Source organism: Elephas maximus, chromosome 18 (assembly GCF_024166365.1).
Source record: "Elephas maximus indicus isolate mEleMax1 chromosome 18, mEleMax1 primary haplotype, whole genome shotgun sequence".
Classification (NCBI taxonomy): Eukaryota; Metazoa; Chordata; class Mammalia; order Proboscidea; family Elephantidae; genus Elephas; species Elephas maximus.
In genome coordinates, this window is record NC_064836.1 from 28,291,216 (window position 1) to 28,352,163 (window position 60,948).

Below are 60,948 nucleotides of genomic sequence, written 5' to 3' on the forward strand. Positions count from 1 at the left end.
TGTGTGGACTCCTCCGTCTCTGAGTACCTCTGTGAATACACCTTATGAAACTCTTCCTTTGGCTGGGCTGGTTCTAATCTGTATGCTTTTACTGTGACCATAAGTGTAGCACTTGCGGTGAGTTCTGTGAGCCATTCTAGCAAATTATGGGACATGAGTGTGGTCCTAGAGACTCCTGACTTTGTAGCCAGCTGGTCTGAAGTAAGGGCGGCCCCAGGGATCCCTAACTTGTGGGTGGTGCCTGGAGCGAGGGCAGTCTTATGGGGACTGTTCCCTCTAACTTTGCAGTTTGGCTAACTCATTTGCTGCAGAACCCTAACAGTATGTACCTCTTAGTGGTGTGATGAGCACGTTGTTGTTGATTACAACTCATAGCGACCTTATGTACAACAGAGCAAAAGGTGACATCTTTGCTTTTTAACACTTTAAAGAGGGCTTATGCAACAGATTTCCTCAATGCAATATGTCAACTGTTTCTTGATTACTGCTTCCTAGGGCGTTGACTGTGGATCGAAATAAAGTTAAATCTTTGACAACTTCAATCCTTTCCAGTTGTGAGGATTTTTGTTTCCTTTATGTTGAGGTATAATGCATACTGAAGGCTGTGGTCTTTGATCTTCATTAGTAAGTGCTTCAAGTCCTCTTCACTTTCAGCAAACAAGGTCGTGTCATCTGCATAAGGCAGGTCTTTAATGAGTCTTCCTCCAATCCTGACGCCCCATTCTTCTTCATGTGGTCCCCCTTATTTGTTTATTTGCTCAGCATACAGGTTGAATATGTATGGTGAAAGGATATAACCCTGGCACACACTTTTCCTGACTTAAACCACGAAATATCCCCTGTTGTTGTTCTTAGGTGCCATCGAGTCAGTTACAACTCAAAGCGACCCTATGCACAACAGAATGAAACTCTGCCTGGTCGTGTGCCATCTTTACAATCCTTGTTATGCTTGAGCCCACTGTTGCAGCCACTGTGTTAACCCACCTTGTTGACCGTCTTCCTCTTTTCCGCTGACTCTGTACTTTACCAAGCATGATGTCCTTCTCCAGGGACTGATCCTTCCTGGCAATATGTCCAACCATCCTTGCTTCTAAGGAGCATTCTAGTTGTACTTCTTCCAAGACAGGCTTGTTTGTTCTTTTGTTTTGTTTTAATAAATATGTTTTTATTTTTGGACACTTTTTTGTCCAATGTTAGGACCATTATTTAATGGTAGCAACTGTTACCATTTACTATTTATTTAATGGTAACAAAGAAAAATTCTTTTTTTTTAAATAATTTTTATTGTGCTTTCAGTGAACGTTTACAAATCAAGTCAGTCTCTCACACAAAAACCCGTATACGCCTTGCTACACACTCCCAATTACTCTCCCCCTAATGAGACAGCCCGCTCTCTCCCTCCCCTCTCTCTTTTCGTGTCCATTTCGCCAGCTTCTAACCCCCTCCATCCTTCATCTCCCCTCCAGGTAGGAGATGCCAACATAGTCTCAAGTGTCCACCTGATCCAAGAAGCTCATTCCTCAACAACATCCCTCTCCAACCCATTGTCCAGTCCAATCCATGTGTGAAGAGCTGGCTTTGGGAATGGTTCCTGTCCTGGGCCAACAGAAGGTCTGGGGGCCATGACCACCGGGGTCCTTCAAGTCTCAGTCAGACCATTAAATCTGGTCTTATGAGAATTTGGGGTCTGCATCCCACTGCTCTCCTGCTCCCTCAGGGGTTCTCTGTTGTGTTTCCTGTCAGGGCAGTCATTGGTTGTAGCCGGGCACCATCTAGTTCTTGTTCGTTCTTTTGGCAGTCCATGGTATATTCAATATTCTTTGCCAACACCACAATTCGAAGGTATCAGTTCTTCAGTCTTCCTTATTCATTGTCCAGCTTTCACATGCATATGATGTGATTGAAAATACCATGGCTTGGGTCAGGTGTACCTTAGTCTTCAAGGTGACATCTTTGCTTTTCAACACTTTAAAGAGGTCCTTTGCAGCAGATTTGCCCAATGCAATGCATCTTTTGATTTCTTGGCCGCTGCTTCCATGGGTGTTGGTTGTGGATCCAAGTAAAATAAAATCCTTGACAACTTCAATCTTTTCTCTGTTTATCATGATGTGGCTTATTGGTCCAGTTGTGAGGATTTTTGTTTTCCTTATGTTGAGGTGCAATCCATACTGAAGGTTATGGTCTTTGATCTTCATTAGTGTTTCAAGTCCTCTTCACTTTCAGCAAGCAAGGTTGTGTCATCTGCATAACACAGGCTATTAGTCAGTCTTCTTCCAATCCTGATGCCCCGTTCTTCTTCGTATAGTCCAGCTTCTTGGGTTATTTACTCAGCATACAGATTGAATAGGTATGGTGAAAGGACACAACCCTCACGCATAACTTTCCCAACTTTAAACCACTCAGTATCCCCTTGTTCTGTCCGAACAACTGCCTCTCGATCTAGGTACAGGTTCCTCATGAGCACACTTAAGTGTTTCGGAATTCCCATTCTTCTCAATGTTATCCATAATTTGTTATGATCCACAAAGTTGAATGCCTTTCCATAGTCGATAAAACACAAATAAACATCCTTCTGGTATTCTTTGCTTTCAGCCAGGATCCATCTGACATCAGCAATGATATCCCTGTTTCCCCATCCTCTTCTGAATCTGCCCTGAATTTCTGGCAGTTCCCTGTCAATATACTGCTGTAGCCACTTTTGAATGATCTTCAGCAAAATTTTGCTTGCCTGTGACATTAATGATATTGTTCAATAATTTCTGCATTTGGTTGGATTACCTTTCTTGGGAATAGGCATAAATATGAATCTCTTCCAGTTGGTTGGCCAGGTAGCAGTCTTCCAAATTTCTTGGCATGGACAAATGAGTACTTCCAGCACTGCATCCATTGTCTCTGTCTCAACTGGTGTTCCGTCAATTGCTGGAACCTTGTTTTTGGCCAATGCCTTCAGTGCAGCTTGGACTTTTTCCTTCAGTACCATCGGTTCCTGATCACATGCTACCTTCTGAAACTGAGGAACATCGACCAGTTCTTTTTGGTACAGTGACTCTGTGTATTCTTTCTGGCTTCTTTTGGTCCATTCCATATGATGAGCATAGTGGTGTGATTAGTGCATGTGAGGAGCATAGTCCAGTGTCTGGCCCATGGTACTCAATAAATATTGGCTTTTTTTTTTTTTTCTGACCCGTGTTGCTATTATTTTTTCTACTTCAGAAGGGCTGTAATTTTTTACAGGAATAAGAGATCTAGTTCTAGTTCGGCTAGAAAAAAATCTAAAGGGTCACATAGCCCCAAAGATCATAATTTCATAGTCTCCACTACCCTGGTGGTGTAGTGGTTAAGAGCTATGGCTGTTAACCAAAAGATCGGTAGTTTGAATCCACCAGGCGCTCCTTGGAAACCACATGGGGCAGTTCTATTCTGTCCTATAGGGTCGCTCTAAGTTGGAATCAACTCGACGGCAATGGGCTTGGTTTTTGGTTTTAACCTCTACTGGACTGAAATTTAAGAACATCTTCACTCTCCAAATCTTTTCCCCACTACTTATTTTCAACAGATGTTCTCCCCCCCAACTCCTGCTTTCTTGGAAAATGGAAGCAATCAACAGATCAGATTTCAGCTGCCTACCACCAAAACCTCAAACCCACCTATACCCATATCCATTTTCTTTTTCCATCTGTTTTTGGGAAAACATCCTTCTTTCTGTCAAAGGATAATCTTGTTATCTGGTCTGCAACCAACCCCTCTGCAGGAATGGCTTTCTACTGATTATTTTTCCACTCTCTTATGATTCATCTTCTCTCATTGGCTCCTTTCCATTGAGAGTTGAACCTTCTCAAGTCTCGTCCATCTTAAATAAGCATATCCTTGACCCCTCTCCCTCCAGCTGCTACCTTTCATAGCCAAATTTAGGTATATTTATCCACACTTAGGAGCCCCCGTGGCATAGTGGTTAAGAACTTGGCTGCTAACCAAAAGGTTGGCAGTTCGAATCCATCAGCTGCTCCTTGGAAACTCTATGGGGCAGTTCTTCTCTTTCCTGTAGGGTCGCTATGAGTAGGAATCAACTCAACAGCAATGGATATCCACACTTATCTTTGTCCATTTATTCCTCAGCCCACTAAATCTGAATTTCTGTCCCTCCAGTTGTGTTTAAGCTATTCTCTCCAAGATCACCACCTAATTTCTAGTATTCAGACCCATTAGAGTCTTCATCTTAGTTGATTTCTCAAGTATGCTTGGCACCTATCATTGCCTGTTCCCTTCTTCTCAGGGTCTCATGATTCCACACTAATTGGCTATTCCTTTCCTCTTCCTGGATAGTCCTCTCAATCTCCATTCCTCTGCTTGTGTCTTAAATATTAGTGTCTGTCATTACTTTATCTTAGTCCCCTTCTCTTATTGTTTTAAGTGATCTCCCTCAGTGGTTCCCCCCTGCCCCCCTTTTAAGAGTTCATTGACTGTTGCTTATGGTGATGACTCCTAAAGCTGTCTTGAGCCTGTATCGCTCTACTGATAACCAGACTTTACATCCACCAGGATATTGGAAAGGGGAAGGGACTTTTATTCCCCAGTTATTCTGCCCCCCAGTCAGTGGCTTCTTTCCATTTTAAACACTTGTGTCTCTCTTCAGTTGAAGGACATTGCCTTGTTTTTGAGCTTGGTGTTCTTTGGACTTCTTGCATCTGTGGATTTATAGCTTTCATCAAATTCGGAAAATTACCAAATATTTTTTTCTTTCTTACTCTCTCCTCTCCTTCCAAATGCACATATATTATGCTGCTTGAAGCTGTCCACAGATCACTGATGTTCCATTCATTTTTTTCCCGTCTTTCATTTTGGATGGTTTTTATTGCTATGTCTTAAAGTTCACTGACCTTTTCTTCTGCAGTGTCTAATCTGCTGTTGAACCTAATTCACCATTTTTTTTTTAAATCTCAGACATGGTATTTTTATCTCCAGAAATTCGATTTGTGAGTTTTTAAAATATCTTTAATGACTCTCCTTCACACACTCAGGCTTTCTTCTAACTTCTTGAACATATGAAATATGATTTTTTTTATAATGTTTTAATGTCCTAATCTACTATTTCTATCTACTCTTTGTATTTATTTTTCTTATTATGGTCATGTCATATTTTTCTGCCTTTTTGTATGCCTGGTAATTTTTGATTGGATGCTATTGTTGTTATTCTGTGCTGTTGAGTCAATTCTGACTCATAGCTACCTTATAGGACAAAGTAGAGCTGCCCCATAGGATTTCCTAGGCTGTAATCTTTACAGGAACATGTCACAGGTATTTTCTCCCAGAAAGCCGCTGGTGGATTTGAACCTCTGACCTTTTGGTTAGCAGCCGAGTGCTTAACCACTGCATCACCAGAACTCCTTGATTGGATACTAGACATTGTAAATTTTATGTTGTTGGATGCTGGATATTTTTATATTCCTATAAACAATGCCGGAGATCACATGATTGAATTTTGTAAGAACGATGACTTCTTCATTGCAAATGCCTTTTTTCACCAACATAAATAGTGACTATACACATGGACCTCACCAGACAGAATACACAGAAATCAAATTGACTACATCTGTGGAAAGACACGATGGAAAAGCTCAATATCATTGGTCAGAAAAAGGCCAGGGTCCGACTGTGGAACAGATCATCAATTGCTCATATGCAATTTCAAGTTGAAACTGAAGAAAATTAGAACAAGTCGATGAGAGCCAAAGTATGACCTTGAGTATATCCCACCTGAATTTAGAGACCATCTCAAGAAAAATTTGACATCTTGAACACTAATGATCGAAGACCAGACAAGTTGTGGAATAACATCAAGGACATCATACATGAAGAAAGCAAGAGGTCATTAAAAAGACAGTAGAGAAAGAAAAGACCAAAATGGATGTCAGAAGAGACTCTGAAACTTGCTTTTGAATGTCGAGCAGCTAAGGCAACAGGAAGAAATGATGAAGTAAAAGAATTGAACAGAAGATTTCAAAGGGTATCTCGAGAAGACAAAGTAAGGTATTATAATGACATGTGCAAAGAGCTGGAGATAGAAAACCAAAAGGGAAGATCTCGCTCGGCATTTCTCAAGCTGAAAGAACTGAAGAAAAAATTCAAGCCTCGAGTTGCAATAGTGAAGGATTCTATGGGGAAAATATTGAATGACACAGGGAGCATCAAAAGAAAATGGAAGGAATACAGAGTCACTATACCAAAAAGAATTGGTCCACATTCAACCATTTCACGAGATAGCATATGATCAGGAACTGATGGTACTGAAGGAAGAAGTCCAAGCTGCACTGAAGGCACTGGCGGAAAAACAAGCCTCCAGGGATTGATAGAATATCAATTGAAATTTTTCAACAAATGGATACAACACTGGAAATGCTCACTCGTCTATGCCAGGAAATTTGGAAGACAGCTACCTGGCCAACTGACTAGAAGAGATCCATATTTATGCCTTTCCCAAGCATGGGAATTATCTCAAATTCAGAAATTATTGAACAATGTCATTACAGGCAAGCAAAATTTTGCTGAAGATCATTCAAAAGCGGCTGCAGCAGTACATCAACAGGGAACTGCCAGAAATTCAGGCTGGATTCAGAAGAGGACGTGAAACTAGGGACATGATTGCTGATGTCAGATGGATCACGGCTGAAAGCAGAGAATACCAGAAGGATGTTTATTTGTGTTTTATCGACTATGGAAAGGCATTCAACTTTGTGGATCATAACAAATTATGGATAACATTGAGAAGAATGGGAATTCCGAAACACTTAAGTGTGCTCATGAGGAACCTGTACCTAGATCGAGAGGCAGTTGTTCGGACAGAACAAGGGGATACTGAGTGGTTTAAAGTCAGGGAAGGTATGCATGAGGGTTGTGTCCTTTCACCATACCTATTCAATCTGTATGTTGAGCAAATAGTCCAAGAAGCTGGACTATACGAAGAAGAACGGGGCATCAGGATTGGAGGAAGGCTCATTAACAACCTGTGCTATGCAGATGACACAACCTTGCTTGCTGAAAGTGAAGAGGACTTGAAGCACTTACTGATGAAGATCAAAGACCACAGCCTTCAGTATGGATTGTACCTCAACATAAAGAAAACAAAAATTCTCACAACTGGACCCATAATTAACATCATGTTAAATGGAGAAAAGATTGAAGTTGTCAAGGATTTTATTTTACTTGGATCCACAATCACACCTGTGGAAGCAGCAGCCAAGAAATCAAAAGATGCATTGCACTGGGCAAATCTGCTGCAAAGGACCTCTTTAAAGTGTTGAAGAGCAAAGATGTCACCTTGAAGACTAAGGTGCACCTGACCCAAGCCATGGTATTTTCAATTGCATCATATGCATGTGAAAGCTGGACAATGAATAAGGAAGACTGAAGAAGAATTGATGCCTCCGAATTGTGGTGTTGGCGAAGAATACTGAATATACCATGGACTGCCAAAAGAATGAACAAATCTGCTTGGAAGAAGTACAACCAGAATGCACCTTAGAAGCAAGGATGGCGAGACTGTCATCATGTCAGGTGGGCCAGATTTTGTCTTAATTGTTTCCATGATCTGCAGACCCCAGCCTCTAGTTTTTCTTATGTTGGACAGGAATTTGGCCAATTGTCTAAAAAACAGCAGGAGAAACCTCTTAGAAGAGGAGGTGGCTCAATTTGGGGGTTGTTAATGGTGCCCGGAGGCTGGGGTCTTGTGATGTGAATGCAGCGTACAGTAGAGGCAGCAACCTTGACGGGGCAGTTAGACTAAACTCTTACCCCATACATTTTAAGGAGTGCAGAAACCATGTATAAGCAACCCCCAAAGGCCTTGTTTAGAAGAGTAAAGCCGAAGGTGGAATTCCATGACTTTGATTTGAAGATAACGAATTTCATCACATGCAGGTCAAAGGTTTTTTGGTTTTGTTTTTGCTTTCAAAGGGCACCTAAAATGATTCTTGAGTATCATAACTGATGTCTTATTTATCAGTGTAAGTTGTTTTCAAGGTTGGCGGTAATAAAAGGCTAGGAGCCCACAGTAGTAAGCTCTCAGACAGCTAAGTGCAACTGCTGAGACCACAGAATTCTGGGCGTGCCTCGTGAGTCAGGAGGCCAAAAAAAAAAACACCAAACCCAGTGCAGTCGAGTCAATTCTGACTCATAGCGACCCTATAGGACAGAGCAGAACTACCCCATAGAGTTTCCAAGGAGCACCTGGCAGATCTGAACTGCCAACCCTTTGGTTAGCACTTAACCACTACACCACCAGGGTTTCCAAAGGTAGTGGAAATTACTGTTTACTCACTTGAGTCTTATCTCATTTTGGTCATTTGCAAAGCTTCTTTGCTGCTTCAGGAATAAACCAAAATAAAACACCCTGCTGAGCAGAGAATGAGCCCTCATTCTCACCAGTCCAAGACCAGGACCAGACATTGTCGTCTGCCCTGACTTATGCTGAGCCATCAGTGATCCATCCCTGATCTTTGGATCCCCTTTACAAGTCCTTGTGCGCCATCCGGCTTCTTCTAATGGCATCTTTGTTGGGTGCAGGCTGGATATGCTTGGGAAGTAGTGTTCCCCTGGGGCTAGCCCTTAACCAGTGACTGTTGGCTAAAACAAACAAACCCCAAACCCCTTGCAGAGTTGATTCCCTATAAGACAGAGTAGAACTGCCCCATAGGGTTTCCAAGGAGCGGCTGGTAAATTTGAACTGTTGACCTTTTGGTGAGCAGCCGAGTTCTTAACCACTGGACTACCAGGGCTCCTGATTGATGGCTATAGGAGTACAAATACTCTAGGCCGCTCATCCCTTGGCCATGATAATTCTGAAACACATATTTTATATCATTTCTCAGAGCTTTTTCACGGGATTAAGATTTACCCACTCCCTTTGATAACTGGTTTATTGGATGTCTTCCCTTCCCTGTATCATCTCCTCTCTACTCAGCTGCTGTCCATGAAAACCAGTTGCCATGGAGTTAATTTCCACTCATGGTGACCCCGTGTGTGTCGAAGTAGAACTGTGCTCCATAGGGTTTTCGAAGGCTGATTTTCGGAAGTAGATTGCCAGGCCTTTCCTCCAAGGTGTCTCTGGGTGGGCTTGAACTGCCAACCTTTCACTTAAGGAGCACATTTACCATTTATACCACCCAAGGTCCTGCTGTCCATGAACCACCCTGAAACACGACTTGCTGTAAATAATACTTTGAGGATCTCCTCCTTCAGTGGAGATAGATGATGATATGGGCCAAAAGCTGACGCTCCTATCCATATTCTCTTACACCAGAAGCCCCACTCTGCTCCTTCAAAAAGGCCATTAACAGACTCTGGTGATGAGGGGCAAAATTTAACCCCATGCTTTGCTATAATTTGCCCCCTTCTGCTTATGGCAGATTCCTTTCTAAGACTGTTAAACCACAGTGAACACAAACCTGCAAGACCAGTTGGCATGCAGCTTCCACCTGGCTTGAAGACTCTCTCCTGCTGATGTCAGGTTTTCACTTCCCTTTAACTCCGCCACAATAGGGTACTTTTTCACTGCTGCAAAAATAGAGTTGCAGTAACACTAAAGCAAAAACCCACTGCCGTCAAGTGGACTCTGACTAACGGCGACCTTATAGGACAGAGTAGAACTGCCCCATAGGGTTTCTTTAGGGAAACAGGCTGTCACATCTTTCTCCCATGGAGTGACTGGTGGGTTCGAATCTTGGTTAGCAGCCAAATGCTTAGCCACTGCACCACCAGGGCTATTCTGCAATAACACAGAAATCTGCAAATTTTATACTCAATTAACAAATTATCCATCCTTTAAAGCAGTAGTTCTCAGATTTTTAGAAGCCCTAATGGTGCAGTGGTTAAGGTGCTCAACTACCAACTGAAATGTTGGTGGTTCGAACCAACCAGCATCTCTATGGGAGAAAGATGTGGCAGTCTGCTTCTGTAGAGATTTGCACCCTTGGAAACCCTATAGGGTCACTCTGAGTTGGAATCGACCCAACAGCAGTGGGTTGGTTGGGTTCTCAAACTTTAGTGGGCAACAGAGTCACCTAAGTTCTTGTTAAAATCATCCCGAGTTTCTGATTCAGTAGGTGTGGGTGGGGCCGGAGAGTTTGCACTTCTAACTAGCTTCCAGGTGCTGGGATGCTGTTGGTCCAGGGACTGTACTTTGAGAACCACGGCTTTAAGGGTGTTTGATGTTCTTCTCAGTCTAGCTTAGATGATCATATCTCTTGCATTCTCTGTTACTTCCACAAGGTCTTCTAATGTGATATACACAGTTTTCCACATCATCGTATTGTATCTAAGGAACCCTGCTAGTGCAAACAGCTAAGCCCCTGTCTGCTAACCGAAAGGTTGGCACTTTGAACCCACCCAGCTGCTCTTGGGGAGAAAGCCCTGGTAATCTGCTGCTGTAAAGATTACAGCCAACAAAACCCTATGGGGCAGTTCTACTCCGTCACATGGGGGTCACTATGAGTCAGAGTTGACTCGACAGCACCGAACTATAACAACAACGTGTTCTATCTAGTAGACTGCCACAGTTTATTAGTGACGGTAGGAGATTCAGAATTTTCTGCATATGTAGTTGTACCCTGGCTGTCATACTCCACCTGAGCTGTTCTTTTTCCTAGCATTCAGGGCTGGATGCTGTCCCCACAAACTCCTGCTTAGCTGGAGCCTGTGAGTTTGATCTCACACAGAAAGAAAGTCTTTGCAGGTGTGATTATTTATGACGAAAAAATCGTACTAATCCAATATAACAGGTGTCTTTATAAGAAGAGGGAAACTTGGACACAGAGACACAGTCACAGGGGAAGATGGCTGTGTGAAGACAGAAGCTGAGACTGGAGTGATGCTGCCTGCCGCAAGCTAAGGAATGCCTGGGGCCACTGGGAGCTGGGAGGGGCCGGGAAGGAACCTTCCTTATCAGCTTGCTGACACCTTGGTTTCTGACTTCTGGCCTCCAGAACTGTGAAAGAATATAGATTTCTTTTGTTGTAAGCTGCCCAGTTTGTTGTGGCAGCCCTTTGTGAGGGCAGCCCTGGGAAACCAACATACCTGGTGGTGAAATAGTCACTTTATTTAATTTCAAACAATGGTCAGTCTTTTCAGATACAACAATTAACATATCCGTATATACATTTTTTTTAATATATGTTGCATAGTAGTTAAAAGCTCTGATGCTAACCAAAAGGTCAGCAGTTCAAATCCACCAGCCACTCTTTGGAAACCCTATGGGGCAGTTCTACTCTGTCCTATAGGGTCCATAGGAGTCGGAACCGGCTGGATGGCAACGAGTTTGTTTCGGGTTTCTATATACTGCAAATGTATTGCAGCTTCTGTTGAAAGTTGTGCGGTTTGGAATCTTTCAAGCCCCTCCTCACACGTATAAAGCGATGTGCTTTGAAGGAAACATTCCCTTCTCTTTCCCTACTCCAATGCATTTGTGTCGTGTGTCCCAGAATAAAGAACAAGGTTCCCTGAGGTACACGTTGGAGTTCAAGGGCTGCAGTGTTTCTGGGAAGTGGAAAAACCAGTGCCAGACTAGAAAAAAGGGCACCAGGGAAACAAAAAAACCTCAGGGGAGAGGCCATGGCAGGGGTGGCAGGGAGTCCAAACCTTTACCACCTGGGTGGAGGGCCAGAAGGCCCCTGCAGGCCAGAGATGATGAACCTGTAAGCCAGCATGGAGGGGGGGGGTGCTGGGGGGCGGCTGGAGAGAAAGGGGAAACTGGAAAGGAAGGGAGTGCTGGAGAGGAGGAGAGGGTGCTAGACAGGAGGGGGTGCTGGAGAGGAAGGGGTTGCTGCAGAGGAGGAGGGGGTGCTGGAGAGGAGGAGAGAGTGCTGGAGAGAAGTGGGTTCTGGAGAGGAGGAGGGTGCTGGAGGGGGGTGCTGGAAAGAAGGGGAGTGCTGGAGAGTAGGAGGGGATGCTGGAGAGGAGGAGAGGGTGCTGGAGAGGAGGGGGTGCTGACAAGGAAGGGGGTACTGGAGAGCACACTGGCTTGGAGCAGGGGGTGGTGCTGGTCAGGAAGAGGGGAAAAGCACAAAAACTCACCCGGAGTTGGAAGCAGCAATGACCCAGATCCAGCAATACCTCAGGAACTGTGTCCTGAGCATATGCCACAATTTCATGTAATAAGAAACACTGTGACAGGTGAGGAACATCTCGTAGTTCCATCATGTATGCGAGACTAATGGGCACACCAGCCCAAAAGCAAGAAAGAAGGCCGGAAGGGACAGGAAAACGGGATGAATGGAAACAGGGAACCTGGGGTGGAGAAGGGGAGAGTGTTGACATATCGTGGGGTTGGCAACCAATGTCACAAAACAATTTGTGTATTAACTGTTTAATGAGAAACTAATTTGCTCTGTAAACTTTCACCTAAAGCACAATTAAAAAAAAAAAAGACACACTGTGGCATTCCATTGCTGTGTTTAAGAGCAAGATATGAGAGAAAGAAGATATGAAGAGAAAAACAGAGTGCCGTCAATTCCGAGTCGTAGTGACCCTAAAGAGCAGGGTAGAACTGCCCCATAGAATTTCCAAGGAGCACCTGGTGGATTCAAACTGCCGACCCTTTGGTTAGCAGCCATAGCACTTAACCACTACGCCACCAGGGTTTCTTGTGAAGGATAGCTTATAATATTCTTGGGCCCCTGGAACACGGTTAGCCAAATAGGGCGAGAATCTTCCTAGCTGACACCGTGTAGGCTGTGTTCCGTGTTGTCTTTATTATAAATCATCTCTTTATAGTCACTAATGATTACAAAGAAAAAAATCAAGACTTTTTTGAGAAAAGTGATTCATTTGACACCATATGCTTATAAAGGTTGTTTGTTCTAGGAAGATGAATTTGTAAAATATATTGTCAATGGACACACCTGTGATACCCAGCACAGCAACCTGTGCCATAACCTCACCAGTGTTGAGGTGCTTTGCTTAGAAAGCACTAGGATCTAGTCTTAGCTTTACCTTTACACGCCTGCTCAAAAGAATATTGCCTGAAGCAACCCAAATTTCCATCAATGGATGATTGGATTAAAAAAATGGAGTCCCTACACACAATGGAATACTGTTCAGCCACGAAGAGAAATGAAGTCCTGATACATGCTACAATGCAGATGAACCTCGAAAACATGCTAAGTGAAAGAGGCCATATATTGTATAAATTCATAGAGACAAAAAGCAGACCGATGGTTGCCAGGGGCTGGGGGAAAGGGAGAATGGGGAGTGACTGTTTCATGGGAACAGGCTTTCCTTTTGGGGTGATGAAAATGGTCTGGGATTTGATACAGGAGGTGATGGCACAACCTTGTGAATGTGTTGTTAGCTGCCACTGAGTTGGCCCCTCACTCATGGTGACCCCATACACAACGGAGCAAAATACTACCATTGTGATTCACAGGGTTTTCATCGGCTGATTTTCAGCAGTAGATTGCCAGGCCTTTTTTCCTAGTCTATCTTAGCCTGGAAGCTCTGCTGAAACCTGTTCAGCGTCCTAGCAACATGCAAGCTTCCACTGACAGATGGTGGTGGCCACACATGAGGTGCACTGGCTGGGAATTGAATGTGGGCCTACTGCATGGAAGGTGAGAATTCTTCCACTGAGCTACCAATGCCCCCCTAAATGTACTAGATACCATCGAATCGTACTTTAATTAAAATGTAATTTGACTTTAAAATGGTTATCTTATGTGAATTTCATTTCGATAATAAAAAAAAAATTGCCTGTGGCATATCAGATTGAAATATAATGTGAAGACTTGTTCTCCGTAGCGGGCCCCCCACTTCTCTGTTCTCAGAGCACCTGAGGATGAGTTAGTTACTCAGAGGTCTCTCCCAGCACAGCGAAGCTCATGATGCGGCGGGAAAGCTGCCTTGTGTAATAAGAACTCAAGTACAAGGCAGAAACTCAGGTGGACTGTCTTCTGATAAAGACAGAAGCAGAGGGACATGGAGGGAGAAAGGAAATGAATAAGGGGTGTAGAATTTCTTTGCCATAAATTCTGTGTTTTAGAATGAATGAGAGAGAATAAATGTGATAGTGCTTAAATTTCCACATGGGAAATAAGGATGCTGTGAAAGCTCTAGTTATGGTTACAGAAATCCACTGCCATGAGTCAGTTCTGACTCATAGCAACCACGTAGGATTTCTGAGGCTGTAACTCTCTACAGAAGCAGACTGCCACAACTTTCTCCATCGGAGCTGTTGGTGGTTTCAAACTGGCAACCTTTCAGTTAGCAGTTGATCGCTTTAACCACTGCACCACCAGGCTCCTTATAGGTACAGAAGGGGTGGTGCAAACGGTTACCACGTTTGGCTGTCAACTGAAAGGCTGGAGGTTTGAGTCCACCCAGAGGCACCTCGGAAGAAAGACTTGGAGATCTACTTCCAAAAGTTCAGCCACTGGAAACTCCTCTCTGGAGCACAGGTCTACTCTGACACGCATGGGGTTGCCATAAACTGGATTCAGCTCGATGGAACTGGTAATGTATTTCTCCCTCTCCATTGCAGGTGTTCAGGGCAGCCCACGGGGGTGGCCCCAGCACAGGGCAGGACCAGGCAGAAAGCAGATACAAGGGGGCTTGTGGCTGCCCAGTATCACCTGTTTTTGCAGTATTGTGCAATCCAGCTTACAGTTTGTCCTGCTCTTGATTTCTTCTGCTTACAGACATTATCCCCATAGGTTTAACCTTCTTGGCATATGTTTAGTCACAAACCAAGGCCAATAAGCCTTCCCATCTGTTTCTGTAGCTCATGAAGTTGTTAGGTGCCGTCGAGTCAGTCCTGACTTGTAGCAACCCCATGTACAATAGAAGGAAACACTGCCCGGTCCTGTGCCATGCTCACAATCTTTACGCTTGAGCCCATTTTTGCAGCCACTGTGTCAGTCCATCTCATTGAGGGTCTTCCTCTTTTTCACTGACCCTCTACTTTACCAAGCATGTTCTCCTCCAAGGACTGATCCCACCTGATAACATGTCCAAACTATGTGAGAGCCATCCTTGCTTCTAAGGAACATCGTGACTCATAAAATACCAGTCTATTACTGAAAAAAAAAAAAAAATTTTTTTTTTTTTTTTAACTGAGTGGCTGTTTAATTAAGAGTTCTGACCTCAGTGAAAACAAAGGCATTGTTTGGTGTCTGCTTGGTCCAAACACAAGTGGTTTGAATCAGGCTGTGGTGCAGGCATGGGTGTGTGCGTGTGTGCATGTGTGCGTGTGTTAGTTTAGCTCCTGTAGTCCGGCACAACCACTGGAGAAAAGATTCAGGGGCGAGCCCCAGGCAGCTAGAAGAAAAAACATGACCTTGACTCAGGGAGAACGCCATACTGAGTCTCTGTTGTATAAGCAGAGTTGTTTTTTTCTTTTGTTTTTCAAGGAAGTGGGTTGGCCTGTGCATTGTCTGAGCTAGAGAACTCAGGTAACAGGGTGGTGAGTCAGCACGCTCGGCCAATCTTTCAGGAAGGCCCCTTGCTGGGAGGAGATAGCATCGGGTTCCCAGACAATGGACTGGGGTAACCTCCTACCTCTTCTTCCTTCCCGTTTTAAGCACTGAGAAGAGGGTGTAAGTAGCCAGGATAGAACAACAGAGTCTTTACCTGCTGCGTTCATTTCCTGCGACTGCTGCAACAAAGTACCACATGCTGGGTGACTTAGAACAGCAGAAATGTATCCTCTCACAGCTCTGGGGGCTAGAAGTCCGAAATTAAGGTGTTGACAGGGCCATGCTCTCTCTGAAGGCTCTAGAGGAGGATCTGTACCAGGACTTTCTGGCAGCTTCTGGTATTGCCAGCGATCCTTGGCTTGGAGATGGATTATGCCAATTTCTGCCTCCTTCACGTGGTGTTCTCTGTGTGTATCTTCTTTGAAGGACACCAGTCATTGGATTAGGACCCATGCTGATCTAGTATGACCTCATTTTAACTTACCTCACAGGTAAGAGGAGCCCTGGTGGTGCAGTGGTTAAGAGCTCAGCCGCTAATCAAAAGGTTGGCAGTTCAAATCCACCAGCCTCTCCTTGGAAACCCTATGGGGCAGCTCTGCTCTGTCCTAGAGGGTTGCTATGATTCAGAATCGACTCGACGGCAATGGGTTTTGTTGTTGTTGTTGTTAATTACATCTGCAAAGATCCTATTTTCAAATAAAGTCACCTTCTGAGGTTCTGGCTGGATATGATTTTTGGGGGACATTATTCAACCCAGTACAACTTGCCAAATATTTTCATATTCATTAGTTTCAAATCACTTATCATTATTGCTCTTTCTAAGGTCCAATAGATAGCTTATTGTGTTCCAGTTCTAGGATTTATTCTTTAAAAAAATTTTTTTTAATTGTGGTGAAAATATACATAACCTAACATGCTATTTCAACAATTTCTACACGTACAACTCAGTGACATTGATTACATCTTTCAAGTTGTGTAACCACCCTCACCCTCTTTTCTATATCATTGCAGCATTAACTCAAGGCACGAGCTCCCCCTCCCTGCTTCCTCTCCCACCCCAGGTAACCACTAGTCATCTTCGGTTTCTGTATATTTGCTTATTTCATATAGGTGAGATCATAAGAATATCTGTCCTTTTACAACTGACTTATTTTGCTCAGCGTGATGTTTTCAAGGTTCATCCATGTTGCGACTTGTGACGCGCGTCAGGACTTCATTTCTCTTTATGGCTGAGTAGGATTTATTCTTTGTTAGGACAACACTGGAGAATGGAGACTGCCTGTGTGCAAACAGCTGATGGCAGTGAGACAGGAGATCTGTATTTCTGCACTCTCTTAAGACAGAGGCCCCAGCCTGCAGAACTTCCCACCGCCTCAAGCAGCTTGCTTGGCATGCCCTGTAGCTTTACATTAAAATCCTGGTCCCCCACTTCTTAACTGCTGCCCCCAAACTAGAGGAAATTGGCTCAAGCTGTTTTAGGCACCATGTTGACATTCAGGATAACATTTTAGACCTCACACAGAATAACTTCCCTGCCTCTGGGTGGAGTTAACTGCCATTTTCTGAACACACCATGCCTGAAGTTATATGTAAATCCCATACACCTGGGCAGTGTGACTAAGAACATTACTGCCATAACTTGCGTGAACTTCCTACGCGTAAACACCTTATTAGAAGTAACCTTCCCCATTGCCCTCGATGAGCAGTCTTGGCTGCAGTAGCCCCGACCGTCTCCTTTCCTTGTGGAACAAAATAAAGGCACTTTTCTACTCTCCCACCTTGGTCTCTTGTTTATTGGCAGAGATGAGTCACGCTGAGCACAACCTGGTGCTTCTACCCAGCAACTTCTGAGCATTTTTTCCCCCAGATCCAATAAAACTATATTAACGAAAATGAGCACTGGGCCCAATTTGGGCTGCAGTTTGCCAACCCCTGATCTAAGCCAAAGTTCAACCTCTGAGCATTTTAAACAGCTTTAACACCAAGTGTTAGGTCTGGAAGGCTTCTTAGACATTAAGACATCCAGGTCAAATTCCAACGTGGTCCAGAAATCTGCATCCCCCAATATGGTTTGCCAGCCCTGAATGATCAGCTTCATGAGGCAGAGACGACTAACCTGAGTCCCAAAAAATTAATGAAAACTTCTGTCCAGTGAGCTGCAGCCTGCCTACCTGAGCCGACCATGGCTGTGCTTGCTCTGCCTTCTCTTCAGCCTTCCACAAGACAGCCCACAGAATGGCACCCTGTCATATCATCGGTTCCTTTAAAAACATCCCCCCGTTGTGACCCATAAGGTTAAAAAAAAAGAAAAAAAAATTCTGTTACCCTTTTCAGAATGTGATGCAGGTTTTTAGGATGTTTTTATGGCCTAAGAGGCCTTGGGTGGTGCAAATGGTCAAGGTGCTCGGCTGCTAACTGAAAGGTTAGAGGGTCAATTCCATCCAGAGGTGCCCTGGAAGAAAGTCCTCGTGATTTACTTCCAAAAGATCAGCCACTGAAAACCCTATGGAGCACAGTTCTACTCTGACACACATGGGGTCACCGTGAGTCAGAGGTAAGCTCAACAGCAAAGACTCGTGATGGTAAAGTCACCTTTAGGAAGAAAGACCTAGCAAGCTACTTCCAAAAATTAGCCAGTGAAAACCTATGAATCACACAGGTCCGATCCAAAACTGATCGTGGGGTTGGTGTAGAACCAGGCAGCATTTCATTCCATTGTGTATGGGGTTGTCATGAATTAGGGGCCAACTTGACATCGGTTGACAACAATAACAGGGATGTCTTGTTTGTTTTAATCCATCACTGCAGCTTGTCAAGGTCTTGCTGAGTGCCATTTTGTCATTTACCATGCTCATCACTCATTATGGGTGTGTCTTATCTGCAGACTTGAAAGGAATGGCTTCTGGACTGTTAGGGATTGAATCGTGTCCCCCCAAAAAGATATGTTTAAGTCCTAACCCCTGGTACCTGTGACGGTGACCTTGTTTGGAATAGGACATTTGAAGATGTTATAAGTTGAGTCAATGTAAGGTTGCATTGGAGCAGGGTGTTTCCTAATCCAGGCTGAGAAATGCCTTTATGAAAGAGGAAAGACACAGAGACACAGAGGGAAGACGGTCACGTGAAGATGAGGCCATGCTGCAGTACAAGCCAGGGGACACCTGGAGCTACCAGAAGCTGGAGGAGACATAAAATGATCCTCCCTCAAGGCATCAGAGAGAATGCGGCCCCACCAACACCCTGAATTCAGACTTCCAGCCTCCAGAACCAAGACAACACATTTCTGTTGTTTAAAGCCACCCACTCTGTGGTACTTTGTTCCAGTAGTCTTAGGAAGCTAATACATAGACTTTTATCCAGTTTGTTCATTAAATGATTGAAGTGCCCCTGGCACACCTTCCTTACACCAGGAGAAGTCATTAACCAGTTGCTCCTGTGGCCACAAATTCTTCTGACTATATTATTATCGAGGCTATATTTCCTCTTATCTTCCACATGCCCTACTGAAATCTAGATACCCAATTTCAATTGTAGCCTTACCCAAGTTGTGTTCCTTAAAGAATAAGTGTGCTGTAACTGTTCATGGGTATTCTTCCAAACAAGAGTCTTATCACCAAATGCTTAAAAGTGATTCGAAGAACGAACAAATCTGTCTTGGAAGAAGTACAGCCAGAATGCTCCTTGGAAGAGACGATGGGAAAACTTTGTCTCACATACTTTGGACGTGTTATCAGGAGGAACCAGCCCCTGGAGAAGGACATCAGGCTTGGTAAAGTAGAGGGTCAGCGAAAGAGAGAAATGCCCTCAATGAGATGCATTGACACAGTGGCTGCAACAATGGGCTCAAGCATAACAATGATTGTGAGGATGGCTCACGACCAAAAAATGTTTCACTCTGTTGTACACAGGGTTGATATGAGTCAGAACTGACTTGATTGCACCTAACAACAACAACAACATATGCCCTCTTTGAGAAAATTCACTACATGTGTTAACATGCTACGTGTTCTGAAAAGTCCTTCAATAACACTTTTTCAAATTAATATTATTTAACCAAGTGTTTCAAAAGATTCCTTGATAGATCAATCCCGTTTTTATAGTTACTGTCCAACTGAAAGCACTGGATAGAGGCTCCAACAGAAATTAAAGCAAAACTTTTATTGACGGAATAATTTCATTTCGCGAAATGAAGAAACATGGAGCATTCAGACAGACTACAGTGCCTGTTCTGCCTTTCGGGGGAAGAGCAGGGTGTTTGACAGGCAGAGTAAACAAAGGCAAGCGACTTGGCATCAAAGGCGGGTGCAGGGGAAGGAGGGAGAAATTTACGAGGGGCCGTCACACTGTAAACTTTCTTAACGCCAGTTTCTAGCCTAATACAAATCTCTTATTCCCGATACAACTTGACTAAGGCAATATGTACAGAGCAATTCGTGTGAATATTTCTAATGCGAGAGCTTAGTGATGGGTTGCAGGCCAGGTCGACCTAGCTGGAGTCCTTAAAATATAAAAGTTGACCCCTTGGTTAGGAAGGAGACTAAATCAGCTCTAACTTGAAACCTTTCAAAAAGTAAACATTGCCCATCTGGCTAGGAGGGAGTGCGTTAGGGCCTAGGCATTTACCTAGAGCAGTAAAGATAGCAAGATTATGTGTGATCTTTATTACTGCTATTTTAAAAAAGCCAAATTGCCTCATGCTTTGTGTTACAGTCAGGATTTTCACAGCTGTGATCTGTCTCCTTATTTTAACAAACTTAGCCTCTAAAAAGGTTACAAATTTACAAAGAACTAGCAGAAATACAGTGGAGAAATCCCAAACTCGTTGCTGTCGAGTGGATTCTGACTCATAGCCACCCTATAGGACAGTGTAGACCTGCCCCATAGGGCTTCTGAGGAATGGCTGGTGGATTCAAACTACCAACCTTTTGGTTAGCAGCCAGTCTCTTAACCACTGTGTCACCAGGCCTTCTGGAGAAATCCCAGCCAGTGTAAATTTAATCTGGGTGTCAGGATGTGAACCTAAGTCTTGATATATACCTATCTTGGCTATAAAGTTATTTATAGCTTCTAACTTCATTTAACATATGAGTTCTATCTTCTAACCTCCACTTGGCCAAGGCGCTTTCTCTGGGGCCAGCTGCAAAAGCAGTCTTAACAGGCACGGAGCAAATCTTTATCTAGGTTAGAAATTCTAGCTCCTGCCTTCGTTTCTCAAGTAATAAAACTTGGACAAGAAGGTCAAAGTTTTAGAAGGGTAGAAATGAAGATCTTCGTTTAATTCAGGATGGATTTTTAAATTTAGATCTGAAGTCACTCAATTCAGATATGCTAGCACCTCAGTTTCTAAAATTCATATCCACTTTACCATTTTAAGGGACACTCATGTTACCAGAAACACTGTGAGGGAAAGCTAGTCTGTAATATTCCATTAACTTACTGCACAAATGACCCCATAAACGGAAAGAAATGATGTTACTCTGACATAGCATTTACAACTATCCATTGAATAATCAATTCTAGATTTTTTTTTTTTTTTCTGGTGAAATCAGTACTAATGTTATCAGTTTATAGTCCTGAGTCTTGCTTTCTTCCTCTTTCTGAAAATGTGGCCACTCTCTGCCTAAGTTTATCATTTTATCATCTTTTCATTTCTCCAGCATTACTGACCAGATGTTACAATTACTGTTGCAACTTCTGTTAGGCATGTCTTAGTGACCTATGGCTACTGTAACACAAGTACCACAGTGGGTGACCATGAAGAGCAGAAATTTATTTTCTCACAGGTCAGGAGGCTGAAGTCCAAATCCAGGATGTGGCCCAAGGGGAAGTCTTCTGAAGACTCAATGGCAGCTCACAACAACAACAGTAGCTGCCAGCGAGCCTTGGCGCCCCTGGGTTTGTAGTTGTATCTATCTTCCTCTTCTCCCTGGGTGTGTTTTTCTGTTTACTCTTTTTGTAACTGAGAAGTGATTAGGTTTAGGACACACCATGTTCTGGTATGACCTCATTAACATAACAAAAGAAAACGTCTATTTCCAAACAGGACCCTATTCATGGGTCTGGGGGTAGTCTGCTGTCTTAGTCCCATGCTGCTGTAACAAAAACATCACAAGTGGGTGGCATTAAAAAAAAAAAAAAAAAAGGGAAACCCTGGTGGCACAGTGGTGAAGTGCTATGGCTGCTAACCAAAATGTTGGCAGTTCAAATCCACCAGGTGCTCCTTGGAAACTCTATGGGGCAGTTCTACCCTGACCTAAAGGGTTGCTATGAGTCAGAATCGACTCAGCAGCAATGGATTTGGCTTTTTTAGTTCATTTTCTCACAGTTTAGGAGGCTAGAAGTCTGAATTCAGGGCACCGGCTCTGGGGGAATTCTCTCTCCCTCTGTTGGCTCTGGGACTATCCTTGTCTCAGCTTCTCTAGCCAGCCATCCTTGGAGTTCCTGGGCTGCCTCCGTGATCTTCAGAGAGCACCTGTCTTCCCTCGGGTCTGCTTTCTTCTGTCTCTAATCTGCTCTTTTTCTATCTCAGAAATGATTGGCTTAAGACACACCCTACACTGGCATGGCCTCATTAAGAACACCCTATTCCCAAATGGGGTTACATCCACAGGTACAGGGGTAAAGATTTCCAACACGTACTTTAGGGAGACACCATTCAATCCATACAGCCTGTGAGGCACTATACAAGAGGCATGGCTTTCCTCTCTGGATGGGTCTCTGCGTGCCTCTTCTTGGCATTTCGCCGTTCTTGACTCAGTGCCTTGTACAACATAAGCTCCTTCCAAGTCCATGCAAGTCCCGTGGAAATCTGAGCTTGCTGAGCCTCTCAACAATGTCTTTAAATAAAAAAAGTTGTGGAGCCTTCTAGCCTACAAGTTATTTTCACAGACCCTTCTACGCTGTTTCATATTTTACTACTCTTGAACCATTTATATTTGTAGATGCAGAATTCCATACCTTGGAGCTTTTTATGGATTGAATTGTGTTCCCCGAAAATGTGTGTCAACTTGGTTAGGCTATGATTCCCAGTATTGTGTGCTTATCCTCCATTTCGTGATCTGATTTGATTATCCTATTTGGAAACCCTGGTGGTGTAGTGGTTAAGTGCTACGGCTACTAACCAAAACGTCAACAGTTCGAATCCTCCAGGCACTCCTTGGAAACTCTGTGGGGCAGCTCTACTCTGTCCTATAGGGTCACTATGAGTCAGAATTGACTCAAAGGCACTGGGTTTTGTTTTGTTTTGTTTATATTTTGTAAATCCTAACCCCTATGATGTTAATAAGACAGGATTAGAGGCAGTTATGTTAATGAAGCAGGACTCAATCAACAAGATTAGGTTGTATCTTGAGTCAATCTCTTCTGAGATATAAAAGAGAGAATCAAACAGAGAGGATGTGAACCTTATACCACCAAGAATGAAGCATCATGAGTGGAACGTGTCCTTTGGACCCGTGGTCCTTGTGCTGCGAAGCTCCTAGACCAGGGAAAGACTGATGACAAGGACTCTCCCCCAGAGCTGACAGAGAGAGAAAGCCTTCCCCTGGAGCTGGCACCCTGAATTTGGGTTTCTAGCCTCCTAGACTGTGAGAGAGTAAATTTCTGTTTGTTAAAGCCATCTACTTGTGGTATTTCTGTTATGGCAGCACTAGGTGACAAAGACATTGCTTGAATCACTAGAGTTCTTGTCCTTGGAATCACCCCTCTTTTCTCTTGTTGTTGTTGTTATGTGCCCTTGAATTGCTTCCAACTCATAGTGACCCTATGGGACAGAGTAGAACTCCCCCCACAGGGTTTCCAAGGAGCAGCTGGTGGATTTGAACTGCCGACCTTTTGGTTAGCAGCTGAGCTCTTAACCACTGCACTACCAGGGCTCCCTCTTTTCTCTAAACATGTGCTTTTTCGCAGCTGGGAGTCCAGGCCTGGATTGCCCTGTCCTGCCCTTGCTCATGGTAAGCTCTCACATAATGCCTGACTTGGGGAAACTGCTCTGGGCCTCAGCCTTCTCCCCTGCAGAATGGGGTAATAAAGTGTTGTCCTCTGTAGGTGGTGGTTCGGAGGACATAGAACAGTGCCTACCTGGCACAGAGTAAGCCCTTAATATATATGTTAGCTGTTATTACTATTCTTAACACCTATTGTCACAGTCTACTAAAAGTTCAGGCCATGCAACGTAGTATGAAACATAAAATTTGACCAAAAAAAAAACTTTACATTTCAAATATATTGTGACTATATATTTTCTCTGCTTATTTGACAAATGCAAAGTTGTTAGTTTTTTTTTTTTTTTTTAATTTCTATAAGGAAACACCGTGAAAAAACAATGCCAGGTATTATTTTCTGTATTTCCTACGTTTAACCCTTACGTAAAGATGGGCATAGTTTTCATCACCTTCCAAATTTCCATTGCTGTCGAGTTGATTCCGACTCATAGTGACCCTACAGGACAGAGGAGCTCGGTCCCATAGTGTTTCCAAAGAGCAACTGGTAGACTTAAACTGGCAATCTTTTGGTTAGCAGCCGTAGTTCTTAACCACTGCGCCACCAGGGCTCTGATATAATGGCCCAGGTACAGAAAAGATGAGAGGTCCTGAAATTCTACTCTACAGGAAAGTCATTTCCAAAGGTTTTAGAACAAATAAAGACCGCCACAAGGCTAAGGTCAGCAGAGACAAGGGGCCCTGAGAATTGATTTATGACTACACGTCAACATGTGAAGACAAAAGCAGATGTCAGCTAGATAGAGTCATGTTTACCAGTCCAGGCTCAAAAAGGATCCAGAGGGAGCTAAGAACCCTCTAGAGGTCAGCTTTTGAAAAACCACATTTGCAGCAGGAAGAAAAAGGGTGTTATGGATTGAACTATGGCCCCCCAAGATGCGTGTCAACCTGGCTAGGCCACGATTCCCAGTATTGTGATTGTCTGCCATTTTGTCATCTGATGTGATTCTCCTATGTGTTGCGAATCCTACTGCTATGATGTTAATGAGGCAGGATTAGCAGCAGTTGTGTTAACGAGGCAGGACTCAATCTACAGGATTAGGTTATATCTTGAGTCAATCTTTTTTGAGATAAAAAAGAGAGAATTGAGCAGAGAGGGGAGGGACCTCATGTCACCAAGAAAGAAGTGCTGGGAGCAGAGTATGTCCTTTGGACCCAGGGTCCCTGTGCTGAGCAGCTCCCAGACCAGGGGAAGATTGATGACAAGGACCTTTCCCCAGAACTGACAAAGAAAGATAGCTCTCCCCTGAATTCAGACTTCTAGCCTCCTAGGCTGTCAGAGAATAAATTTCTGTTCCTTAAAGCTCCCACCTGTGGCATTTCTGTTACAGGAGCACTAGATGACTAAGACAGAGAGCCAGGCCCTTTGCTCTGGTTAGACAGTGTTTTGTTAACTGAGAACCAAGAGGAAACAAAGGCTGCTATTTTTGCTTCTGGCTGTAAAGAGGCCGATCAGACAGGAAAGGACAGAGGAAACCAATGCGCTTCCGGAAAAATCACAGCCAGAGACAAGCGACAGTAAACGGCCTTTGAAATGGGCTCCGGCCACCAAGGCCAGGAGACTCAGCAGATACGACTGCAGAACCGGCTTCTGTAACATCTGAGGAAGCAGGGAGAGGGGGACAGAGGGGGGTGCTGGAGAAGGGACCGGTGAGTGAGGACGAAGGAAGCTTCCGGAAGCTACAGAGCAGTTCTGTCCTCACTTCACAGAATTCTCCAGTTTGACTTATAACGTAGACTTTTCTAACCATGATGCAGAGAATCATTTTGAGCTCCAGGAGATTTTCTGCAGATGGAGGCATTGAGCTGAAAAACCAACAGGAGGTGTTTCTGGCATTGGGGTACTGAGATGGCTAGCCAGCCAGCAGCTCCTCTCTTTGAGTGTCTGTCCTCTGCCCTTTTCCCAGGAAATCAAGGGAACCTATCCCTTGACTCCACCAGATCTGAGAATTCCCTCCTTCCACCTCTTCCAGTCTCCTTTCCCCAAGTGAGCCGAGACACAGATCTTGCCTGCACCCCTCTCCATCATTCTTCCCACTGACGCACACGAGGCAGGTGAGGACACAGAAGCTGAGGCAGGAGCTTCAGACAGCTCTGCACCAGCCAAAGGACTGGCAGCAGAGATGATAAGAAGAGCAAGTAAGCTAATTAATTAAAGGGTAACCAGGAGTTAGAAGTCCCTGGGTGGTGCAAACAGTTAATATGCTTGGCTGCTATCTGAAAGGATGGAGAGGTGCCTTGGAAGAAAGGCCTGGCAATTTAATTCCAAAAAATCAGCCACTGAAATATTTGTGGAGCACAGTTCCGATCTGACACTCATGGGGTTACCATGAATTGGAGTTGACTTGGTGGCAACTAGTATTGGATAACAAGGCGTTCACAGCATGGGGAGGGGGCAGTGTAACCAAATAAAGCTGCAAAAAGTGAGAATTAAGGTCATTGGTGGATAGAGGAAGGTGGGTGAGAAGAGTGGAGAACTTTAAATTGGCAGATGTCTCAGCAAGCAGCGATTAGACCTTTGTTGTCCTAAGTGAGGGGTAGAAAAGGAGAGGACTAGAACATGGTCCCTTTGTTTTCATAACTAACGGTGGGGATGGATGATGTCAAAAGTGTTAAAAAGTGTTGACCATCCATTGCTGGTGGGACTGTAAAATTGTGCATCTGATGTGGAAGACAGTTTGGTGGTTCCTCAAAAAGTTAAACATAGAATTACCATCTTACCCAGCAACTCCACTCCTAGGCATATACCCCAAAAGACTTGAAAGCAAGGACTCAAGTAGACTACACGCAAGTGTTCCTTGCAGCACCATTTGCAACAGCCAAAAGGTGGAAATAGCCCAAGAGTCCAGCAACAGACAAGTGGATAAGTGTGGTATATCCATACAAGGCAATATCACTCAGCCATAAAGAACAATGGGGTTTGGTACATGCCACCACATGGATGAACCTTGAAAACATGATGCTGAGTGGAATAAGTCAGACACAAAAAGCCAAACATTGTATGATTCCACTTACATGAAATATCTAGAATAGGCAAACGCGTAGCCATCAAAGGTTACTGGGGGTGGGTGGGAGGGGAGGGGAGGGCCTCACTGATGAAGGGGTCCTGAGTTTCAGGTAAGGGTGATGAAATAATCTGGACATGGATAATGGTGATGGTTGTATAACATGGCGAACCCGATTAACATTACTGGGTTGTAGACGTACAGATGGTTGAAATGACAAATGTTTTGTTATATATTTTACAAAAAAAAAAAAAAGTTCTGAAATCGCAGCACACACAGGATGCTGGGACAGAAACCGGGAGGGCCACTGCTGTGGCTGGAAGGTTCTCAGAGGGCTTCCTGTGTTCTCTGTCCCGGCATCATTGATACCGCTCTGTGCTGAGCTTCCTGGAGCTACCCAGCATCGTGATCACCCTCAAAAACTTCCTCTGTAATAAAATCTATTAAGAAAACATTCTGCATCCCACTTTGAAATGTGGCGTCTGGGGCCTTAAACACTAGCGAGCAGCCATCTAAGATGCATCAATTGGTCTCAACCCACCTGGATCAAAGGAGAATGAAGAACACCAAGGACACAAGGCGATTACGGGCCCAAGAGACAGAAAGGGCCACATGAACCAGAGACTTACATCATCCTGAGACCAGAAGAACTAGATGGTGCCCGGCTACAACCAATGACTGCCCTGACAGGGAACACAACAGAGAGCCCCTGAGGGAGCAGGAGAGCAGTGGGATGCAGACCCCAAATTCTCGTAAGACCAGGCTTAACGGTCTGACTGAGATTAGAAGGACCCCGGTGGTCATGGCCCCCAGACCTTCTGTTGGCCCAGGACAGGAACCACTCCCGAAGCCAACTCTTCACACATGGATTGGACTGGACAATGGGTTGGAGAGGGATGCTGGTGAGGAGTGAGCTTCTTGGATCAGGTGGACACTTGAGACTATGTTGGCATCTCCTGCCTGGAGGGGAGATGGGAGGGTGGAGCAGGTTAGAAGCTGGAGAAATGGACACAAAAAGAGAGAGTGGAGGGAGAGAGCAGGCTGTCTTATTAGGGGGAGAATAATTGGGAGTGTGGGTTTTTGTGTGAGAGACTGGCTTGATTTGTAAACTTTCACTGAAAGCACAATAAAAATTATTAAAAAAAAAAAAAAAGCTTTCTCTGGCTTTAAAATAGGAACCATCCCAGTGTGGCAGTTCCCCGGTTTTATTTGGCAAATGCAATTTGTGTCATTTTTTAAAAACAATATTTTTTTAGCCTTCAGTTCTACACAGAATTTCTGAAAGGCTAGAAAAAGAAAGGGAAAACATTGATTTTTTTTTTTTTAACTTTAGGTTTTCTTCGGCAGTATTTGGTCCACCCTTACCAAGCTCTCCAGTCTTGCTTCCTTACCTCTTGGTGGTAAGCGGGGTGGGGTGGTGCTGTGACGGTTCAGTGGTAGAGCCCTCGTCTTCCTTCCATACGGAGACGCAGGTTTGATTCCTGGCCAAGGCACCTCAAGCAGAGCCACTACCCATCTGTCAGTGGAGGCTTGTGTGTTGTGAGGACGCAGAACAGGTTTCAGCAGAGTTTCCACGCAAAGATGAACTAGGAAGAGAGGCCTGGTGATCTCTTTCTAAAAATTAGCCAAAGAAACCCCTAAGGATCACAACCGTCCGATCCGCATCTGATCATGGGGATGGCAGGACCAGGCAGCATTTTCTTCTGTTGCTCATGGAGTCACCATGAGTCAGGGGCCAACTCCACAGCAGCCAACAACCACAACCTCCTTTTGGTGAGAATGAAGTTGTGACAAAGTAAATGAGATTTCACATAACTCTGAAAGCAGCAAGCAAAACCCTGGGGGTGGCTGTAGCCTCAGGACCCCATATTAGCAGGATCCCCTTGAAGGAATCCCCTGGTCTTCTCTGAGAAGGAAACAAACTCGGGCCGGGGGGTGACCCCTAATTTTCATGTCTGCCTCTAAAGATGATCAGAGCATCAAACGAGAACCGAGAACATCTGTCCAAAAGCAGGCTCTAGAACTCTCCAACACTGGACTTGTCTAAACAGCCAGAGAGCTAAATTTTAAGAGTCCATTTGGCAAAAATGTTCCATCATTGGTCCTGTGCTCAAAGATAGTTTTTAATGTTAAAACAAAGTTTGCCACTGAGGGTATAATTTAAAATCTGTTCTCCATTAAACAAGGGCCACATTAAAATAAGGGCCACATTTTAGTAATAAGAAATAAAAATATTAAAAGTGGGGATAAGAACTGAGTTGCTATAAAATTCTGAGTGTCTTTTGATATCCTGCTTTAAAAAACTTCAATTCAACTTAAAAATAGCCAGATAACCTATGCAGAATATCATCCTCCCGCCCTTTTTTTTAAACTGCAATATTTTTACTGGGTTTGTTTTTTCGTCCATATATTTTGTTAATTTACATCTCTCTGTTTAATCTGCATATGTTAACGACTCTAGATTTGTGCAGTTGTCACATATTCAAGAAGGCTTCAGTTTACCATTTTTTATTATCCATTAATTCAGCAGGTATTTCTTAGTCCTACCTACCCAGGTGCGACAGTAGATGCTGGGGACACAAAGATGAATCAAATTTCCGTTCTGTCCTGGGTACCTCCTGGTCTGGCTGGGAGGACAGACATGAAAATAAACCAGCCACAGTGTGGACTGAAAACATGAAGGCGAGCCAGCTCCCCAAAGCACAGCACCATTTATTACAGTGTGACTACTGGCAGGTGCTTTTATAAGCCTCCGTTTCTTCATCTGTAAGATGGGGTGAGAACGCATCATTTGAGGGACTATTATGAGGATATGGAGTCCCTGGATGTCGCAAAGCGGTAAGTGTTCCGCTGCTAATCGAAAGGTTGGTGGTTCAAACCCACCCAGAGACACCTTGGAAGAAAGGCCTGGAGGTCTGCTTCCATGAATTCAGCCAATTGAAAACCACGTGGAGCACTGTTCTACTCTAACACATGTGGGGTAGACATGAGTCAGCGTTGAGAGCAACTAGCTTTTGATTTATCATGAGGATTGAAGATGATACATAAAAAGTCCCTGGCACACTGCCTGGGACCTAACAGCCCTTAAGAAACGGCAGCTGTCATTGCTTAATAGTTGCTTGCCGTGGTTATGAGTTTCGCCTCCAAGTGTGAGGCTGGGTTCCCTAGGAGCAAACCCAGTGAAGTGTATATATATGTGTGTATACATATATAAAACCAACCCACTGCTTTCGAGTCATAGCGACCCTATAGGACAGAGTAGAACTGCCCCAGAGAGTTTCCAAGGAGCACCTGGTGGATTCCAACTGCGGACCTTTTGGTTAGCAGCCATAGCACTTAACCACTATGCCACCAGGGTTTCCTCGCATACAGACTCACGCAGCTGTGGAGGCTGGCAAGTCCCAAATCCATGGGTCAGGTTTCAGGCTGGAGGCTTCTCCTTTCTCATGTGGTTGCAGGGGCTGATGGATCCAAAATCAGCAGGTCAGAGAGTCAGCTGCTGGCTCGTGGGGCTGTGGGAGCTGGTGAATCCCCAAATCTGCATGTCTGGTGGCAGGCTGCTGGCTCATGTCCAAGAACTGGAAGTCAGAGAACGATAAGTCAGGTGCAGGATCCAGACAGAGTGAGCTTTGCCAAAACATCCCTATATATTGGAGGCAGGGCACACCCCCAAGGAAAGGTCCATTTCAGCTGATTGGCTGCTCACATCAGATCACAAAATAGAGGATGATTACATAGTATCTGCCAAACCACTGAGAATCATGGCCTATGCATGTTGACACATTATTTTCTTTAAACCAAATGAATTTAGACTCTGGGTCCCATTCTGTTGTCACGGCAGAAAATCCAGTCTTCTATTTTGAGAGTGGGCTGATGGCCCTCCTCCCTGGTGTTGTTAGCTCCCAGACTCATGGAGACCCCCAGGCACGATGGAACGAAATGCTGCCTGGTCCTGCACCATCCCTGTGATCAGTTGTAGACTGGACCATTGTGATCCAGAGGGTTTTCACTGATTTTTAAGAGTAAATCACCAGGCCTTTCTTCCTAGTCTGTCTAGTCTGAAATCTGTTCTGCATCACAGCAACACACAGGCCTTCAGTGACAGACGGGCGGGGGCTGCACATGGAGTGCATTGGCTGGGAATTGAACCCCTGACTCCTGTGTGGAAGGTGAGAATTCTACCACTGAACCACCACTGCCCTCCTATTTCCTGGGGCCTGAAGTCTTCCAAGGCTACTCTGATACCTTAAAGTAAGCAGACAGCCCTCCAGTCTTCAGCCCAGCATGGTGGCCGATGAAACCCTCCTGTCTAAGCCCACTGGGGCCTTGAAGTCTGGGCCCACTGCCTGGGCCTTGCTGCACGAGGGAACCACACACCTTTTGCCCTGCAGGACTTGCTCCTTCCCGGGTTGCTGTGAGTGAGATGGCTAGGGTTCCTCTCTACTCATGAAACCCACAGGCCCCAACCAAACCCTTGCTTCAATATTGCAAACGCCTGAGACCTGGAAACCCAAAGGCTGCACGGCTTCCTCATTAAAAACAAAAAACCAAACCCATTGCCCTTGAGCTGATTCTGACTCAAGTCTACTCACGAGACAGAGTAGAACTGCTCCGTAGAGTTTTCTTGGCTGTAATCTTTATGGAAGCAGATCATCAGGCCTTTATTCCATGAAACTGCCAAGTGGGTTCAAACCTCCAATCTTTAGGTTAACAGCAGATCACAAACTGCTTGCACCACGCAGGGTCGAAGAGTTTTCTCATTTAAACAAACCAAAAACCCAAACCTGTTGCCATCGAGTGGATCCTGACTCATAGCGACCCTACAGAACAGAGTAGAACCACCCCGCAGGCTTTCCAAGGCTGTGATCCATAAGGAAGAAGACCGCCACATCTTTCTCTTGCAGAGAAGCTCGTTAGGTTCCAACTGCCAAACTTTTGGTTAGCAGCTAAGCGCTTAACCACTGTGCCACCAGATACCTCTTTCTTCTCTTTCAAATCAAATGTACCCACGCAGCGTAGTACTTAAGACAGCCCTCCCATCAACTCCACATCCAGCAAGGGAAAGCTTATCTGGAGAATAACCAAAAAAATCCAAACCGGTTGCCATTGGGTTGACTCTGACCCACGGTGGTGACCTGTGTGTGCACAGAACTATACTCCACAGAGTTTTCAAGGCTGTGATCTCTCAGAAGCAGATCACCAGGGTGGATTTAAACCTCCAGCATTTTGGTTAGAAGTCAAGTGCTTAACCATTCACACCACCCAGGGTTTCCCTAACTGGGCAATAGAATTAGCTGATTTCTCTCTTGTCATACGACTAACCCCAGATCTCTGGATGTGCTAAGAACCAAAATATGCTGGTCACTCCTTTGCAGTACACTACTGAGAATAATTTTAAAATACTGAACTACAAAATGAGTGTAAGGTCAACAAAGTTCTGATTATTTTCCTCCATGATGCTTCATTTTAAAATGTCAAACTGAAGCAGGCAGCCTCAGAGCCCAGCCCTTCTAAGAGACACCTGCCCTGGGTCATCCTCCTACACTGAGCAGAATAAGCTGCATTTTCTTCTGAAATTGTCATTGACAAGGTAGCCACAGAATAGGCCACAGATACCCTCAACCCGCCTCTGGGTGGAGATTTAAATCTCATCCTAAGGAAGGAAAATCCACCCCTTCCTCCATCCTGGAGAATCGAAACTCTTGTCTAAAGAGAATGCAATAGTAGCTGCTCCCGCCCCCTCCCCCCTCCCCCAGTGCCTGTGTGAAAGTCAGTCTTGAATATTCACGATGAATTTGCATTTCCTTGTCTGCTCTCCATAAAATCCCGCCTCCCCAGGCTGCCTGCGAGCAGTCTCCAGGTGGGAGCCCTGATTGCTCCTTTCCTTGTGCAAGGAAGTACAGGCATCTTTCCGATCTCCCACCTCAGCCTCTTTATTGGCTGTAATAAGTCATGCTGAGTAGAACCTGGGGTATTCACCTGATAACTAAACTATTTCAAAAAGTGTTCTTTCTATATTGGGAGGCTTTGATGGGCCTTTCTTGGGCAATCCGACACAGAGGACGGGATATTTCTTGCTGACCTCAGTCTGTGGTGTTAAAGTCACACCCAGAAGACTGTGTTGTTATTGACCAACTGACTACTCTTTGCCAGGCACCATGACAGGCACTTTTTATGTAATGTCATTCATCCTTAGGTCTTATCATTTCCACGTACAGATGGGGAAAACAGGAGGTCACAGGCTAGTACGTGCCTGAGTTGGAATTCAAAGCCCCGGGGACCTTCTATTCTTGGGAGTTGCTTAGCCTGGGATCTCCCAGAGGACTGTGTAGCTAACACAGTGCCTGGCTGACAGCAGGAAGGTACTAAGAAACACCTGTTGAGTGAATGGACACCACACATGGAAAACAGAGCCTCATGAAATATCTGACAATTACTGAAATCTAGTGTCATGAACACATTCAGGTTAAATAGTCAAAATTTAATAGAGCACTAGCAGAGATATAAAACATACACAAGTAGAAAAATAAACTCGGGAATAGTATCTGTGAGAATCAAAGCAGCTGGAGTTCCTCACAGTACTGTGCTGACCGCTGCTGAGTTGAGGCTGTTGCTCGGATCAGTCCATTAGCAGTCTGGAAGGATTTTGCAGTGTCTCGGTTTCTATTCCTCATTTTAAATATTTCTGCTTCTCATAATTTAGACTTTGCCCGTATTTTAGTGAGCAGACCAGACCCGTTGCTGTAGAGTTAATTCCAACTCATGGCGACCCCATGTGTTGCACAGTAGAACTGTGCTCCATAGGGTTATCAATGGCTGAATTTTTGGAAGTGGATTGCCAGGCCTTTCTTCCAAGGTGCCTCTGGGTGGACTTGAACCGTCAACCTTTCAGGCAGCAGCTGAGCGCTTAACTGTTTGGCCACGTGGGACATAAAGGGCTGAAAATTAGACCCTCAGTGGCCAACTTTTTTTTTTTAATTAACAAATTCTTTATAAAGCAGCAAGTCCCTGGATAGAGTATTTTGTCCAGATAAGCCTTTAAAATACAGCTCTTTTGCTGTTTAGACGAGTCCAGTGTCTGAGAGTTCTAGAGCTGGGGTTTGCTCAGGGGGCCGAGGCCCTTGTTTGGTGCTCTGGTCCCCCTCAGAGGCAGCCGTGAGAAGTGGGAGGTCACTGTGCCCGGTGGCCTGCATTTCCTGCTCAGAAACTGGCTGTAGGGGTTCTTGCTGAGATGAGGCCCTGAGGCTGCACCTGTCGCCAGGGCTCTGCTTGCTGCTTTCTAAGTCTTCCGTAATGACGCTTAGTTTGTCAAACACTTCATCCTCCTCAGGGGGCGGCGGGGAGAAAAACAGCAGGGCACTCTGATGGGGGCAGCTCAAAAACTGTGGGAGAAAAGACACGCCACGTTAATGATCACATCTTCCCACTCCTTTTTCTGGGTTCACAGAGGCATTAGACAGGCTACAAAACACAGCTTTATAACCCTTTGGTGACCCAGTTATTTTCTGCTTTGAATTTTTTGTTGATACCGTGTGTTTTCATTAGTGGATACATGTGGAATCATTGAGTGAGTATGAATTTTTGGTAGGTAGTATGGATTTTTTTCCTTGCCCCCTCCCACAAGCCTACCCTAAGTGTTTAGTGGTACATAGGACGCACCACTAGTTATACCTCAGGGTTCTTACCAGGGTCTAATTGGTACATTTGTGTAGGATAAAAATTTTCAAAATTTCTATTCTTCCTACCCAAAATTCAGACACCCCATAAAATATCCTGTAAAAATAGTAATTGGTGGCACACACCTGTTTCTTTGGTCTCAAACAGTCATAAAGGCCCCGGCCTCACAGCAGCACGTACTGTCAATGGTACAACAGCTTCCCAGGAAACCCCAGAGGCTGGAGAATTACATGGTCACCATAGGTACCACTGGGCACGAAAGGATTATAAAACGCGACCATAAACCTGCACTTCATTTGCTAAGCGAGTCTAGGTCACCCTCAGATGGTTCCCCTTTTAAACCAGGAGGAGATTTTTCGCTGATCAGATGCTGCAGGGCTGACAGGGTGCCATTTACCCCAGGAGCAGGGACTCTGCAGGCAGTACAGGAACGAACCTTGGAGTAACAAAGGGAATCTCCCGTGGGTCCGCAGGGGGAGTGAGGCGGCCCTCTCTGCGCCCCTGATTGCAGCCTGTGGCACCACACTGCACAGTGTGGGCTGCGAACATGTGGCTACCGAGCACATGAAACAGCGCTAGTGAGAGCTGAGGTGTGCTTTAAGTGGGAAACAAACACTGGCTTCCCAAAACATTGTATGAAACAAAGAAGTTGGCATCTTGATAATTTTTAAAAACATTAATTACAGGTTGAAATGATATTTTGGATTGGGTTACACAAAATGTATTAATATTAATTTCATTCATTTCTTTTTACTTTTCTAAAAATGTGGCTACTAGCAAACTTAAAACATAGAGTTAGTTGTTACTCGTGATTAGAAAATCTCATTGCTGTCCGGTCGATTCAGACTCAGCAACCACATGGGGTCTCCGAGGCTGTAAATCTCTCCAGAAGCGGATGGCCACATCTTTCTCCCGTGGAGCCGGTGGTGGTTTTGAACCGCTGACCTTTTGCTTAGCAGTCCAGCACTCTAACCACTCTGCCACCAGGGCTCCTGTTACTCGTGATAGTTATGTCTTATAAAGTTGCTGTGAACACTGAATCAGTGACTAGAGAACCACTCATCCTAGGGAGATGCAGGGTTAGGTTCCTAGAAGCCTGTGGTCACAACACTCTCATCACCAGATAGATACTGGACTTTGTTTTATGTGCATTTCTGCTTAAAGACACCCAATTCAATAAACACTGTTAATTTATGGCCACTGAACTCATGACGACAGCCCGACAGCTCCTGCCCTAACGAAGCCTGTCTAACACAAAGGCACATCACAGCCTTCCTATGCTTAGGAACCCAGATGAGCACTATGCTTGGGGGCGAGCTTAAACAGCAGAACCACCAACAAAAAGCACAAAAGGTGAAAAATGTGGCACTAAAGAGGCTGTGAGAAGGACATTCTCTCAGAGGAGAGCTGAAGCAGGAAGGCAGAGCCGTGCTGTGTTCCATCTCCGCGCCGTGTTTGACCTCAGCTGGAATGCGCGTGTGGGGTGGCCCGAAGTTTTCGCCACTCTGTGCGTGTCCACAAACGACCGGGAAAGTGCCACAAGAATTGATTTTGGAATCGCCAATACATTTTAGCAAGTAGGTAAGTTTGCAAATATGCCATCTACGAACAATGAGGATCGACCATACGTGGCTCCTAATGTTTCTAGCACACAGTGCTGTCTTACGCCGACTCTTCACAGCTCATCTTTCCTAGTAGACCGGGCTATTTCAGGACAGGGACCATATTCCAATCATCCCTTTCTCTCCAATTAAAAAAAAAAATTTGTGGTGAAAATATACACAGCAAAACACACAGCAGTTCAACAGTTTCTACATGTATAACGTGGCGACACTGATCACATTCTTCAAGTCGTGCAACAGCTCTCCCTATCCTTTTCCAATATTCCACCACCATTAACATCAACGCAATGCCCCCTAAGCCGCAAACTCCCCCTTATGCCCTCTCTCCTACCCGTGGTAAAACTAATAATCTTTGGTTTCTACATATTTGATTATTTAATATAAATGAGATAATCTAATATCGTTCTTTTGTGACTGACTTATTTCACTCAGCGTATTCTCCAGGTTCATCCATGTTGTGGCGTGCATCGGGGCTTCATCTCTCTTTAAGGCCGAGTAGTATTCCATTGTGTGTATACACCACATTTGTTTATCTGTTCATCTGCTGGTGGACAGTTTGGTCTCTCCAGCTTTTTGAACAATGATGATACCCACATATGTTTCCTGAAATACTTGCTGGTTTAAACATCTCCATTCTTCTGCCTCCTAGAGGCCCCCTCAATCCTTGGGATTGGATGGACAAATATTCTTTAAAGCTTTTCATTTTTAACCCCTTCCCTCTGGCTGTTGACTCTGTTCCACGTTTAACTGATCAGTCTGCTCCCCTCTTCACGTAACCTTCACACTCAGCCCCTTGATACGACTTAATTTGACTGAACTTAATTTTTTTTTTTTTTTTTTTTAAGCTGTACGCAGCTGTACTACCTGCTGGGGTGGAGCCTTCAGGACTTCCCCTCTTGGGTCTTTGCCATCGATGGAAGGGAGAGGGAGGGGGCAGGAAGACTGATGTCCAGACCTCTGACAGTCAGAGGTGGAAGCTGCGGGGAGGGGGAGCCTTCCTAAATCCTCAGATCCAACAGGTTCATGAGAATGGGCAAGAAACTACCCTTGATTCTCCTGGGAAAGGGGGAGGGAGGTACCAAGGAAGAGGGACTGAGCCTTAAGAAGCAAATAGCAGGTCACATCTCCTGGCTGGACACACACAGGGCAACTTTGGTTGGTTAGGAAACAAGGAAGCTGGAGGAGGTGGAAAAGGGTCCTCTCAAGGATTCTCAGATCCGGTGGAGTCAAGGGATAGGTTCCCCTGATTTCCTGGGAAAAGGGCAGAGGACAGACACTCAAAGAGGAGAGCTGCTGGTTAGCCGGCTCAGTACTCCAATGCCAGAAAAACTTCCTGTTGCTTTTTCAGCTCAATGCCTCCATCTGCAGAAAATCTCCCAAAGCTCAAAATGATTCTCTGCGTCATGGTTAGAAGAGTCTATAAGTCAAACTGGGGAATTCTGTGATGTGAGGACAGAACTGCTCTGTAGTTTCCTGAAGCTTCCTTCACCCTCACTCTCCAGGCCCTTCTCCAGCACCCCCTCCCATACCCCCCCCACCCCAGTTCCTCAGATGTTACAGAGGCCAATTCTGCAGTCCTATCTGCTGAGTCTCCTGGCCTTGGAGGACAGAGCTCATTTCAAAGGGCCCTTTACTATCGCTTGTCTCTGGCTGTGATTTGCCCAGAAGTGCACTGGTTTCCTCTGTCCTTTCCTAACTGATCGGCTTTTTTAAAGCCAGAAGCAAAAATTGCAGCCCTTTGTTTCCTCTTGGTTTATGGTTAACAAAACACCGTCTAACCAGAGCAAAGGGCCCGGCCCTCTTTGTTCTTCCTGCTGCAAATGTGCCTTCTCAAAAGCTCACCTCTAGAGGAGTCTTTGCTTAAGCTGGAGCTGCAGTCTCACTGGCACTCTTTTTAGAAGGTTCTTCTAGACTCTCTGAAACCCTTGTCTCAGCTGTGTCCCACTTTGTGTCCTCAGTGGATGCTGTGCTGTGCGGCCCAGATCCCTTATGGCAGAGACACTCACTCCTCCAACTCCTGGGAATACTGGCAGCTGGAATGGCCCAGTCTCTAGGAACTCACCTTCGCAGAGGGAGCTGCCTTGGCCAGGGCAGCCTGTATCAACCAACTGGTCAGTGTGGGGACAAAGTCCTGACTTTATTATCATCAACCAAAACCAGTTGCCATCGAGTTGATTGCAACTCATGCTGACCCTATTTGTGTCAGAGTAGAACCGTGCTCCATAGGGTTCTCATGGCTGTGACCTTTTAGAAGCAGATCACCAGGGTTTTCTTCCGAGGCACCTCTAGGTGGGTTGAAACCACCAGCTTTTCAGTTAATAGTCAAGCACTTAACTGTTTGTGATACCCAAAACCAAACCAAACCCACTGCCATTGAGTCAATTCTGGTTCATAGTGACCCTATAGGACAGAGTAGAACTGCCCCATAGAATTTCCAAGGAGCACCTGGTAGATTGGAACTGCTGACCTTCTGGTTAGCAGCTGTAGCACGTGGCCACTATACCACCAGGGTTTCCTTGCGATACTGAGGGGCTCCTTATAATCAACAGCAATATGCTGATAGGACCAGAAGAGTGAGAAGTGGCAAGTACCCTGCAGGCCCTGGTAAGACACATGTACTTCAGAGAGTGGAAAACTCACCCTGTGAAGATTCAGGGACCTGCCGCGTCAGTGAAGTTTTAGGGGTCTTGTGGTGTGGCATATGCTGGGACATCTCCTCCAAAATAAGGGGCAAATGATCGTATCTTGCACTTTCCACCACTAAGAAAGAAGCACTGAGCCTTTAGGGCTCTTTGGGCCTAAAAATGCTTATTCCACATTTAGGAATATTACTCCAACATGTGTATCAAGTGACCAGAAGACTGCCTCTCTGAGTGGGGCCCAGAGCAGGGAAGGACCTGTAGCAGGTGTGGGATGTGGTGCGAGCAGCACTACCCACACCTCCTGACTGGCCGATGGGGGGTTGAAGGCCCGGCATTTCCAGCAATGACAACACAATAATCAAACACGAGGAGCGTGAAGCAGGCCATGCGCACTGGCAGATCCTTGAAGCATCTGTGGTAGGAAAAGACACTGGGCCCTTGGGTGATGCAAACAGTTTATGCTCAACTCCTGACCTAAAGGTTGCTTGTTCCCACCCAGTGGTATCACAGAAGAAAGGCCTGGCAATCTGCTTCTGTAAAGATTACAGCCAAGAAAACCCTATGGAGCAGTTCTACTCTGCAACACACGGGGTTGCCATGAGTCTCAATAGACTTGATGGCAATGAGTTTGGTTTTTTTTTTAGCTGATGGCAAGCCCCAAGAGGAGAATCACAATGCAGGCCCCTAGCGTTCTAGGCCCAGGCCATCTACAGCAGAGAATCATACCCCATTTGAAATACAGCTTCTGTAGAAACAGGGACCTGGTAGACACAGAATATCTGACTGCAGGGTGCCAGACGACCGTGCCACCGGAAGTACCCGACGTGAGGTCTGTCAGACCAACTGCACGCTATGAGTGGGTCAGAGGGCACATGTCAGCTGCAGAGGCAGGTGGCTCAGACTCCCACGCCACCCACTGCTGCTCCTGTGCCTCTTCCTCCGCTCACACCTATGACCAATTTTTGAGCGGGGGCCCCTATTACTGGCTGAAGATGGAGCGCAAAGACAACCTTGGTTCACAGGGAGGGTGGCGTAAGATGTGGGTGCAAACCAAAAATAGTCTGCTATTGCACAATAGCCCTGGCCTGGGTGCCATGGAAGGCTGAGGTGAGGGGAAAGGCTTTCAGTGGGCAGAGCTCGGGCTGGGCATCTGGTCGCCCCCTTTATATGGAAAAACAAGTGGCCGGAGATTAATCTGCCCATGGAACCAGAGGCAGGGCTAATAGCCAGGCTGGTTGGTCAGGGGCCTAGAGAAGGAAGATTGGATGATCAAGGACAAGGAAGTCTGGGGAAGAAGCATGTGGATGGACCTATGGGGGCAGACTGGAGAGCTGAGATCTTTGTATCACTTATTTATTAACTTCTACCTGAGAGCATGCACCCGGAAGGGGAACTAAACCACCAAGTAGACCAGATGACTTGGCCAATTGACATCAGCCAGCTTCTGTCATAGGTCACCCCTGTGTGAACCAATAGTGGTGGCAAGGATGGAGGCTCTGCATGGTACAAGAGTGGGGGCTCCCACTCATCAAGGCTGATGTAGCTACTGTGGCTGCAACAGAGACTGTTCCTGAGCCCCCAGATACACCACTCCCCAAGGAGACCTACTAGCCACCTGGAAGCAAGTTGGTCCTATCACACCTCTTGCACGCTGGAAAGGGCAGTGATGCATCTTGACTGGCGCTGACATTGAGGTGATGGTTTGCCATTCCTGTCCTGCAAGGCTTTGGCCAGCACAAATTGGGACTCACAGAGTGCCTGCTCCATTGGCATAGGGCCCCACGTAACATCATGTCAGGCCGAGGGACCCACTGGTAGCAAAGGAGGTCAGGAGCAGGCACACCCCCACAGGATCCATTGATCATGTCACACACTGCCCCACCCAGCCTGGTAGGACAATGGAATCACCTGTTGAAGGTGCCAGGGATTGGGAGGGAGTGCTGGCTTGGAGATGACACCCTATGCGTATACAGTGCTGTCCTCCAGCACCTGAAATGTACCTGAATCAACGGCCATTATATGACGCTGTGTCCCTAACAGGTAGAGTACATGGGTTCAAGCACCAAGGGACGGAAGTAGGAGTGGCCCTGCTTACCATCACTCCCGGTGACCCACTTGGGCAATTTGTGCTTCGTGTCCATGTAATTTTGGGCTCTAGGAGTCTATAGCAGGCATTGGCAAACTATAACCCATGGGCCAAATCCAGCCTACTGCCTGTTTTTGTATGGACCATGACCTAATAATAGTTTCCAGACTTTTAAATAGGTAAATTTTAAAAGGTTATATAAGTACCCACATAAATATCTTGATGTTGCCTCTCGGTCTGCAAAGCCTAAAATACTTAGCATCTGGCCTTTTAAGAAAATGTGTACTGATCCCTGGTCTAGAGGGGTGCAGAGGAGGAGTGTTTCCACCAAGTGACACAGTAAGGGTCCCATTAAACTTTAAACTGTGACTGCTACCTCCCACTTTTAGACTTCTTGTGCCAATAAACTAACAGGCAAGGAAAAGAGTTGCCACACTAGCAGAAGTCATTGACGTGATCATCAGGTGGAGACAGGCTGTTGTTACATAATATTGGGTGCCCTCATGAGCCACTGGGGAGACTCGTGGTATTATTCCCCTACCCAGCTATGATGGGAAAATGGACAAGTACAGCAGCCATAGCCTGAGAAGGGCATGGTGGTGGCCAAAGGCTCAGACCCCTCAGATACGAGGGTCTGGGCCACCCAATCTGGTAAGAAGCTTATGTCAACAGAGGCCAGCCATGGAAGAGGAGAAAGGAGACTCTAGAAGGGATAGCAGAGGAGGGGGGCCGTGAGCGTTAACTGGAGACCAGCTGTAATGGTGGGGCTGGGGGTGGAGTTTGTTCCACTAACTCTCCTCTTGTAACTTTCCCCAGCAAAAGAAATCAACTCAAATCCTGGAGCAGCTGCTCCCAGTGGATCCAAGTGGTACAAGGGGTGGACTGCAGTGGATGCTGTGGTGTGTCACCCAGATTTCACTCCAGGAATGAGGCACTCACTCTTCCAGTTGCCGGGAGGGTTGGCTGCTGATAGCTCACACTGTCTCTCTCCAGGAATCTCCCTTGGCTGAAGGGAGCTGCCTCACCTAGTATACACCTCTTTCCTGGCAGTGTAGGATTCAAAGGCCCTGCTTCTTCACCTCACCTTGGGACACCTCTGAAGAAGGGGCATCCCAGCTCTAGATCACCCATGAGACTGACTGTCCTTATTCCCTTGCAGATTTGATCTCAGGTATGACTCCCTCACAGGTATTACCCTCCACTCAGCCTTTTGAGTGCAAAGCTCTGCCTTAGAGTCTGTTTCCTAGGGAACCAGGCTGAAGACAGGTCCGTTTTGGGTCTGGCTTTGGCATATTTTCATTTTCCAGTGTTAGTGTATATACAGAATTTCATTTCGCATGGGTCTCTTCAGTCCTAGCCTCTAGCCACGTGCATTCTTTCTTCTTTCTAAACTTTTTAAAAATTGTAAAATATCCATAGCAGAATTTGCCATTTTCACCCGCACAATTTAGCGGCATTAATTACATCCCCAATGTTGGGCAACTGCCACCACTATCAATTTCCAAAATTTTTTCATCACCCTTTCTAAACTTTTTTAAACTAGCTCTCCTCAAGTCTAGGGTACACGTCTAGCTGTTCCGGAATTTCAATCACTCTCAGAAATTCAAAATGGAAACTTCCTCTTCCCACCCTCTCTCCCTGGCTTGTTACTGGCAGGTAGCCTACAGTTTCTTCTTTTTCATCTTCTCCACCTCAAGCTCTGGTTTTTCCCTTCCTGTCCCAGAACCACCACCTTTGTTCCCTGGGGACGGGGTGGGGGGGGCAGGGGCTTTGGACAGGGAAGGCGGGAGGAGGACTCACGTCCAGGTGGGAGGGATGGCTTCTGGAATAAGCCTTTGCCTCCTTCTTTAGGGCTGTTCCTTGGCCTCAGGCTTCCCTGAAGTGGGCACACTCACCCAAGGCAATGGACCAGTGTGCAAAACATGTCATCCCCCAGGGAGACAGGAACCAGGCACCCTTGACTCAAAAAGAAAACTCTCTGCCATCAGGGTTTTCTCATCCACATCCCACTACACCTTACGTACCTCTTTCAGGTGCTGTGGAAGAGAATTCCCAGGGGCGAAGGTGTACTTTGCCTTCTTGTAAATGTACCACATCAAGGCAAAGCAGCCGAGGAGCAGGAGGAAGACAGTGAAAACCGAGGCTATGAGGATGATGGTAATAATCCAGGAGGGTGTTGTTTCTGCTGGAGATAAGGTGGTGGGTTAGCCAGGTGTGTCACATTCTTGTTACCTACAGGTTCAGTTACAACAACTATTTTAACCATCACATCCAATGGCAATGACTGGACTGCCTGAACTCCCATCTTGGAAGGCATTCAGGAGGAAACAGCAGCTGGTTCAAGGATGCAGAGCTGTTTCCAACAAGTTTCACCCTTTTCCTATGTCCTCTTCAAGCCTGGTTTCTGGCATTGTTGATATACACAAAAAGAATAATAAGCAAGAACTCTGATCCACTTTGCCTACTTGCAGTATAGCCATGAGTCTCCCTGTTCTGGATAAACCTCTTCTGCCTGGAAGTCAGAGAAGGAACTCCCCTGGACCCACAGCACTGAACACATGCACCACAATAGTTTGTATCCAGGATGTTGCCCTGGTCTCCTCGTGGTCCTAGCTCCCTTTATTCAGCATGAGGCCCTCCTCCTCCTGCCCTGGCTACCTAACCTCCCTTAATTCAACCTGCCAACCACCTCCACTCTCGTGACCAAAGCCCAAAGCATCTGGTCCTGAAAGAGGCAAAGAGAAGAGACTCTGCCCTTTAAAATCAAGTTTCTCTCTTTTTTATTGTGGCAAAATATATGTAATATAAAATTTGCCATTTTCACCATCTTTAAATGTACCATTCGATGGCACTAATTACATGTACAATGTTGTACAACCATCACCATCATCAATTTCCTTTTTCATTATCTCAAAGAGAAACTATGCACCCATCAAGTGATAGCTCACCATTCCTCTTCCCCAGTCCCTCTTCTGTCTTTATGAAATCGCCTATTCTTGATATTTTGTGTCTGGCTCATTTCACTCAGCATGATGTTTTTAAAGTTCATCCATGTCATAGCATGTATCAGAACTTCATTTCTCTTTATGACTGAGTAATAAATATTCCAGCGCACGGATACACCATATTTTGTTTATCCATTTATATATTGAAACAGATTGTCTCCACATTTTGGCTATTGGGAATAATGGTGTCATGAACGTTGGTAAGAGCAAGTCATTTTAAAGGGATTGTTTGTGGGGGAACTGTCGATTCACACTTACACAAGACAAGTCAAAGAACCCTGAAACAGTAAGTTGACCCTGGAGCTACATTGATAGTTACCTGCTGGCTTCTCAAAGCACTTGTCACAGCATGTGGCACACAACTGTTAGCTGCTGTCGAGCTGGCGCCTACTCATGGTGACTTCATATGTAAGCAAAGGAAACATTACCTGGTCCTGCGCCATCTTCATGATGGTTGGTATGAGGTTTGAGCCCACTGTTGCAGTCACCGTGTCAATCCATCTCATGGGGCGTTTCCATCATTTTTACTGACCCTCTACTTTATGAAACATGGTGTTCTTTTCTAGCGACTGATCCTTCCTGATGATGGATCTAAAGTAAGCAAGATAAAGTCTCGCCACCCTGGCTTCTAAGGAGTATTCTGGTTGTATTTCCTGTGACCTGCTGGTATCTGAAATATCAGTGGTATAGCTTCCAGCATCATAGCAACGTGCAAACCACCACAGTAGGACAAACAGATGGCTGGTGGTGGCACACAGTAGATACCCCTTAAACATCTGATGAATGGATATAGCCCTTCCTCCTTTGTCCTTCTCGGTTTTAATTCATGTTGGCAGTGACCTCATGATCTTTCCAGCTCGTGTCTTTGCAGGTTCAGAGCAACTCTTTATCCCACCTTCCCAATAAATTCTTATTTCTTTTACTAGAATCAAGGAGTGCTGCCTTCTAACGCACACTTTGAGCATGTTCAACTTAAACATGTCTTTCTTCCTGGTGAAGGTGGGGTCAGGGAGCCATTGAGCTATGGAATGGCCCCCAGGCCACATCTTGGCTAATAATATCTGTGGTCAGCTTGGAATCTGACATGCTAGCTCTTGAGGAAGTTCCAGGATTTGACTCATCCAACCAGCTTCCATTTAATATTCCAGTAGTCTTAGGAAAAATACAACTGGAATGCTCCTTAGAAGCCAGGATGGTGAGGCTTCATCTTGCTTACTTTGGACAGGCCACCAGAAAAGATCAATTACTAGAGAAGGGCATTATGATTGGTTAAGTAGAGGGTCAGCGAAAATTAAGAAAATCTTCAACTGAGATGGATTGACACAATAGTCTCAACAGTGGGCTCAAATGTATCAAAGATCATGGAGATGGCATAGGATCAAATGTTTTGTTCTGTTATACACAAGGTTGCCACGAGTTAGAGCCAATTAACAGCAACCAACAACAAGAGTTCTCAAATTGGAGTTTGAGCTGAACACAATGATGTCTAAAGAGTCTTTTGACCCTCTAAAGTCTGTAAAGTATCTATAAAGCTATTTAAAATGCTCAGAGAAGGCCAAGATACAGATTGTAGCTCTCACGACTCACCGTCGTTGGTTGTTTGCTCACAGACAGGCTGACTCCATTCCCCAGTTTTGTTCCTATCAGGAAGAAATCCTTGAACTTGAACACAGTAAGTTGTCCACGGCTCCAGATTTTGGAGGACCTCAAAATCATATGGAGCAGTAATTTGAAACTAGGGACAAAGATGAGAATAAGAAAATGGCTCAGCAGTCAAGGGACACCATTGTCTTGCTTCTTACTCACCAGACATAATCTCTTCTCAGGCTCAAAATGGGAAGGAGCAGGAGGCTGCAGCTCCTCCTATTCACTGCAGGGGACCCTGACACCATTCTACGGGGTGGGTCGAGGGTGTACTGCGATGTGACAAACCATCTCCTTTCCTGAATTCTCTAGGGAACATAACACAAAAACCATCCCACTTCCTTTTTCAAAAGACGAGCAAGTCATATACAGCAAGACTCAATGGGAGATTTTCCTCCTAGGTCAAGAGCACACTTCTCATCCTGGCTGCCTGGGTTTTCCTCTGAATCACTGCTCTAGTTGTGGCGCCTGGGTTGACCTCCATGGGGCTTCCCAAACACAACTCAGGGCACAGACCCAGGCTACCTCTGGAGGCTGGTATCACTGGTTCATCTTAGTTTACTCTGAGTATAAGAGACCATAATTGATAACAAATTCCTGAATTAGAGAAACTAAAATAGTTCCTGTCAAAACAATTAAAAGAGTGTACAAAAAGCAAAACTAAACAAAACAAACTAGTTGCTATCGAATCGATTCTGACTCATGGCAACCCCATGTGTGCAGAGCAGAACTGCTCTATAGGGTTTTTAAGGCTGTGGTTTTTCTGAAGCAGATCGCCAGGCCTGTCTTCCAACGTGCCTTTGGGTGGGTTTGAACCACCAGCCTTTTGTTGGTAGTCAAGCACTGTACTGTTTAGGCCACCCAGAGGATCCTAAAAGTCACACTAACCATATTTCCATCATGGTTACAATTTTTTTTTTTAGGTAAGAGTCCTATGAAAAATGCATTTCATGAATGAATAGAAACTTCAACAGAAAGTGATCACAGAATGTTTACCTTTACTTTCTGTAATTATTTGTCTTTTGTGCTTGGGGTTGTTGACGTCTTGCCTATATGCCTTTATTGCATGAGAATCTAAGGGCAAAAATTGGATTCTACTTATTGAATACAGGAAGAATAAATTATAACTTCTAAGAAATTAAAAAACAAGAGAAAAAAAACTCACAGCCAAACTCTGGCTTTCATTTCAAGAAAGCCAATATTTCCAAAACTTTACAGTGTTATTTTTATTCAAAAACTAAACTCAGAGGCCAATGTATAAATGGCCAGGCGGGAAGAAAGCAGCGGAGAAGAGAAGAGACAGATCCTCAAGTCCCCTCTCCAACCCTTCTTCACTCTGGGCACCTTCTGGTCTTATCTTATCACTGTCTTCCATCAGGAAAAGCCAGACTTTCCAGAGGCCTTCCATGCCATTAGTTTACAGATCTAAGGTGGTGCCCTCTCAGGAATATTTGCATTCTACAAGGGGACCACATACACGAGTAATGGCAACACCACAGGCACCAGTGGAGCAACCGTGGAGCAGCAGGCCTTCCCAGCACTCTGCAGCTCACACCAAAGGCTCCCACACAGTTGAGGCTAAAGCAACAGAACAAATGTGGAACCAGATGCCCGGGCTGTGGGTGTATTCTAGATAAAAAAGAAAATAAGAGGCTAAATATAAAATGGGCTTTGCAATCCACGCTTGGTCCAGGAGACGCCCAGGCATGATGACTGCAGAGTCAGACCTTCGGTTAGAGAGGACTGCTAGCCCCTTGAGGGGACAAACCCCATCTTATCTTTGCACCTCCGGGGTTAGTAGAGACATCTGCATTTGATATGTGATTACGAAACTAATTATCCTGGAATGCTTCCCAGGCACATATTTCCTGGGGTTTTACTACAGAAAAGTCTTCGTTTTTGTGAGGAACACAGATATCCCACATCATTTAATGGAGCCTTTTTGGGGGAAAAAAAAAAAATGACATTTTTTTAGGTCACATAGTGTGTGTATATAAATCTAATTCTATCATTCCTAAGAAAATAAACATGGGTGACTCCTTCCTCCCAAACTGTTGAGAATTAAGTGATAAAATCAACATTCAATGTGGAGGAGAACATACATGAAATGTAATATATATCAATCAGTTTAGGACCATGAATGGTTTTCAGCTCAGAAGCACTAAGTATAAGGATAAAATCTGACCACAGATGAATGATAACAGCTTTAATATGTCTACATAAAGGGAAAGGACTCTCACATATTGATCATATACATTGTTCCAAGCAACCGGACGTATTTCTTTTATTATGTCATTAAATTATTCCCACAATGATCCTATGAAGTAGGTTGCTGTCCCCATCTTATTAATGAAGTAGGTTATTATGCCCATTTTGCAGACCCTAGGAAGCAGCGGTCAAGAATGTGATCAGAGTCACACGGTGACCAAACCAGCACTCTAGCTGCACCTTTTCATTCCAACCTTACGTTAAAAAAAAAAAAAAAAATTCTGTCCCCTGTAGAGGAGAAGAGCAATGGGGGAAAAGTGGGGTCCAAGAGGTCAAAGGTGACACTGTTCATCCAGTGTCCAGATGTGAGGCTGCCCTGACCATGGCCTTGACTGACCTGTGGTCTTCTTAGGGCATCAGGGTTGGTGCCATGAAATAGAAGTCACCCAGCTGATTCCTGCTCTGATTCTAAGCTCCTTCCCCTAACTGCTAACTCTGCTCTGCTTTCTCCTGCAACTTTTCTTCAGGGAGAGAAAGCCCTGCTCTCACTGGGCACTAGCACCCTGGAAGTTTGCTCCACATATTTTCCCTGGGAATTTGAGAAGCCTGAGCCACAGATACTGGCCATCCCTCAGACGGGGGCGCTCCTGGCTTTCAGGAAGCCAGGTCTTCAGTCTTCTGAGCCACAAGGTGCTGCCACTTCACAAGATCCTACTTGGAATGGCCTCCTCTGTCCATCATCATGGCCTCAGACCAAAGCTCACCAAGGAACACGGGACCCTGCATCTAAAATGCACATGATTAACTGAGCTTACCTTTTCATCAGTGCCATTTTTCCAATACTGTACGTTATAAACCCATGAGGTATAAAAATTCTTCATGGTCCACGTTTCAGGTTCATCCACAACTTTGGGGGCTAAGAATCGCATATGTAAAGAATCAGCAAGTGCTTCTACTTGTATTCCAGGAGGTCCGATAATGGCTACGCATGGGAACAAAGCAAGATGACAATCAAAAATCACATTGAAAAATTTTCACTTCAACATTTGTTTTTCCTAACTGTGCAGAACAATTGATCTACTTAACATGGCACTATGATATAGCAATGCTGTGACACTGATTTATGGGCTGAGAAGGATAGCTGGATTTTGTTTCTTAAGAACAATCTGAAAATCTTTGTCTTTATTAATTGAGTTTAGTTCATTTATGTTTACTGTGATTTCTGATATATTGGGAATTTTTCTAACCACATGGTTTTGTTTTCTGTTAAAAACTGCCTTTTTTTTTTTTTTTTTGAGGGGGGCTTCTTCCCCTCCTCTGCTGCTTTCTATTAGACTGAATTTTCTTTCTTTCCTTTTTTTTTTTTTTGCTGGGTTGGAAGTTATAGATGGTATTTTATTACATATGCTTAACATATATAATTAACCGTACACATTTTTCTAACAAAATCTAAAGCTGTCCTCCTCCTGAATGCCCTTTCCCCAGATATTCATGTGGCCGACCCCTTCAGTTCACCCGAGTCCTCAGAGACACAGTCTCTCCAGACAAGCTCCCACCACTTTCTGCCCATTACCTTGCTTTATTTTTCTTGAGAGCCACAGTTACTACCTGTCATAAAATATGTATTTATTTATTTATTATTGGTCTTTCCCATTGGAGCGTACACCTGTGAGGGCAGAGATTTTGTCTTGTTCACTGTTGTAGCTTCAGCACTAAGAACAGTGCCTGGCACATAGTGGGTAGTGATTAATAATAATTGTTGAATGAATAATAAATGACTGTAGGCAACTGTGCTGTTTGAGTTATGTCCTGTATTCTTCTCTGGCTGCTGTTATTTTTCTGAGGGTGCTTATGGCTCTGCCTCTAGCATTGCACTCCATCTCTAATCTGCGACTGGTGGCAGATCATTTAAGAAAACTTACTAGATTTTTTCCGAAGCAAGTATAAATAGGTTCAGTGTAAGGTCTTGAAGCACTTTCCTCTCACTAATATGTATGAACTGAAAGAGGAAATATGGGGCAGCAGGGGCTAAGAGCATGGACACAGGACCTGGGTCTGAATCCCACCTCTGCCACTCATTACCTGTGTGACCTTTGGGTAAGCTGCTTAACCATTTTGTACCTCAGTTTCTAAAGTGAACTTCCCTAGAGGGAACCTCAAATAGGATTTAGAACTAGTCAGAACCCGGTAAGTCAATTAGCAATTACAGGATTAGAAACCCGTACTGTGTTTTGGAGACTTGACTATTATGCTGTGTTTTTTATGTTTTTTTGGTTAGTTTTTATAACGATACCTTTGATGATATAACTTTGATAATTTCTAACTCCTAAAATAAGGTTTTTTGCCCAAGCTTGGGACAGAATTGGGAAAGGGAAGCAGGGCAAGCTGGTTTCATTCTCTACCAGGGAGCTACAAGGGTCTAGTGCAGGGGACTTTGTGTATAAAGACTCTCTGCCAGATAGATGGAGCCCTTGGGTGGTGCGAACAGTTAATGCACTCAGCTGCTAACCAAGAGGTTGGAGGTTTGAGCTTATCCAGAGGCACGTCAGGAGGAGGGCCTGGCGATCTATTCCAAAAAATCAGCCATTGAAAACCTTATGGAGCTCACTTCTACTCTAACACACACTGGGTCGCCATGAGTTGGAATCAACTTGACAGCGACTTGTCTTCCCACACAGACACGCTCGTTCTCGTGCTTCTATCTGCTCATCCCTTGGAGGGCTGTACCTGAGCTTTGTTAATGAGGTTCTTGCAATTCCTGACCCTCTTTACTTTCTCAACGGCTCTATGGTGGTTTAATTAATTTTAATTCTTGGTGTTCTAATTACGTCTGCCTCATGACTTCTGGTAGTCCTCATGACCCTCCAGATCTAATGTGGGATGCTTACCAGCCAACCTGACTTAAACGATCTTCCATCCACTCATGCTGTATCCAATCCCTTCTGTCCTCTGTTCTGGGCAAACTGGCTCTCTGCATCTGGTCTTTCTATCCCTAAACCATTATCCAAGGTGTCCACCTGCCTAGAATAACCTTTACTCTTCTGCCTAAGATGCCATGTGTCTTTGTTTAAGTCATAATTCCAAGCAGAATTCCTCCCATGAAATGTGCTGTATTAATTCTTCCAGTTTTTCCATTAACGGTGCTGGCTGCAACTCATTCTCATTTTGAGGCATTAAAGTTATTATGTTTATGTTTAATTTAATTATTTTATTGATGATATTCCTTTTCCTTCCTGCCTCTCCCACAAACTGCTTAAAGGCCAAAGCCCTCTTTTTTATATTCCCTAAGCTCCTTATATAAGCCCATTCACTTTGTGGGTACTCAAAGAATTCCTGGTGATGGACCAACCAGTGGGGAAAAACCAAGGAAAGATGATGATGTTATAATGAAACGGAAAACAAAATTACTTACTGTCATCCACAGGACAAAAGGTAATGTTTACCCAGTCTGAATGCTCATCTGCAAATTCAGTCCTGACTCGCAAGGTGTGGTCACCATACTTGGAAAGACTTGAGAAATCACATTCCGTCAAGGTAGTACACTTGCATTTATCTTGGAAGCTGTTATAACTAGAAAAGCAGAAAAACAAAATTATGGGGGTTCTAACTCTCTGAGGATGTTGTTGTTAGGTGCCATCGAGTCAGTTTCAACTCACAGTGATCCTATGTACAACAGAATGAAACATTGTCCAGTCCTGCACCATCTTCACAATGGTTGCCATGTTTGAGCCCACTGTTGCAGCCATTGTGTCAATCCATCTCATTGAGGGTCTTCCTCTTTCTTGCTGACCCTCTACCTTAGCCAGCATGCTGTCCTTCTCCAGGGACTGGGTCCACCCTGATAACGTGTCCAAAGTATGTGAAACGAAGTCTTGCCATCCTCGCTTCCAAGGAGCACTCTGGCTGTATTTCTTCCAAGACAGACTTCTTTGTTCTTCTGGTAGTCCATGGTATATTCAATATTCTTTGCCAACACCATAATTCAAAGGCATCAGTTCTTCAGTCTTCCTTATTCATTGTCCAGCTTTGGCATGCCTCCGAGGATGACTGGTCCTTTATTTCCATTTCTACCAAAGGCTGATGGAGAATAATAAGAGAAAATAACGCCAATTCTGAATCACTAATTCAAAGAATAGTATGTATATACAAATCAGTCTTGGAGGAAGAACAGCCAGAATGCTCCTTAGAAGTAGGGATGGCGAGATTTTGACTTGCTGACTTTGGACATGTCATTAGGAAAGACCAATCGTTAGAAAAGGACATCACGTTTGATAGAGTGGAGAGCCAGTGAAAACAAGGGAAACCCTCCATGAGATTGACTGACATGGTGGCTGCAACAATGGGCCCAAACATACCAATAATTCTGACCATGGCACAGGACTGGGCAATATTTCATTCTGTAATACATTAGGCTGCTGTGAGTCAGAGTCAACTCAATGGCAACTAACAACAATGTCTATATTTATATTTTTCAAACTGTGCTCCATAGAACCCTAATAACCCTTGGGATATTACCAAGCATTTCAAAAATAATCCATTGTATGGTTAAATAGTTTTGGGGGGAAGATTGTGCTAAACATAGTTTAACAGGTTTCTTTACAACGGGACTTCTCAAGAGACTTTAATATCCTAGCGAGCGTGAGTTTCTCCATAAAGAGGTTGGGTGCTCAACATATTTAACCAAGAAACTTTTCTTTGATTATGCATCTCTGAGGCAGTGGAATACAGCCTGGGAAATATTAATAACCACAGATTAACCAAAATAGTATTACAATGATTTCAAATAATGTCCTATAAACAACTACAGTTGTAATTACTCTGGAAAAAAACTGTAAAATGATTCACTGATCTCAGATCTCTAGCTCCCCTCTCATACCCCGACCAACCACAGAAGGGAGAGTGGCAGCAGCTTGCAGTAGGACAGGAAAAGGTTTGGCTTTCAGAATACCTTCTGGGTTTAACAACAAATGCCGTCTTATATAATTTCACAACAGCCTTAGGTGGTATAGTTAGCTACACATGACCTAAGGAAACCATGGTTCTCATCCTATAAAAAGTGAGGTGTCTGATTTCCCACTATGCTTTTCTCTCTTGGTGCCAAAATCACCTCCAAATTTAGCTGCCCTCGGTGGTGATGATGAAGATGATGGTGATAAAAATAATAATAGCTAACATTTATTGAGCACTTATGTGTCAGGCAGCACAACAATACTGATACTGACTAGTGCTTTATCAGCATTAGCTCATCACCTCCTCAAAATAACCCCAGGAAGAAGGAACCACAGTAGGTGCCCAGGTTAGGAATATCCTATCCCACTCGCTCCAACTTGTACTTGCCTTTAATTTTACATAAATTTGCCCTCACTTTGAAATGACTGAACCAACCCCTATGGCAACAAATTATTCATCACAATTGCCTTCACTTGCTGCATGTGCAGCTTATACATCACTGACAAAGGCCTGGAGCCTTTTATCGCACTAAAAAAAAAACAAAACCAAACTTGTTGCCATTGAGTTGATTCTGGTGAGCTCTTAACCACTGTGCCACCAGGGCTCCTTAAAACCAACAAGTATGAGAAAATGTGCCTTAGGGAAAAAATAAGTAGTAGAATGACCTTTCCTAAATCCTCTAATACTCTTGCCAAGTGGTGGAGGAGCTTCACTGGAGCCCTACTCTACTAGTGAAAACATCTGGGCAGACTGATGTTGAATACACTGACGCACACACTCGATGGACTACCATGCAGCTGTAAAAACAGAACAAGGATGTTCTCTGTGAACTGATAAGGGCTGATTTCCAGGATATATCGATAAGTGAAAAAATGCAAGATAAAAAAGAGTGTATTTATTATGCTACCTTCTGAGTAAGAAAGAAGAGCAAACACGAAAACATACATTCAGCTGCTTAGCTTTCAAAGCACACACACACGGACACACATACACACACGGACACATACAGACACACACACACCCACCACACAGAAAGGACAAACCAAAAACTAATGAATTGATTACTGGTTACGTACAGGGTGTTGGGGTGTAGGGAAATGGGGTGGAAGGGGTGACATTTTCCTAAGTATACCTTTGTGCATAATTTTGACTTTGGAATTATGTTAATGTTCTATATAGTAAAAATAATAATAATAATAATAATAATAATAATAAAATTAACAAGGGTGGGGGAAAACCCTTAAAACTGAGTAAGATAGAAACAAATGAATCGGCTATTTCAAATGAATAGAATAAATTTCACTACATGGAAAAAGAAAAGAACTTACCTAAAGTATTACAGTACATTGACCCTAAGCCCCCAGTCTAAAGAAAGAAAGTTGTAAACAAACTGTGAACCTTTTAGCAGGTTTGTTTTTCACAGCAGTACAGGAAGAAGAATTCTGAAACTGTGCTGTTGTTGAGCAAATAAGTCAATGTACAGATGGTGTTGGGAGCCTGGGTTGTTCTTGCTGTGGGAGACGCGAGATACAGTACAGAAGGGGAGAAGGCCAGGAAGAACCCCTGGGCCTACAAGTTGTGATACCCCAGGAGCAATGTCAAAAGAATACAGGAGTCAGCTTGAAGGTGTTTGCATTAGCCAAATCTGTAACAATTTGAACATCAAAATAAACAAGGACAGGAATGGATCCACTGACAAAAGAAAGAATCCATGAGTCCCTGTTGTTGATAAATAGCTACATAAATAAGTGAGAGAGAAGGGAAGTACTTCCTTTCAGCAGGATGCTAACAAAAAATGAAAGAATGATGGCATTAGGAAATCATTACTTTGTGACCACGACAGTAAAAACTGATTTAGGTAAAAATCATCAATGGGTGCTAAATATAAGATAAGAAAGTCTGATCGAGAACAGGATATTCTGGGGGAGGGTGGATGGAAAAACTCTAAATAGATGATAGATAAGTGGTAACTTTGGTGAAGGGTAAGACAGTACACAATACTGGGGAAGCCCGCACAACTTGTCCAAGGCAAGGTCATGGGGGCGCCACACATCCAAACTCCCTGAGGGACCGAATTGCTGGGCTGAGGGCTGTGGGGACCATGGTCTTGGAGAACATCTAGCTCAACTGGCATAACAGAGTTTATAACGAAATTGTCTACATTCCACTTTGGTGAGTAGCATCTGGGGTGTTAAAAGCTTGTGAGCCACCATCTAAGATACTCCACTGGTCTTACCCGTCTGGAGCAAGGGAGAATGAAGGGAAAGATTAGTCCAAAAGACTAATGGACCACAAGTACTACGGCCTCCACCAGACTGAGTCCAGCACGACTAGATGGTACCTGGCTACCACCAACTGCTCTGACAGGGATCACAATAGAGGGTCCCGAACAGAGCTGGAGAAAAATGTAGAACAAAATTCTAGCTCACAAAAAAGAAAAAAAAAAGCCCAGACTTACTGGTATGACAAAAACTGGAGAAACCCTGAGAGTACAGCCTCCGAACACACTTCAGCCAAAGATAAAACAGGCCCATAAAACAAATCGAGACTAAGTGGGGGCACCAGCCCAGGGAAAAGGATTAGAAGGCAGGAGAGGACAGGAAAGCTGGTAATGGGGAACCCAAGGTCAAGAAGGGGAGAGTGTTGACATATCGTGGGGTTGGCAACCGATGTCACAAAACAATATGTGTACTAATTGTTTGATGAGAAGCTAGTTTCTTCTGTAAACCTTCATCTAAAGTACAATAAAAAAAAAAAAATAGGATATACCTCCAGTATCTCCCCACAAATCACATAATTCCAAAAGAAAAAATAATAATATGCAATGAAGAAACTGGACAATCCTTAACCAAGTGATCAAAATTAACATCGCCATTACGGGGCAAATAACCATCAGCTGCCTGCACATGCAATACCCCAGGAAGGGCCGGATATTTTTGGCGTGGCATCAGACTAAAAAGAGGGCACTGGTGGTGCGGTGGCAGAATTCCTGCCTTCCACACAAGAGACCCGGGTTTGATTCCCAGTGGGTACACCTTGTGTGCAAGCACCACTCGTCCGTGAGTGGAGGCTTGTGTTGCTATGACACTGAACAGGTTACAGTGGAGCTTTCAGACTAGGAGGGACTAGGAAGAAAGGCTTGGCAATACACTTCTGCAAATCAGCCAGTGAAAACCCTGTGGATCACAATGGTCCAACCTCATTGTGCAGAGGGTCGCCATGAGTTGGGATTAACCAGACAACAGCTAACAACAACAAACTAAAAAATGTATCTCCTGATCTTATCTCATTATGAAAAAGCATTAGAGAAAACCAAATTGAGACATTTTTCTATAAAATAATGGGCCTGTATTTTTCAAAAATATTCATGTATTCATGTCAAGAAAAAAAAAAAAAGACAAGGACATGTTCCAGATGAAAGGACACGAAAGGCATGACAACAAACATGATATGTGATCCTGGACTGGGTCCTCAGGACAACTGACAAAACTGGAATATGGGCTACAGATCATACGAAAGCATTACATAAATGTTAATGTTCCCGAACTTGATAACTTTACTGTGGGGATGTAAAGGGTTGTCCTTATTCTTATGAAATATACTAGGGGTAAAGGGCATTTGGTGGCTAGCATGTTGCTAGGAAGCTGGAAGCTATGCACCAGTATTTCAAATTCTACCAGGGTCACCCATGGTGGACAGGTTTCAGCAGAGCTTCCAGACTAAGACAGGCTAGGAAGAAAGGCCTGGTAACCTACTTCTAAAAATTAGCCAGTGAGAACCCTATGGATCACAATAGAATATTGCCAGATATAGTGCTGGAAAGGAGCCCTGGTGGCACAGTGGTTAAAATGATCAACTGCTAACCAAAAGGTCAGCGCGTCAAAGCCACCAGCAGCTCTGAGGGAGAAATACATGGCAGTCTGCTTCGTGGAGATTTACAGCCTTGGAAACCCTATGAGGTCACTATGTGCTGGAATTGACCTGATGGTAGTGGGTTTCACTTAGGTTTGGTGCTAGAAATAGTGATGTCATGGGCGGGCGGGGATGGGAAGTGCAGGCCATACTGGGTGACACTGTCAGAGGGGTGAAGCCAAAATGACCGTCTATAAAATTTCTGTATGGTGTTTCAGCAGAAATTTTTTTTTTTTTAATAAAAATACCCCTGTAGTTAGTTATAACAATAAAAACATTTTTCATAAGCCCAGCTTCCATGTATCAATATACGTACAAGGCTAAAACTCCGTGCTAATTTGCTTTTTGACCCTTCTAATGCGCTCAGTCAGTGCTGTCATTATTACCAATTACAACGATGTTTAGAATCACATGGTTTCATCCACACTCAATATAAGCATACGCGGCTGTTTTCATTACTGCCAGTGTTTTTACAGTGGCTGATTTTGTCAAAGTTTCTAGTGTTTTAGCTACAATATTGTGGTAATTAGTATCTGTGAACCTATATCAATAATTTTTTTGAGAACGAAGTAGTAATTAAAGGAAAAGAAGGAGTGATATACAGGAATTATGATTTACAAGTAATGTCAGAACAAAAAGCATTACTAATGATTCTGTATGGCCTGGTACAGGAAGGAGGTCCATGGGGATTGATATCATGAGTGACACCCACCCTAGTGATGCCACTGGCGGGAAGATGAGCTCCCTAGGTTGGAAAAATAGAACCAAACCCACGGCCATAGAGTTGATTCCAACTCATAGTGACCCTATAGGACAGAGTAGAATTGCCTCATAGAGTTTCCAAGGAGCGCCTGGCGGATTTGAACTGCTGACCTCTTGGTTAAGAGCTGCGGCTGATCTTAACCATTACGCCACCAGGATTTCCCCCTAGGTTGGAAGGCACTCAAAATGCACAGCGGCTGCAATAATGGACTCACACATGCTAACAATTGTGAAGATGGCACAGGACCGGACAACGTTTCGTTCCATGGTACGTGGGGTCGCCTTGAGTTGGAGCTGAGTCCGCAGCAGCCAACAATAACAACACCAACAAAGGGCAAGACAGAGTGAAGGGGAGACAGGGGGAACAGGAGGGAGAGAAAATGAAGCAAATGTGGCACATGGTAAAAACTGGTAAATCCAGTATGGGCTATTTGGAATTCCTTTGAACCACACCTGAAATTTTGAAATTTTCAGTTAGCTTGGAATGATTTCAAATCAAAAAGTTAAAAAAAAAGGAAAACAAAAAGCCAAAGGGACAAGATTATCTTATTTATCTTTCTATTTCTTCTCTGAGGTCCCTAGATAGCACAGACAGTCTGCATTCGACTGCCAACCTGGAGACTGGAGGTTTAAACCCACCCACTGGTGCCACGGGAGAAAGGTCGGCCTGGATATGTTTGCAGAGTGGAAGCTGAATGACGAGTGTGGGGATCCTGGTCTTCCATTTCCTCCTGTCCGCCTGGAGGAGTTGTGTGTCTCTGCATGTTGATGAGTCACACAGGGAGCAGAGGTTTCGGTTCCTCAGCCTGTGGCCTCCTCTGTTGTCGTACCTGGTTACCTGACATAAATATAGGTGTATCACCTGCAGACTGTGTGTACAGTGGCAGGCTGCCAAGGGAGGGTTGACATGGACTTCTGTCACAAGGCACAGGAAGTGCTGGCAGGCAGGACAGGTACGGGGAGGCAGACCGGCACCGAGAGCACTGTTTCTGGTGACACCCCTCCTTTGTAAGCCTTGGCTGTATTCTGAGACCTGGGTATGTAACAGCCAATCGCTGTCTCGCTTTCAATCTCAGGAGACAGCCTCAGGGACTGAGGGGAAATCCAATATGTGTGGCTGTCTCTAGGAACCCATGGAAGGGCAAACGACCAACACGAAAAATTCTACATGGCCACAGAGTAACTGAGCATCCACTATGCAATGACCTGTACCCCCTCTGTACTGGAGCCAGCGTTACAATCTGCTGGAGGTGGCTGGGTGGTCAGACAGCCGAGGTCTTCCTGATCACTTTGCATACCTCAGTTTTCTCGGAAGCTTCCAGTTGCAAACTGTTTACTTTTAGCAACACGACTCTAATAACCGGAGATGCTGACAGTGGCACTTTTCTCTGAAAAACCATGCTGTTAGCTGTTAGGTATTGTCCAATCAATTCTGACTCATAGAGACCCCATGTGACAGAGTAGAACTGCCCCACAGGGTTTCCTAGGCTGTAATCTTTACAGGGAGCCCTGGTGGTACGGTGATTAAGAGCCAGGCTGCCAACCAAGAGGTCAGCAGTTTGAATCCATCAGCTGCTCCTTGGAAACCCTACGGGGCAGTTCTACTCTCTCCTATCGGGCTGCTATGTGTTGGAGTCGACTTGACAGGAACAGGGTTTTTTTTTTTTTATCTTTACAGAAGCAGGTCGCCAGGTCTTTCTTCCACAGAGCTGCTGGGTAGTTCCGAGCAACCAATCTCTCAGTTAGCAGCTGAGCTCTTAGCCGTTGTGCCACCAGGGCTCCTTAACCAAAACCAAACCAAACCCGTTGTCGTCAAGTTGATTCCGACTCATAGTGACCCTATAGGACAGAGCAGAACTGCCCCATAGAGTTTCCAAGGAGCACCTGGTAGATTTGAACTGCTGACCTTTTGGTTTGCACCTGCAGCTTTTAACCACTACGCCACCAGGGTTTCCCCAGGGCTCCTTACATGGTGACAAATGAGCTATGTTCTGTGTAGCACCAGGCTCACTGTGGCTCATGACCTTTACATCCACAGCAGCCTGGAAATAGTCAAACCGTGAACCACCACCAGAAGATAAAATGAAAAGAAAAAGCAGACCACAAGAATTTCCCAAACAGAAGGGAAAAGTCCAAGAGGGCGGCTCTGTTTTGTTGTGGCCATGCGGTCGGCAGTAGTCAGAACCTTCCTGTGGCCCCACCCAGTGACAAGGCCACGGACTTCGGTGCCTTCCCACCTCCAGCGCCTCCAGACCCACCTTTGGAACTGAGCTGTGTAAGTCAGATTCCCTTTGGGGAAGGCAGGAGGCTCCCACTGAAGAACGTTCTTGAGATTAACTGAATTCATTTTGACGTTTTCCGGAGGAGGCACCATTCCCAACCCTGGAAAAATAGAGAAAAACTTTTGCAACTTTTTCTTCAAAAAGGTTGCCCGAGAAAATGACTGCACCCAAACTTTGGCCTCCCCTACTACTCCATGTCTTAAAATGCGAGGTGGGTTACGGAGAGAGAGAGACACACACACACATGAAGGAATATTGGAGAGGCAGATGGGTCAGATCACACCAGACCTTGCCAGCTGTGCTAAGGAGTTTGGATTTTATCTGAAGAACCACAAGAAACTGCTGCGGAGCAAGAGCCAAGTGGGGCAGACGGGGTTACTTGCATTTGAGTGGTGGTGGAAAGGCGTGGATTTTGGATATATTTTCAGAGGTATGAACTCTAGACTTCCTGACACATTTGATGTGGAGAACTAGAGGTTAATATCCACTCGTGGCTTAAGCACCTGGTCCCGTTCTAGCCCTGTGGTCTGAGATGCTGGAGAAAGATTGGAGCAGGGATGTTAGACAGCTGACTGAACGCATGTGGAGCCCAGAGGAAAGAATTAACAATTCTTACAGTGATGTCTGGGATGTACCAAACCTGCACCTCCTGTGGCAGGGAGTGAGGCCGGGAATGGGAGGTTGGAGCGGGAATGGGAGATGGCGGCGGGAAGACAGATAATGTTATATAGTTGTTAACCAGTGTTTAAACTAGTTGGAGATGTGGTGGCGCGGTGGTTAAGCGCTACGCTGCGAACCGAAAGGTCAGCAGTTGGAACCCACTGGCTGCTCCCTAGAAACCCTATGGGGCAGTTCTAGCTTGGCCTACAGGGTCGCTAAGAGTCGAATTGACTCCACGGCAGTGTTTTTTTTTTTGTTATGTGATGAACAGGGGTGTTCCCTGCGGCGATCACCGCAGGCGTTTGTAGCAAAGCGGGTCCCGTCGACCCGATCCCCAGAGCAACTGGGGTCGGGTGGCCCGGGGCAGGCAGCCCGGCTGGGGAGGCGCAGCGCCCGGACAAGCCCGCGCCCCTCCGCAGACCCCCTCACCTGTCACTAGCAAGCAGCCGCCCAGCCACGTCCCGAGAGTCCGCGCCATGTCCTCGCCGCTGCCGGGGGGGCGATCGGGCCGCACCGGCCACCGCCGGGCTCTGGCCCAGCGGGTTCCGGGAAGAAGACAAGGATGGCGCGGCCCGGGCCCCGCCCCTTGGCCCCGCCCCTCTTGGCCCCGCCCCGCCGGTCCCCGTCCCCGTCCCCGCCGGGCTCCGCCCCATGTGGGCCCCGCCCCCGCCGGCTCAGTCCCCGTCCCATCTGCCCCATATGGGCCCCGCCCCTCCGGGCCCTGCCCCTCCGGACTCCGCCCCTCCGGGCTCCGCCCATGCGCCGGTCCCGAGCGGCTCCCCGGCAGAGGCCGGGTGCTCAAAGGCTTGGCAGGGAAGGCGGGGGAGTAAGGAGGCCTGGCCTCTCCCCCTCCGTGAGTCGCAAACACTGATACGCAGAAGAAGTTGCAAAACAGGATGCACTGTATCTCGACTTGGGGGAAAAACTTGAACGTTATTAAACCTGTGCTTTGAAAGGAACGCACAGTCAGGGCGGATTATCCAATAAGCAGGGTACCCACGTGTGTAATTGTGTTTATTTACTAAACTGTAGTGC

The 60,948-nt window shown here is 45.1% G+C and overlaps 1 protein-coding gene across 2 annotated transcripts; it reads right to left on the bottom strand.

Moving 5' to 3' along the window:
- Nucleotides 1-32,929: 32,929 nt before the first annotated feature.
- On the bottom strand, nucleotides 32,930-60,496 carry IL10RB (interleukin 10 receptor subunit beta). 2 transcript variants are annotated; one of them, XM_049858043.1, is made up of 7 exons: nucleotides 60,343-60,496; nucleotides 59,230-59,353; nucleotides 50,760-50,917; nucleotides 48,163-48,329; nucleotides 45,083-45,230; nucleotides 42,515-42,672; nucleotides 32,930-33,845 (listed from the first exon to the last, which is right to left on the bottom strand). In XM_049858043.1, exons 1-7 carry the CDS (start codon nucleotides 60,389-60,391, stop codon nucleotides 33,525-33,527), a joined length of 1,125 nt encoding a protein of 374 aa, XP_049714000.1. In that variant the 5' UTR covers nucleotides 60,392-60,496; the 3' UTR covers nucleotides 32,930-33,524. The 2 variants fall into 2 exon arrangements, with proteins under 2 accessions (XP_049714000.1, XP_049713999.1); XM_049858042.1 differs by having other exon boundaries at nucleotides 42,515-42,675.
- Nucleotides 60,497-60,948: the final 452 nt, after the last annotated feature.

What these genes read in the sequence shown, in the direction of transcription:
- IL10RB (XM_049858042.1), bottom strand. Translation starts at nt 60,391, where the DNA reads ATGGCGCGGACTCTCGGGACGTGGCTGGGCGGCTGCTTGCTAGTGACA. An exon ending in AAAATGGCACTGATGAAAAG is followed by an intron (nt 45,231 to 48,162) that starts GTAAGCTCAGTT and finishes CTTTGTCCCTAG; the next exon opens with TTTCAAATTACTGCTCCATA. An exon ending in TTCCACAGCACCTGAAAGAG is followed by an intron (nt 33,846 to 42,514) that starts GTACGTAAGGTG and finishes TTTCTCCCACAG; the next exon opens with TTTTTGAGCTGCCCCCATCA.